The sequence below is a fragment of the Phallusia mammillata genome, chromosome 7, assembly GCF_965637545.1.
Source record: "Phallusia mammillata chromosome 7, kaPhaMamm4.hap1.1, whole genome shotgun sequence".
NCBI lineage: Eukaryota > Metazoa > Chordata > Ascidiacea > Phlebobranchia > Ascidiidae > Phallusia > Phallusia mammillata.
The window spans coordinates 13,936,001-14,007,702 of record NC_137258.1 but is presented as its reverse complement, the minus strand read 5'-3'; the positions used below and the strand labels follow the sequence as shown (position 1 = coordinate 14,007,702).

The 71,702-nt window shown below is 39.7% G+C and overlaps 7 protein-coding genes, 2 long non-coding RNA genes and 1 pseudogene across 11 annotated transcripts in view; 4 read left to right on the top strand and 6 right to left on the bottom strand.

Annotated features, from left to right (window-relative positions):
• Positions 1-573, top strand: part of LOC145238348 (intelectin-1a-like) — a 12,009-nt gene extending 11,436 nt beyond the window's left edge. For both annotated transcript variants that reach the window (XM_080101491.1, XM_080101490.1), the window contains one exon: positions 1-573. This exon is cut by the window's left edge and continues 2,987 nt beyond it. The gene's annotated coding sequence lies outside the window, so the exon portion shown is untranslated.
• A 330-nt stretch (positions 574-903) lies between these two features.
• Positions 904-2,604, bottom strand: LOC145239024 (intelectin-1-like; annotated as a pseudogene).
• Positions 2,605-25,502: 22,898 nt separating this feature from the next.
• LOC145238356 (uncharacterized) lies at positions 25,503-26,214 on the bottom strand. Its single transcript, XR_013862107.1, has 2 exons — positions 25,991-26,214; positions 25,503-25,832 (listed from the first exon to the last, which is right to left on the bottom strand). It is a non-coding gene; the product is annotated as an uncharacterized LOC145238356 (long non-coding RNA).
• A 498-nt stretch (positions 26,215-26,712) lies between these two features.
• LOC145239023 (uncharacterized) lies at positions 26,713-27,255 on the top strand. The gene has a single exon (XM_080102315.1). It carries the CDS (start codon positions 26,713-26,715, stop codon positions 27,253-27,255), a length of 543 nt encoding a protein of 180 aa, XP_079958441.1.
• A 6,723-nt stretch (positions 27,256-33,978) lies between these two features.
• On the bottom strand, positions 33,979-38,226 carry LOC145239022 (uncharacterized). The gene is made up of 3 exons (XM_080102314.1): positions 37,266-38,226; positions 34,482-37,219; positions 33,979-34,308 (listed from the first exon to the last, which is right to left on the bottom strand). Exons 1-2 carry the CDS (start codon positions 38,224-38,226, stop codon positions 34,977-34,979), a joined length of 3,204 nt encoding a protein of 1,067 aa, XP_079958440.1. The 3' UTR covers positions 33,979-34,308; positions 34,482-34,976.
• Positions 38,227-45,666: 7,440 nt separating this feature from the next.
• Positions 45,667-47,736, bottom strand: LOC145238346 (uncharacterized). 2 transcript variants are annotated; one of them, XM_080101487.1, is made up of 2 exons: positions 46,991-47,736; positions 45,667-46,957 (listed from the first exon to the last, which is right to left on the bottom strand). In XM_080101487.1, exons 1-2 carry the CDS (start codon positions 47,159-47,161, stop codon positions 46,055-46,057), a joined length of 1,074 nt encoding a protein of 357 aa, XP_079957613.1. In that variant the 5' UTR covers positions 47,162-47,736; the 3' UTR covers positions 45,667-46,054. The 2 variants fall into 2 exon arrangements, with proteins under 2 accessions (XP_079957613.1, XP_079957612.1); XM_080101486.1 differs by having other exon boundaries at positions 45,667-47,736.
• A 6,818-nt stretch (positions 47,737-54,554) lies between these two features.
• On the bottom strand, positions 54,555-56,243 carry LOC145239021 (uncharacterized). The gene has a single exon (XM_080102313.1). It carries the CDS (start codon positions 56,241-56,243, stop codon positions 54,555-54,557), a length of 1,689 nt encoding a protein of 562 aa, XP_079958439.1.
• A 379-nt stretch (positions 56,244-56,622) lies between these two features.
• LOC145239020 (uncharacterized) lies at positions 56,623-57,573 on the bottom strand. The gene has a single exon (XM_080102312.1). The coding sequence runs from the start codon at positions 57,571-57,573 to the stop codon at positions 56,623-56,625; it is 951 nt and encodes a 316-aa protein (XP_079958438.1).
• A 3,286-nt stretch (positions 57,574-60,859) lies between these two features.
• LOC145238355 (uncharacterized) lies at positions 60,860-63,280 on the top strand. Its single transcript, XR_013862106.1, has 2 exons — positions 60,860-61,868; positions 62,572-63,280. It is a non-coding gene; the product is annotated as an uncharacterized LOC145238355 (long non-coding RNA).
• Positions 63,281-71,529: 8,249 nt separating this feature from the next.
• LOC145238353 (uncharacterized) overlaps positions 71,530-71,702 on the top strand; it is a 4,359-nt gene continuing 4,186 nt past the window's right edge. The window contains exon 1 of the mRNA XM_080101498.1: positions 71,530-71,702. This exon is cut by the window's right edge and continues 396 nt beyond it. The gene's annotated coding sequence lies outside the window, so the exon portion shown is untranslated.

Genomic DNA, 71,702 nt, shown 5'->3' with positions numbered 1-71,702 from the left:
TGAAACACTTGCGGTCTCTTAAAACTACTTAGCGGTCACCCAAACCAAACCTTAAAAAAAACCTGATGGTATGTTTTCTTGTATAAGTTGTTGTGACACTTTTCTTTTCACGTTTTTCGTTCCTTGCGTGTGATGTATGTTAAACTTTAACACGGTTTCTTGTTTTCCCTCTTTGTTTCATTGAAGATAAAATCGCCCTTTACAATTTATTATTTTATGACTCCTGCTGTGTGCTGTGATTGTTTGTTTTTCTAGCAGCGTCTCGCGTGATACTATCCTTTCCGGGTTCTGTTTTGGCTTATGCGTGGTGTGGACGCGTTTTTGATGGTCGTTCTGTTGTGTTGCGTTGCGTAGTGAAAAAATTTGAATCAAACATTCCTTTGAAGTGAAGTGAAGTGAAGCCATCGTTGGCACAATTGGTTTTAGCGATATCCGTCAACGCAAGGTCTTGGACTCTTTTATGAATTGGAGAGGTGGAAAAAAAATGACAAACTGCCAGTTAGAGCTGTTAGGGTCGGGTTGAGGTATTATCATTAAAAATTCAATTAACTAACTTTAAAATTTACTGCGGAACGGGACCGTATGAATATTATGTCGCAGGTATGCGAACGCAAGAACGGGCGATACCCTGTAAAGCCCAACACAAGAGAATAATTAAAATTACGAGAAACTAGTGGCTATAGTTTATTTGAAACACGATAATTTGTAGCTTAATTTGGTAATGTTTACGCCACAGAAATTTTTCCGCGTATAACGCTTTGGTCTATGAATTGACGTATGTCCTGGGGCCAAATACATTTTAGGAACCGACTATAGTTTGGTATAAACAAACATGTTGCTTCAAAAGCAACATTGCTCCTCCCTAGAGAGGACTTGCTTAACGAGCAATACCTTTTGTAAAGGTTAGATTACAACCATAGTAGTAAGATGTATCGTACGATCCCAAGTTCCGTGCAAGACATCCGGTGTCCTTGACCTTGAAGAAGTCTTAAGACTTCCGCAGGAATCACGTGACCTTCCACCTCCTATGCAAACACGAGTTGAATCCCCACGTGTCATTCTGTTAATTAACAATGCATGTTAAAAGTTTATAGCCTTTTTTTCAATTTTTTTTGTCTAAAAACAATCAGATACTTTAACTGGTTGCGTGAAGTCATGACAGAAAAAATAATATGAAATTCAAACTTTGAAACCTAAATTTAAACTTTGTTTTCAAAACCTACTTTATTGCAGGACATAGCGCATATGGCAAATCCTCGTTCATCAAATGCCCGAAACTGAAGGTAGCCGGGTTTAATATTGGGTCTGTAGTATGCAGGAATTTTGGAAACAACAAAAGTGTTATTTCCCAACAAATAGTTTACTGGTGGTGCAACTAAATTGAAGTATCTATAAGAACCTGCAAATTCACAGTTTCATTAATGGGCAAAAAATATTTATTCAGAAAGTAAAACCATTGTTTTTACCTGCATGTTGTAATGGAACATGATTAAAATACAATGATTGCAAAGTTGATCCATAATTGCTCAAAAAATTGTTGCTGGTATAGTACCTCAGAAATCCTTTGTCATAAATGTCCGAAAGTGGTGTTTTGTTTGGAACATGCCAAACCATAACGTTTGAAGCCTACGAAAATGCACGTTAATAAACAAACAAAATTACACGTGCATATACGTTCAAAAAATCAGACCTTTACTGCATAGTAAGCAGGGTTTTTGTAGTCGTTGTAGGTAACATCAGAGATTTCTCCAAAAACGTTAAGTTTTGCCAATTTTGTGACCCTGAACAAACATTGCTGTCTAAAGCAATAGTTGGACTAATATTTGTATAAGATCAGCAAATTTATTTCGAATTCGTCATTACAAGCAAAAACTTTGAATTCAAATTCATTGTTAGCATTTGCTTTCCACTCTACGCGTCTAGACTAGACATTGTACTTTGATGTACGGCTTAGAGTTTTAGTGCATTTGTCGCTGTGCTTTTCTTTGACCTTGTCAATGCAGATGTAGCAAACATTAAAAGTTTATGAACGGTCGCCGACTGTAAACAGCAAATAGCTGTATTCAAAAAATGACCTGAATAATTGGCTCGGCGCCCGGCTCTTGAAAACAAGGTTGAACCTTGTTCGCTTGACCACTTGTCACCTTTAGTACATTTGCCGTAAATGTTGTTCTCGTGCACAGCAGCAACCAACGTCCAACCACCGGCCGATGTCATGTCACAATATACCTGTTTTTAGTTTGTCAACTGAACATGGTTAATTTTTTTGAGTTTGGGCCGTGTAACCATGCCTAAGAGTGAAAAACTAACGCAGCAAAATGACTTTTCCGGAAAATCAAAACTTTTTGGGTCATCTAATTTAGGTGGTCAAAATTCTGTTTGTGCCATATTTTTGAGGTGAATGACACGTAATTTTGATAGGTGATTATAAAAGCAAATCATGTACTGTTTTGTGCAAAAAGTTACGCTTTCAGTTCATGATCAGTCCATACTCTTTCGTTAAACCTTTGTCTACTTACAATTAATAAAAAAAACGATAACATAATAACCTTGTCGTTCACGGTTTAGGTTCAATTCGCCAAATACAGCTTTGGCGGATTGCATTGCGTTTGTTTCAAATACACTTTTTCAATAACCGAATTGATGCGGTTTTAAACTTAAATTTGTGGCAGGTCTTAACGTGCCCTGGTACCTGATTGCACCATTTCTCCCCGCTCCACAAACAACAAAAACAGGGCATCAATGCAATGTAAAGAACACAATATTATTCGATTAACCAATCTAAATATGACAACGCGCATGTTTAATTTTTTACTACAACCGAAAACCGACCAAGTTGTTATTGCGGAGCAAACACAGGATTGCCAGCTGGAACTTTATCAGATACATGCTAAAACAATTCTGTTCGAAGCTTAACTACAGCTGAATTTACAAATTCCAGTGAAAGAAAAACGTAATGCAGGACCAAAATTGGACATTTATGACAAAGGAGTCACTTTTTACAGGTGAAGTTTGTAAAATTTCGCTTCATAAGACGTTGCACAGAACATGAAAAGTTCGATTTAAAGTTGAACCAGCTCTTGCAATTGTTGCAACACATTTCCCCAAGATTGCACCATTGTGTGCAAACAGGGCCTGAAGAGAAGAAACAAATATGCTGCTACAAGTCAATTTCTGGACCCCCTTCACTAAAGTCATGTATACAATAGTTTATTCAGTTGCAGAATAGTCTAGCCCTGAGGAATTAATGAACAAGCATTTAATACGTTAATGCGTCTATGACAGTGGTTCTCAAACTTTTTTGACCGCGACCCAAATCTGAGCTTTATGAACATATTGCGACCCAAGCCTCAAACAACAAATATGTATTTTTTATTTTTGTATGAATAGTTATCATCCTTAAACGCTAACTGTTACTTTCCAATTTCAGTTTCGTATGATTAACCTCCTATCATTTCCCGTGCTAACGTGTTACAATCGCCGTGTGCGTAATAGAAAATTGGAAGGCTATTGTCTGTATGTTATAATGATTGGTTCATTTTGCTGTATAGCGTTGTCGAGTGAGGCTGTATTTGGCTACGGTGCTATCAAAACTCTCCGAAAACCACTTACTTATGCTGCAATACTCCAAGGTTACTAAGATAAAGCCACGTAAAATGCCTATGATACAATAATTCAGTCATGACTGAGAATTGAAAATACTTGAAAATTGAAATGAAAAAAGTTCGTTTGGGCAGAATTAAATCACCACAGCGCGACCCATTTTGTGACCCTGCCCGACCCATGTATGGGTCGCGACCCATACTTTGAGAACCACTGGTCTATGAGAACAAACAAAAGCAGGTTGGCCATTGGAAATAGGTGCGTACAGATTGTATGAAAAAATGCTTTCAATTTGACAAATACGAAGGCAGAACATCAACCTCTTCGCGTGTAAACGGCTTCACACTTCACACACACGTCGCTTTATAAACTTAGCAAAATGGTCCAAAGAGGTATCTCGCTTATAGTTACAAAGCTTTGACCAAATCAAATTCGTGTGACAAATATCGTTTTAACGTCATAGAACGTGCAGAAACACTTGTAGTAACACAAATGTGCACTTAACAGACAATCGCTTGTCACATAGCCGCAATCAGATACATACCGAAAGCTTATTCAGGATGAATCACAGTACGCCAGGCCCATTGAAGGCGCTATACCGAATCAGCCGGTCACCAAGCATTCACCACCATATGGCAAGGCGTAGGCTAGAAAAATCTAGCCTGCGGTGGGATTCGAACCCACGACAGGAGTCTTTTCCGGGACTCGTAGATTTTTCTAGCCTACGCCTTGCCATATGGTGGTGAATGCTTGGTGACCGGCTGATTCGGTATAGCGCCTTCAATGGGTCTGGCGTACTGTGATTTATGTATGAGTGTGCCGTTATCGCTGGTCTGCATAGACGCTTCAGGGCTGATCCCAGTTATGAATTTATGTGCATTTTAACTTATTCAGGATGGCTACGCCCAAGACAACAATGCACAGCATCAAGATGGCCGCCCAACAACAGACATAATAGTAAGTGACAAAATCCTGACCATAATGCACAGTATACCAAGGAACTTAAGCCTACCAAGTGTTCAGAATTTAACCATATACCAGTTCACACCACCATCCACACGACTTTCTGATCACCAAACAACGGACACAGCTGTGACCTGTGACACACACAAAAACTAGAAACACGCCTTGAAAACATTTTTTTCGGACATGTCCTGGAAATTTCGCTACAACTTACGCATGCGCGACGTAACAATAAAAAACGTGTAGAATATGCAATAAATCAGGGGTGGCCAACCGGTCAAAGACAAAGAGCCACTTTATTTACTATGTTACCACAAAGAGCCAAAATTTTTAATTGGGTTACCACAAAGAGCCATATTATACTCACACACACAATTTCGCTCGTACAGACCACGACCCTGTCATTTTCAACAATAAATGGTTTGCACTGTCTTGCACATCTCTCTCAATTCAACGAATTGCATAAACAAAGACGTGCGATGAGATTCATGGCTGGTTTGGTACTAAAATATTTTTTCTCTGCCATTTTGAAGGTTAACTTAATAGAAATTGTTTGCTCAAAAGATCGTCCCTGATGAGAAACTTTGCGGTATTTTCATCTAACGCGCATGCTTCCCAAGCTCAGGCGTCGAGTTTTACAAAAATGCAAGGTGCGCAAACTAAGTTCAATGCGACGTCACTAATGCATTCAACACCAACAATCGCTCCATTCAGACCCAAGACCAGGAGACAAACTGCCCATAAAATTTAACGTTGGTCAACCCGAAACACAACGGATTAAAACATTATTTATTTTGGAACACGGTGTTGTAAATATTGCTGCTTCTTTGAGTCTCATTCGCATTGTACGCAATAATGAGCAATCATTCATTGTTTAACAATTGAATATTTGTCGTCATAATCAGGCCATTTGCCAGGTTACCGTTTCAAGGCAAGGTTTCCCAAAATTTGTATAAATAATTCGTTTAAGCAAATATGGCTATTTTTTGGTATTTAAATGAAACACTTGCGGTCTCTTAAAACTACTTAGCGGTCACCCAAACCAAACCTTAAAAAAACCCTGGCCATACCGATAGTAAGTTTGTTCAAAAGCGAAATTGTAATAGGTTTACTAGTTTGTACCAGATCGCCACAAACAAACCAAAATTAACGGTGGTTCCAAACTTCGACAACGACGTAAGAGCCGCATAAAACCAGGCAAAGAGCCGCATGCGCCTCGCGAGCCGCGGGTTGTCCACCCCTGCAATAAAGCATAGAGTTGCACAAACATAGGGTTACAAAACGTCCGCAGTTTCCCGGACATGTCCGAAAATTTAACGTAAAATCTGAATCCGGCAATAATTTGTAAAAATATTCTTAACCAGAGAGTCGCACCGCTTATCATATGAGTTCAGGTTCGGTTCGGGTTCCGTTTGTTTTTAGGGGTTCGGGTTCGCATATTTCCAAAATGTAATCTATTTCGCATGTGGGGCTTTTTTAACCAATCACAGGGCCAAATCACTTTTTTAACCAATTTTTAACAAATCACAATGCATGCATGTAATGACAATAAAGAGGGTCATCTTTCATAATATACTTTTAAAAGGCTATGTATAGCTAAAGATACCTATATTCACCATCACTTAGCACATTTTAAATGACATAAATGAAATCAACATACTGCTTAGTGCTTAACCTCGCAAAAATAATGGCTCTACGCATCCGAAAAATGAAAAAAGGCTGAATTCAAGCCAAAAATGACTTGGAATGGCTCATTTTAAACTTTTTAACCATGGCTTATCACACTCCAGTATCGGCTTGTAATGAGTCATGTTTCTACTTTCACACTGAAAGTTTGTAAACTAAAAATGGTTTGGCTCGTTTCTAGCCAAAAATTGCCTCAGTTTGAGCCATTTTCAGTCGCAACTTTGTAAAGCATATATTTGAGTCAATGCTGGCTTGTTATAAAACAAATGAAAAATCAGTTATAATAAGCCACGGCTCAACCTGAGCCAAATAAGGATGTCAAAGTAAGCCAAAATGTTTATCTCTAAATGAGCCATAACTTATTGTTAAGATCAAGCCATATTGTCAATTTCCAGATACTGACTCATTTTTGAGCCAAAAAAGAAAAAAAAATGAGTCAGTACAGTTAAAGGTTGGTCGTTTTGGCTCAATTGTGAGCCATTATTTTTTGCAGTATTCTTGTAATTCTGTAATGAGTTTGAGACATCTTTTGTTGCTAACAACCTTTGGATTACACAAAAAACCAGTTCAAATACTGTGTTATTTTCTTGTAACCAAGTGTTAAATTTGTGCATTTAGTGTTTAAATAACATATGGGCCCAAGTCAGTTCATTTGTTGACCTCTCCAATCTGTCCTAAAATTTTTTTGGGCAAGTACAGAACAATATTGCCTCTGCACCTCCTTCCAAAAAGCACTCTTTTAAGGTGGTGCAAAATACATGTATCAAATCCTGAGGTTCTATAAACTGTAAAAGATATTTTAAATGTGTAAACAAAAGCTTTTGTGGTTAATAGTTGGAAATAACAAAATGAAATACCATCATTCTATATTGCACTGTAGTGTAGTATGCTTGTGTATACATGCTTGTCTCCCATATAAAGTCTCACTATAATATCCTTGTCAAAAACTAGTTTTGTTTATATAGGTGTCAAAACTAGACTGATGGTTGCCTTGAACTTGTAGTCATTAAAAAAATTCAAGCCTGAAAAAACTTTTTGTTCACTACCAACTTACCCTGTGATTGGTCAAAGGCAAAGCGTTCTCTGATTGGTTTGGACTGACGATGTGGCGGTTAAGAGGAGACCTCTGATTGGCTAAAAAGGCCCCATATGCGAAATAGATTACATTTTGGAAAAATATGCTTCGGGTTCGGCTCAGGTTTTGTTAAATCTATGTTCGTGGGTTCGGGTTTTGTTTGGTTCAAATCTCTTTTCGTTTAATTTTCATTCTACCCATCATCTTCATGACCTTATCAAACCCTCAAAGAATTTTGACTGTACACAGTTCGCGGGTTCTAGTTCAGTTCAGGCCATTGGATGAGTAACAATGTAGTGATTTTAATACTTCGGTTAGAAAGAAATTGTAATAGTTTAAGTTTTTACATTTACTGAAATTACGAAAGTGTAATTAACATTTTGCGGACGCATTTTTGTCAAACTGTTTTAGTTTTTCCCCAGAACTAAGGGTGGAGTTTACGCGGCACTAAGTAGTAACATTGTTGTTGAACTTGTTGCCATTCATTTAGGTAATAACTAATTCTTAACTTGCCGTGATTATTTTAGAAACACGGTTTTTCAACACAAAGGTGGATCCAAATTTTCATGCGCGCCGGCAATTTCATGTGTAGGCTATACTGTTATAGCATTATAAATGCACATTTTTGTGACTAAAAGAGTTTTAAATATCCGGTGGTTGTGAAGCCTTGCACACACAGTTGTCAAAATTGTCTTTATTGACTAGATTCTGTTTATAGCAGCGGTTCCCAAACTGGGGTACGGTGGAGATAGGAAATTTGGCTTGAAACGCAAAAAACGTTTCGAAATCGTTTCGACAAAACGAAATTCGTTTCGGCAAAACGAATTTTGTTTCCAACGTAAAAAATTGTTTCCGAGCAAAATTTGTTTCGAACTGAAAAAAAAAACTTTAACAATATTTCAGAAAATTTGTTGTATTTTGTAACAATTTTGTTTCGAACTTTTTGGTCCACTAGATGGAGATAAAGAGCCATTTATTTTCAAAATCGATAAAAATGGCGACACAGAGTGCTTTGTTCAAAAAATCATTTCCTTTTAAAAATTACAGGAAACAAATTTGTTTCAAAAATTGTTACAGGAAACAAATTTGTTTCAAAAATTGTTACAGGAAACAAATTTGTTTCAAAAATTGTTACAGGAAACAAATTTGTTTCAAAAATTGTTACAGGAAACAAATTTGTTTCAAAAATTGTTACAGGAAACAAATTTGTTTCAAAAATTGTTACAGGAAACAAATTTGTTTCAAAAATTGTTACAGGAAACAAATTTGTTTCAAAAATTGTTACAGGAAACAAATTTGTTTCAAAAATTGTTACAGGAAACAAATTTGTTTCAAAAATTGTTACAGGAAACAAATTTGTTTCAAAAATTGTTACAGGAAACAAATTTGTTTCAAAAATTGTTACAGGAAACAAATTTGTTTCAAAAATTGTTACAGGAAACAAATTTGTTTCAAAAATTGTTACAGGAAACAAATTTGTTCAAAAATTGTTACAGGAAACAAATTTGCTTCAAAAAATTGATATTAAAGTCACATTAATTTCCGTTTTAAAAAAAAATACCGAACAAGCAGTGAGTCAAGTTCAGTATCTTAGTTTCAATATCCGATTTTATAAGTTCTTAGGGGAAAAACATGACAGGTTATTCAAATAATTGCAAAACAAAAATTGTAACAGGAAACAAATTTGTTTCAAAAATTGTTACAGGAAACAAATTTGTTTCAAAACTTATTACAGGAAACAAATTTGTTTCAAAAATTGTTACAGGAAACAAATTTGTTTCCAAAATTGTTGCAGGAAACAAATTTGTTTCAAAAATTGTTACAGGAAACAAATTTGTTTCAAAAATTGTTACAGGAAACAAATTTGTTTCAAAAATTGTTACAGGAAACAAATTTGTTTCAAAAAATTGTTATTAAAGTCACATTAATTTCCGGTTTGAAAAAAAAATATCAAACAAGCAGTGAGTCAAGTTCAGTATCTTAGTTTCAAGATCAGATTTGATAAGTTCTTAGGGGAAAAGCATTACAGGTTACTAAAATAATTGCACAACAAAAATTGTAACAGGAAACAAATTTGTTTCAAAAATTGTTACAGGAAACAAATTTGTTTCAAAAATTGTTACAGGAAACAAATTTGTTTCAAAAATTGTTACAGGAAACAAATTTGTTTCAAAAATTGTTACAGGAAACAAATTCGTTTCAAAAATTGTTACAGGAAACAAATTTGTTTCAAAAATTGTTACAGGAAACAAATTTGTTTCAAAAAATTGTTATTAAAGTCACATTAATTTCCGGTTTGAAAAAAAAATATCAAACAAGCAGTGAGTCAAGTTCAGTATCTTAGTTTCAAGATCAGATTTGATAAGTTCTTAGGGGAAAAGCATGACAGGTTATTAAAATAATTGCACAACAAAAATTGTAACAGGAAACAAATTTGTTTCAAAAATTGTTACAGGAAACAAATTTGTTTCAAAAATTGTTACAGGAAACAAATTTGTTTCAAAAATTGTTACAGGAAACAAATTTGTTTCAAAAATTGTTACAGGAAACAAATTTGTTTCAAAAATTGTTACAGGAAACAAATTTGTTTCAAAAATTGTTACAGGAAACAAATTTGCTTCAAAAAATTGATATTAAAGTCACATTAATTTCCGTTTTAAAAAAAAAACCAAACAAGCAGTGAGTCAAGTTCAGTATCTTAGTTTCAATATCCGATTTTATCAGTTCTTAGGGGAAAAACATGACAGGTTATTAAAATAATTGCAAAACAAAAATTGTAACAGGAAACAAATTTGTTTCAAAAATTGTTACAGGAAACAAATTTGTTTCAAAACTAATTACAGGAAACAAATTTGTTTCAAAAATTGTTACAGGAAACAAATTTGTTTCAAAAATTGTTGCAGGAAACAAATTTGATTCAAAAATTGTTACAGGAAACAAATTTGTTCAAAAAAACTATTATTAGAGAAACATTAATGTGTTGCAAATCAAAGTCAGCTGTTTATGGTTGCAAATCCAAGTTGGCTCGTGAAAACCGTTTTCTTTTAAACCAGTTCCTTCGTGTTTTAGAGCCAGTAAAGTATGCTAAGGGCCACCTAATTCTATTGAATTGGGGGCGTGCCAACGAAAATAACTATCATGCTCGCTTGTCACTTCGGTTTCGCTAACCTGAACAAACTGAAACTTTGCATGCTGTTTCTGGTTGCAAATCCAAGTTGGCTCGTGAAAACCGTTTAATTTCAAACCAGTTCGTTCGTGTTTTAGATTCTCTAAGATATGCTAAGGACAACCTACTTCTATTGCATTAGGGGTCGTGCCCGCGAAAATAACTATCATGTTCGCTTGTCATTTCGGTTTCGCTAACCTGAACAAACTGAAATTTTGCAAGCTGTTTCTGCTTGCAAATCCAAGTTGGCTCGTGAAAACCGTTTAATTTTAAACCAGTTCCTTCGTGTTTTAGAGCCAGTAAAGTATGCTAAGGGCGCCCTACTTATATCGCGTTAGCGGTCGTGCCCACGAAAAAAACTATCATGTTCGCTTGTCATTTCGGTTTCGCTAACCTGAAAAAACTGAAACTTGGCCAGCTGTTTCTGCTTGCAAATCCAAGTTGGCTCGTGAAAACCGTTTAATTTTGAATCAGGTTGTTCGTGTTTTAGAGCCACTAAGATATGCTAAGGGCGACCTACTTCTAATGCGTTAGGGGCGTGCCCACGAAAATAACTATCATGTTCGCTTGTCATTTCGGTTTCGCTAACCTGAAAAAACTGAAACTTGGCCAGCTGTTTCTGCTTGCAAATCCAAGTTGGCTCGAGAAAACTGTTTAATTTTGAACCAGTTCGTTCGTGTTTTCGAGCCACTAAGGTATGCTAAGGGCAACCTACTTCTATTGAATTAGGGGCGTGCCCACGAAAATAACTATCATGTTCGCTTGTCACTTCGGTTTCGCTAACCTGAAAAAACTGAAACTTGGCCAGCTGTTTCTGGTTGCAAATCCAAGTTGGCTCGTGAAAACCGTTTAATTTTAAACCTGTTCGTTCGTGTTTTAGAGCCAGTAAGGTATGCTAAGGGCAACCTACTTCTATGGCGTTAGCGGTCGTGCCCACGAAAATAACTATCATGTTCGCTTGTCACTTCGGTTTCGCTAACCTGAACAAACTGGAACTTTGCCAGCTGTTTCTGCTTGCAAATCCAAGTTGGTTCGTGAAAACCGTTTAATTTTAAACCAGTTCCTTCGTGTTTTAGAGCCAGTAAGGTATGCTAAGGGCGACCTAATTCTATTGAATTATGGGGCGTGCCAACGAACATAACTATCATGCTCGCTTGTCACTTCGGTTTCGCTAACCTGAACAAACTGAAACTTTGCATGCTATTTGTAGTTGTAAATCCAAGTTGGCTCGTGAAAACCGTTTAATTTTAAACCAGTTCGTTCGTGTTTTAGAGCCAGTAAGGTATGCTAAGGGCGACCTACTTCTATGGCGTTAGCGGTCGTGCCCACGAAAAAAACTATCATGTTCGCTTGTCATTTCGGTTTCGCTAACCTGAAAAAACTGAAACTTGGCCAGCTGTTTCTGCTTGCAAATCCAAGTTGGCTCGTGAAAACCGTTTAATTTTGAATCAGGTTGTTCGTGTTTTAGAGCCACTAAGATATGCTAAGGGCGACCTAATTCTATTGAATTATGGGGCGTGCCAACGAAAATAACTATCATGCTCGCTTGTCACTTCGGTTTCGCTAACCTGAACAAACTGAAACTGTGCATGCTGTTTCTGGTTGCAAATCCAAGTTGGCTCGTGAAAACCGTTTAATTTCAAACCAGTTCGTTCGTGTTTTAGATTCTCTAAGATATGCTAAGGGCGACCTACTTCTATTGCATTAGCGGTCGTGCCCGCGAAAATAACTATCATGTTCGCTTGTCATTTCGGTTTCGCTAACCTGAACAAACTGAAATTTTGCAAGCTGTTTCTGCTTGCAAATCCAAGTTGGCTCGTGAAAACCGTTTAATTTTAAACCAGTTCCTTCGTGTTTTAGAGCCAGTAAAGTATGCTAAGGGCGACCTACTTATATCGCGTTAGCGGTCGTGCCCACGAAAATAACTATCATGTTCGCTTGTCACTTCGGTTTCGCTAACCTGAACAAACTGAAACTTGGCAAGCTATTTGTAGTTGTAAATCCAAGTTGGCTCGTGAAAACCGTTTAATTTTAAACCAGGTTGTTCGTGTTTTAGAGCCACTAAGATATGCTAAGGTCGACCTACTTCTATTGCGTTAGGGGCGTGCCCACGAAAATAACTATCATGTTCGCTTGTCATTTCGGTTTCGCTAACCTGAACAAACTGAAACTTTGCCAGATGTTTCTGCTTGCAAATCCAAGTTGGCTCGTGAAAACCGTTTAATTTTAAACCTGTTCGTTCGTGTTTTAGAGCCACTAAGGTATGCTAAGGGCGACCTACTTCTATTGCGTTAGCGGTCGTGCCCACGAAAATAACTATCATGTTCGCTTGTCATTTCGGTTTCGCTAACCTGAAAAAACTGAAACTTGGCCAGCTGTTTCTGCTTGCAAATCCAAGTTGGCTCGTGAAAACCGTTTAATTTTGAATCAGGTTGTTCGTGTTTTAGAGCCAGTAAGGTATGCTAAGGGCAACCTACTTCTATTGCGTTAGCGGTCGTGCCCGCGAAAATAACTATCATGTTCGCTTGTCACTTCGGTTTCGCTAACCTGAACAAACTGAAATTTTGCAAGCTGTTTCTGCTTGCAAATCCAAGTTGGCTCGTGAAAACCGTTTAATTTTAAACCAGTTCCTTCGTGTTTTAGAGCCAGTAAAGTATGCTAAGGGCGCCCTACTTATATCGCGTTAGCGGTCGTGCCCACGAAAAAAACTATCATGTTCGCTTGTCATTTCGGTTTCGCTAACCTGAAAAAACTGAAACTTGGCCAGCTGTTTCTGCTTGCAAATCCAAGTTGGCTCGTGAAAACCGTTTAATTTTGAATCAGGTTGTTCGTGTTTTAGAGCCACTAAGATATGCTAAGGGCGACCTACTTCTATTGCGTTAGGGGCGTGCCCACGAAAATAACTATCATGTTCGCTTGTCATTTCGGTTTCGCTAACCTGAAAAAACTGAAACTTGGCCAGCTGTTTCTGCTTGCAAATCCAAGTTGGCTCGAGAAAACTGTTTAATTTTGAACCAGTTCGTTCGTGTTTTCGAGCCACTAAGGTATGCTAAGGGCAACCTACTTCTATTGAATTATGGGCGTGCCCACGAAAATAACTATCATGTTCGCTTGTCATTTCGGTTTCGCTAACCTGAACAAACTGAAACTTGGCCAGCTGTTTCTGGTTGCAAATCCAAGTTGGCTCGTGAAAACCGTTTAATTTTAAACCTGTTCGTTCGTGTTTTAGAGCCAGTAAGGTATGCTAAGGGCAACCTACTTCTATGGCGTTAGCGGTCGTGCCCACGAAAATAACTATCATGTTCGCTTGTCACTTCGGTTTCGCTAACCTGAACAAACTGGAACTTTGCCAGCTGTTTCTGCTTGCAAATCCAAGTTGGTTCGTGAAAACCGTTTAATTTTAAACCAGTTCCTTCGTGTTTTAGAGCCAGTAAGGTATGCTAAGGGCGACCTAATTCTATTGAATTATGGGGCGTGCCAACGAACATAACTATCATGCTCGCTTGTCACTTCGGTTTCGCTAACCTGAACAAACTGAAACTTTGCATGCTATTTGTAGTTGTAAATCCAAGTTGGCTCGTGAAAACCGTTTAATTTTAAACCAGTTCGTTCGTGTTTTAGAGCCAGTAAGGTATGCTAAGGGCGACCTACTTCTATGGCGTTAGCGGTCGTGCCCACGAAAAAAACTATCATGTTCGCTTGTCATTTCGGTTTCGCTAACCTGAAAAAACTGAAACTTGGCCAGCTGTTTCTGCTTGCAAATCCAAGTTGGCTCGTGAAAACCGTTTAATTTTGAATCAGGTTGTTCGTGTTTTAGAGCCACTAAGATATGCTAAGGGCGACCTAATTCTATTGAATTATGGGGCGTGCCAACGAAAATAACTATCATGCTCGCTTGTCACTTCGGTTTCGCTAACCTGAACAAACTGAAACTGTGCATGCTGTTTCTGGTTGCAAATCCAAGTTGGCTCGTGAAAACCGTTTAATTTCAAACCAGTTCGTTCGTGTTTTAGATTCTCTAAGATATGCTAAGGGCGACCTACTTCTATTGCATTAGCGGTCGTGCCCGCGAAAATAACTATCATGTTCGCTTGTCATTTCGGTTTCGCTAACCTGAACAAACTGAAATTTTGCAAGCTGTTTCTGCTTGCAAATCCAAGTTGGCTCGTGAAAACCGTTTAATTTTAAACCAGTTCCTTCGTGTTTTAGAGCCAGTAAAGTATGCTAAGGGCGACCTACTTATATCGCGTTAGCGGTCGTGCCCACGAAAATAACTATCATGTTCGCTTGTCACTTCGGTTTCGCTAACCTGAACAAACTGAAACTTGGCAAGCTATTTGTAGTTGTAAATCCAAGTTGGCTCGTGAAAACCGTTTAATTTTAAACCAGGTTGTTCGTGTTTTAGAGCCACTAAGATATGCTAAGGTCGACCTACTTCTATTGCGTTAGGGGCGTGCCCACGAAAATAACTATCATGTTCGCTTGTCATTTCGGTTTCGCTAACCTGAACAAACTGAAACTTTGCCAGATGTTTCTGCTTGCAAATCCAAGTTGGCTCGTGAAAACCGTTTAATTTTAAACCTGTTCGTTCGTGTTTTAGAGCCACTAAGGTATGCTAAGGGCGACCTACTTCTATTGCGTTAGCGGTCGTGCCCACGAAAATAACTATCATGTTCGCTTGTCATTTCGGTTTCGCTAACCTGAAAAAACTGAAACTTGGCCAGCTGTTTCTGCTTGCAAATCCAAGTTGGCTCGTGAAAACCGTTTAATTTTGAATCAGGTTGTTCGTGTTTTAGAGCCAGTAAGGTATGCTAAGGGCAACCTACTTCTATTGCGTTAGCGGTCGTGCCCGCGAAAATAACTATCATGTTCGCTTGTCACTTCGGTTTCGCTAACCTGAACAAACTGAAATTTTGCAAGCTGTTTCTGCTTGCAAATCCAAGTTGGCTCGTGAAAACCGTTTAATTTTAAACCAGTTCCTTCGTGTTTTAGAGCCAGTAAAGTATGCTAAGGGCGCCCTACTTATATCGCGTTAGCGGTCGTGCCCACGAAAAAAACTATCATGTTCGCTTGTCATTTCGGTTTCGCTAACCTGAAAAAACTGAAACTTGGCCAGCTGTTTCTGCTTGCAAATCCAAGTTGGCTCGTGAAAACCGTTTAATTTTGAATCAGGTTGTTCGTGTTTTAGAGCCACTAAGATATGCTAAGGGCGACCTACTTCTATTGCGTTAGGGGCGTGCCCACGAAAATAACTATCATGTTCGCTTGTCATTTCGGTTTCGCTAACCTGAAAAAACTGAAACTTGGCCAGCTGTTTCTGCTTGCAAATCCAAGTTGGCTCGAGAAAACTGTTTAATTTTGAACCAGTTCGTTCGTGTTTTCGAGCCACTAAGGTATGCTAAGGGCAACCTACTTCTATTGAATTATGGGCGTGCCCACGAAAATAACTATCATGTTCGCTTGTCATTTCGGTTTCGCTAACCTGAACAAACTGAAACTTGGCCAGCTGTTTCTGGTTGCAAATCCAAGTTGGCTCGTGAAAACCGTTTAATTTTAAACCTGTTCGTTCGTGTTTTAGAGCCAGTAAGGTATGCTAAGGGCAACCTACTTCTATGGCGTTAGCGGTCGTGCCCACGAAAATAACTATCATGTTCGCTTGTCACTTCGGTTTCGCTAACCTGAACAAACTGGAACTTTGCCAGCTGTTTCTGCTTGCAAATCCAAGTTGGTTCGTGAAAACCGTTTAATTTTAAACCAGTTCCTTCGTGTTTTAGAGCCAGTAAGGTATGCTAAGGGCGACCTAATTCTATTGAATTATGGGGCGTGCCAACGAACATAACTATCATGCTCGCTTGTCACTTCGGTTTCGCTAACCTGAACAAACTGAAACTTTGCATGCTATTTGTAGTTGTAAATCCAAGTTGGCTCGTGAAAACCGTTTAATTTTAAACCAGTTCGTTCGTGTTTTAGAGCCAGTAAGGTATGCTAAGGGCGACCTACTTCTATGGCGTTAGCGGTCGTGCCCACGAAAAAAACTATCATGTTCGCTTGTCATTTCGGTTTCGCTAACCTGAAAAAACTGAAACTTGGCCAGCTGTTTCTGCTTGCAAATCCAAGTTGGCTCGTGAAAACCGTTTAATTTTGAATCAGGTTGTTCGTGTTTTAGAGCCACTAAGATATGCTAAGGGCGACCTAATTCTATTGAATTATGGGGCGTGCCAACGAAAATAACTATCATGCTCGCTTGTCACTTCGGTTTCGCTAACCTGAACAAACTGAAACTGTGCATGCTGTTTCTGGTTGCAAATCCAAGTTGGCTCGTGAAAACCGTTTAATTTCAAACCAGTTCGTTCGTGTTTTAGATTCTCTAAGATATGCTAAGGGCGACCTACTTCTATTGCATTAGCGGTCGTGCCCGCGAAAATAACTATCATGTTCGCTTGTCATTTCGGTTTCGCTAACCTGAACAAACTGAAATTTTGCAAGCTGTTTCTGCTTGCAAATCCAAGTTGGCTCGTGAAAACCGTTTAATTTTAAACCAGTTCCTTCGTGTTTTAGAGCCAGTAAAGTATGCTAAGGGCGACCTACTTATATCGCGTTAGCGGTCGTGCCCACGAAAATAACTATCATGTTCGCTTGTCACTTCGGTTTCGCTAACCTGAACAAACTGAAACTTGGCAAGCTATTTGTAGTTGTAAATCCAAGTTGGCTCGTGAAAACCGTTTAATTTTAAACCAGGTTGTTCGTGTTTTAGAGCCACTAAGATATGCTAAGGTCGACCTACTTCTATTGCGTTAGGGGCGTGCCCACGAAAATAACTATCATGTTCGCTTGTCATTTCGGTTTCGCTAACCTGAACAAACTGAAACTTTGCCAGATGTTTCTGCTTGCAAATCCAAGTTGGTTCGTGAAAACCGTTTAATTTTAAACCAGTTCCTTTGTGTTTTAGAGCCACTAAGGTATGCTAAGGGCGACCTACTTCTATGGCGTTAGCGGTCGTGCCCACGAAAATAACTATTATGTTCGCTTGTCATTTCGGTTTCACTAACATGAACAAACTGGAACTTTGCAAGCTATGTCTGACTCCAATTCCAAATTGGCTCGTGAAAACCGTTTCAGTTCGTTTGCGTTTTGGAGTCAATAAGGTATATTCAGAGCTACTTCGTGCCCTCGAAAATAAGAATGAATTTCGCTTTTTATATCCGTTTTGCAAAACTAAACAAACTGAAAGTTTGCAAGCTACGTCTGACTGAGATTCCAAGTTGGATCGTGGAAAACGTTTAACTGTATCTTTGTTCGTTCGTGTTTGGAAGCCAATAAGGTAGTGGCACCAACCTTTTTTATTACTTCTTGAAACTGGGTTGTTGTGAATCAATGCATACGTTTTGTAAAAGTTCACGAAAATTTATAGTGCGTATAATCCTTGACGGACTAAAAAGGCAGGGTTTATGAGGTCCATTGGCTACAACAATTTCTAGTTCACTAACCGCTGTTTGTTACCGCGCCTATGGCGTAACAGTCAATTGTTATGATTGTGGCGCAATGCATCTACTGAAGCGACCTACTTCGTTAGCGGTTGTGCCCACGAAAATAAGTATGATGGTCGCTTGTCATTTCTGTTTCGCTTAACTGAACTTTGTAAGCTGTTTCTGATTGCAATTCCAAGTTGATTTGTGAAAACCGTTTAATTTTATCTCTGTTTGTTCATATTTTAGAGACGACGTTGTGGTACCCGTCCAAAGACAACTTTAATCAATGAAAACTCAATTTATCGTCAGCAATCAAAGTGCATATTGTTTGCTATCTTGAACTAATAAAACCAGTAGCACATCCACGTGGACAATCAATAACAACTTTCGTTGTTTGGAACAAATTTGCACGTCCCACAAACTTCGTATTTCACCGTTAAGAAAATTTGTTACCATTTTAAAAGTTCGTTTCCTGCCGTTACATAGGCAACGCCAGGTATGACCGCTTTGAAATGATTTTATGTGCTGTCGACACAGCTAAATTATACAGGCACTAAATCACAATTGAACAACTTAACGTAAATGCAAACGATTTTTACAGGTCTACTATACAATGTAAGTAGTAAACACAACAAAATATCGTTTCAATGTGATCAAAATTTAGAAAATGTAAGGCGCACATCATTAGCAAATGCGTTGAACCTTTGCATTTGCCTTAAACCAGGGGTGTGCAACAGGCGGCCCGTGGGCCACAATCCGGCCCGTGAAGCTATTTAGTGTGGCCCTCACCAACACACTGATTCAGAGAAATAATGCAAGTCTTGTATATAGGAATTCAGCAAAATTTTCCGCTTGTTTTTAATAAATGTTTTAAGTTGCTATACTATACGTAGCAAATATAAGTTAAACCAGCGTTTACTATCAGGTGGGCCATACAGCAGCTTGAAGGTATACTTCCGACTGTGACGTAACAATTCCCTTCGTCTTGTAAACAATTACTTTGTTGTGAAAGCCAGTGTGGTGGCGAAACCGTATTTTTGAGAAAACAAATGTATTGATGCTTTAGAACAGGGCTTCCCAAACTTTTTTGATCGCGACCCCTTTTAATCTCTTTAAATTTTTCGCGACCCTTCACGGATAATATGATAAACAGTGCGAAAAAAAACGTTTGTTGTATTTATTGAAACGCCGAATTCGAGCGAAAACTAAAACCAACCTACCGGTACTCGGAGTCTACTACTTTACACGTTCAAACACCGATAACTTTTACGTGCTTTAGCCTTAGTTTCTGACAGATTGTTTTGCAAATAGGCACTTGTCACAATTTCTTCGTGTGGTTTGAACGTTTCTGTGCGTCGAGAACATACGCACGTTCGTAAAGGACGATTTACCGAGTTGGCAAGTTTTACAACGATTTAGGTTTTAAGTAATTTGTTAGGGCGGAAAATAAAGTAAAAGCAATTCAAGTTTCAAATCGTGTATTGTTGACGCCTAAACTGAGCTCACCTTGGACCAAGTTTAGGCCGTTGCAGTGCAAACGGATATTAAACACTGCTTAGAAATGTTGCGTTTCAACCGACGTCTGTTCGATCAATGGCGTCACTACAAGCGCGTTTGCGCTTGGCTGAAAACGTTTTAAAACCGACGTAACTTGAACAAAGATGCGATTTTGACGTTATACAAAGATAAAGGCCGGGGGTGTGCGGCACCCTCACACCCCCGTACTCTGCGCCAGTGTATTGAGTACTTTTTGCAGAAATTGGTACAGCTCTCTGCGACCCCTCAAGTTTGTTAAGCGACCCCTTCCGGGGTCGCGACCCCCAGTTTGGGAAGCCCTGCTTTAGAACAGGGCTTCCCAAACTTTTTTGATCGCGACCCCTTTTAATCTCTTTAAATTTTTCGCGACCCTTCACGGATAATATGATAAACAGTGCGAAAAAAAAACGTTTGTTGTATTTATTGAAACGCCGAATTCGAGCGAAAACTAAAACCAACCTACCGGTACTCGGAGTCTACTACTTTACACGTTCAAACACCGATAACTTTTACGTGCTTTAGCCTTAGTTTCTGACAGATTGTTTTGCAAATAGGCACTTGTCACAATTTCTTCGTGTGGTTTGAACGTTTCTGTGCGTCGAGAACATACGCACGTTCGTAAAGGACGATTTACCGAGTTGGCAAGTTTTACAACGATTTAGGTTTTAAGTAATTTGTTAGGGCGGAAAATAAAGTAAAAGCAATTCAAGTTTCAAATCGTGTATTGTTGACGCCTAAACTGAGCTCACCTTGGACCAAGTTTAGGCCGTTGCAGTGCAAACGGATATTAAACACTGCTTAGAAATGTTGCGTTTCAACCGACGTCTGTTCGATCAATGGCGTCACTACAAGCGCGTTTGCGCTTGGCTGAAAACGTTTTAAAACCGACGTAACTTGAACAAAGATGCGATTTTGACGTTATACAAAGATAAAGGCCGGGGGTGTGCGGCACCCTCACACCCCCGTACTCTGCGCCAGTGTATTGAGTACTTTTTGCAGAAATTGGTACAGCTCTCTGCGACCCCTCAAGTTTGTTAAGCGACCCCTTCCGGGGTCGCGACCCCCAGTTTGGGAAGCCCTGCTTTAGAACAAGGGTGTCCAACTCGTACACACCGCCGTGCCAATTTTGGCTTTAAAATATACTCGCGTATCAACGTTTGGTACTTTTTCCAAACCATGTCTTAAACGTCTTAACGGTACGGGCTCAATCCGAATATTTGGCCAATATGTAGAACCCTATTAAATGATTAGAAAAAAATTATGTCGTCAAATGCGAGTAAACTTGTTTATGGTACTCCAGAAACCTTTTATTCTGTTTATGCAACACAAAATACAAATGGTTTGCAACGGGGCATAAGTTTTGTCAAAAAACGAACAATTTCACGAACAAATTAGTGGGTTGTGTAATTTTACTACTAATAATCTTTACTGAAGTTAGAATAAAGGCCATGAAAAATCAATAGAAACAAATTTAATTGCGTGACAAATCCTTATGTTTACCATGTAAATGTGCAAAACTTGTGTGCCATTTTCAAATGCTCTGCGTGCCACGTGTTGGACACCCCTGCTTTAGAAGAATTTTAAATTTATTGTGTACATGACAAAAATTGTATGGCCCTCGCTTGATGTTCGAAATTGGTTATATGACCCACCAACGAAAAATGTTGCATATCCCTGCATGGGCGTCCGCAGCGGGGTGCAAGAGGGGGTGCGTGCCCATAAAATCATTTTTAAGGAAATGCACATGAAACCACTTTTAAGCGGTCATGCCTGGCATTCGCTGATGATGTGTGCCTCTCATTTTCCAAGTTTTGATCACATTGAAACGGTATTTTGCTTGTGTTTACTACTTACATGGTATAGGTTAGTTGACCTGAGAAAATCTTTTGCATTTACGTTAAGTCGTTTGTGATCTAAAGCCTGTTAGAACTAGTTAATAATTACAACGATAAACACCAAATGCACATGGTAAGAACGACATTTTATTGATTTAAAAAGATAAAGTCACTCAGTTACCCAAGCATAATACGAGGATTGCGCTTCTCATGCAAAATGACTCTAATTGACCACCAAATAAATCATTGTGTGGCCACAAAAACCTGATGATATGAACAAAGTATACAGTATTGTGCTTATTAGTAATTAGTATCATAGTAAACATAATAAATTAGGTAAAACAAAGCACTTTACCAACAGTTCGACATTGGTTCACACAGTTATATAAAGGCAGAAATAAATGTGAATGAGACATGGTAAGTTGATATACCACAATAATTTGGTTCAAGAAATGAAAATCTGCTTATATACAAGGGATCTAGCCTGTAGATAGAAGATTTAATCAAATGATTATACATGACAGTAATCCTTTTACCTACATCTTTAAAATTACACAAATATTTTTTGTCATCAGGCATATAGACTGAAAAACAGTAAGGTGAAACAGCTGTGCATAGGTGCCATTACAATGCTTTGCTACATTCAAACTAACATATATAAACCAGCTGTCATGGTTTAAGCTACATCAATAAATAATGAGGTTATTACAACATGCCATCAAACAGAATGCTTAAATTAAAAACAGATTTTTAATTCATCATCTCATAGATCACTTTTGCCAATAATTCAACATTAGAGAACAAAGCTTTTTTGCGTTTATCCAAGATCCAAGACATAAAGACCATAAACAGCATGAAGGTTAAATGGCATTAACATTAATGAAGGTTTTCAAATAGGTATTAAGTGTAACTTGTGTACAGGTGGAAAGAATGGCCAAACAACAACATTACTTTAAGAAAAGTAACATGCTGTTTGCATTAATGGTTTTGTGGACACTTTTAGAACCTTCAGTGAGCTCATATAAGCAAATTTCTTTCACAAACAATGACTTGACAGGGGATCTTTTTTTACAAATAGTCTACTGGATGACAATCTCAGTCAACCCTCTGCATGTTCCTGTTGATTCTTTTTGTGCTTGTTAGCCTTCTTGGAGGTATTGTCCTAAAGTGACCCTAAATGCTTCCCCAATTCCCACCGTCGACAGTCACTTTGCATTGCTTCACTGTTTTGTCAGGTTCTAATCTTTGAGGTACAAAATTGGACAAGCTGTTGCAAATTTCACCATGTAGACTGATTTTCCATTTCACATACTATTGTTATTTCAATGTTTAATCTTAATAACCTGCGATTATTTCCACAGAAAAATATTCATTTACCAAAAATTTACACTAAACCCACTGTGATCTAATATTTATACACAAAATGGGAAGGTTGCAGTACATATATTTGGAAAATTTGCTTTCCTGCCCTTAACAAACGGCATGGCTTTCCTGATATGACTGCATTTAAAGGGACTAGTTTAGTTGAATCTGATTCTTTAAGTCTAAAATATATTTCTTGCATTAATTAGTTTTCTATTTCTTGCATTAGGCATGACATTGCTGTTTGTATAGCTTCATAAACTGAAACACAGTAGTTACATGAAGTCCAATGCATGTGGTGCCAGAATACTAAATGTCAGAAAGTTACATTAGGCAATTAAATAAATAAATGATTTTTGCTTGTTTATCTGTCATGTAGACAATTTTGTAGATAATTCTTGTTTAGTTAGGATACTTAAATATCAATGACTGATTCATTTGAAAGCCTAACCATCCAACAGTTTCTTCAATATATTGGCAAACATAACTGGCCACCGAATAAATTTTTCACTAATTTAAGCAGCAAGTTTCTGTGCACATTTCGCTCATCTTATCATAGAACTGGTAAATGTATTGTGACTTTCCATTGGTTTGCACTTTCCTATTTCCAGTAGCCAAAAATAAGTTTACTTTTGATAAAGACTTTAAACAGTGTAACTTTGATAAATCGAACTGATTAAATCATTTTTTAACATTTTTTTATTATCTAAAACAGTCGGGGTCATTTATATCTATTACATTTTATCATCACAATAGTTTTCTCAAAGACTATTTTCTCAAATTTGCCAGCAAACGATGCAGAAAAACATTTTTCGTCAAACTAGTGCCAATAAAACTGCTTTTCAGCAAAGAATACGCGTTGCCCAGCAACCAATGACGTCATTTTTACGTAACATTTAATTTTATTGTTAGCAAGACAATTTACAAAAAAAATAGGTGGTCGTTAAAACAAGTTATTGAAAAACACACCAAAATCCATATCTTTTGCGTTAAAAGTAGCCCCGTTTCACAATCCTTGAATTCGCGTGCAACAACTTGTGTTTGATACACAATAATCTTCGCCGCAAACTGAATACAAAATGGTCCTCTATCGCCACCGCAGTGGAATTTTTTAAATAATTATTTTAAAGCCCTGCAATAATTATAAAAAAAGCAATTAGGGAGACATAGTCATTTTTGATCCACGTTCAAACATTATTTTGCTTTTATTTATGTTGAAACATTTTTGTCGAAACGATTTTTCCTTAAAACAAATTTAAAATTCGGAAACGTTTTTTCAAAAAAAATAAAAAATTCGAAACATTTTTTTTGCTGAGTCAGCAAAATTAGGCGCTCACCGTGTAGTAGGGTCCGCGGTCCTTTAGGGGTCCGTGAGGCAATTTTGGGGGGACCGCGAAGCGGTTGAAGTAATTCTATAATCTTATTTGGCGTCAGTTTGTGCCACTAAATAAGTTTAAATCAAAGTGGAATTGAGAATCGACTGTCTCCATTGCTAAACAATTGCCTTTATTGAATGACAACTATCAAAAAATGCAATTGTTCGCGCACAATCGTAATGTTTTTGTCCTGTTTGTGATGTCACAAGCTGTCTTTGGATGATTGTTATGCGCAATTTTGCATAACTAGCTAAAATCCTGCAATCAACTTTCGTTTGTGTGAAATACACATTTAGGCTTAAGGACCGCGAGCCCCCGAAATAATGGCGAAGGGATCGTTTTGAAAAAAATATGAAAAAGTTTGGGAACCACTGGTTTATAGTAACATAAACAAAGTTACGCTTTCCACGTCTGTGGAGGTATTTTTGTTTGCTAGTTTTGAAAAATATCGATCTTTCATTAAACAGTATATGTTGGCGAAAAAGTTAATTTGTGCGAATAAAATGTAAAACAATGTGTTGTGTGCAAGTGCAATGCAATACTTTGAAAATATAGTGTAGGTGTTATTTTAGATAACTTTGTTGTATAGCAACTTAAATTAAGCGTTTAGTGTCGCATTAAAACGGATAAGAGAACATGTGTTGCCGTTTGTCTTCAGTGCAATCAAAACTATTTTACAGCTTCAAACTCTTAGGTGGTAGCCTAACGCTTAACTTTTTCACTATGTTTGCATTTGTGTAAACAAGTTGCAGCGTATGGCGCGACCGTAACAAACGGTTACATCAATTGATTGGTGGACTTAAATCCGTTATCGCTTGTTATGTGGAAGAAACACATCTCCACAGGCAAATACACTTAAACACATCACAAGTAGGCTAAGTTCGCTATCAATAATTTCTACTATTTGAACAACGGATATTTTGAATTTAGCTGGTTACCCAGATATAATATATTATAACAGCACATAACTTAAGTGTATTAGAACAGCATATAAGTGTTGGACAAATTTAGTTTCAGTGTATATAATTGTCTGTATTTAATGGCACGATACATCATCAATCATTTCATATTTTGACCTATTATGGTCATTTTTCGAGCGAAAAAAATACCCAAACAGGCCTTTCCCTTTTTTTTAAATTGTCTTGTGCCTATTTTACAATTTTCTCATCTTACAATAACTTACATGTAATAGCTATTTGAATTGTGTTTCTTTCATAACGCTTACGCATTATTCCTACTATCATCCAGTTAACCGACCAAAATATCTGGATATCTGATAGCAAAAAATGTACTCGGTTAACCGTTAATCGGATAACTCAACCCTAGTGTAACGTCCCGTGAACGCGCCCCGGTTACAGCGCGGAACGTCACACGAGGGGGGATTGAAACGCATTCCTAAAGGTCTCCAACAAGCAGTCCACACAGATAGGGTGTTTTGTAGATCTTATATTCAAACACTTTCAATGAAGAATGAAGAGGACGGTGGGAGGCGGTAGAAACGATCGGAAACGGTTTCTACAAAGACATGGCATTAGCACTGCGCTTTAAATGTAGGAATGTAACTTTAAGCTCACCAACTGTTATGGGAACCGGAAGACAACAAATAACACGGGTGATCCCAGAAATCACTGTCACACACCTAAATACACAATAAAACATGAGACCACAATATGCCATTATGACGTCATACACAATGCTTACCAAGCTATGTAGAGCAACAGTGTAGAAAGTCACGCTTCACGTGAATATCGTACAAGAACACTGCGTAAACAAATACAACTTAAATAAACCCAACTACACGTACAGTACGACCATTAAAAAAGGGGAATGACATTTTAGGTCAAGTTCACAGCGGTTAGCAGTCATTATGGTAATTCACAAGATTGAGTCATTAAACACATATATACAAAGTGACTCACCAATAATCGTCAACAAACAGCTTTTCTACAACAACCGACGCAGCACCGTGCTCCACGGAAGTCAGCAACGAAAAGAACTAAACCACGTTGCGTTATAACACAAAACTGGCAGTCGATTGTTACGTCACACAACGCACTAGGTTACAACACAAGTTGTAGTGAAGAAAAGCGGGAATCAATAGAAATCGGCAATTACTGGCAAATAAGATGTAACATACCCCCCCCCCCCCGCAATGTACGAATCCAAGGAGTACATTTACAACACAACACAGAAACATCGGCAGTAATTGCGAACACAATAAACACACAACTAATCACGCATCGCGGCATAGCAAGCACAATTTTGCAATTGGGCGTCTCAAGGCACCAGTGTGAGTCTTCTATTTGAATAAGGTGAATAAGGTGTAAATACAAGTACATGAATAATACATTTGTAATAAAGTGAATAACATTTGTAAATCTGCACAATGTCACCAACAACACCGAAGAAAAATGCAAGCTCTAGTAATGTGTCAGCTAAAATGGATGCAATTCTTTGCCAAATCAACCAGAATAAAGAAGAAATGGCCATTAAATTGAACTCTGTTTTGGCTGAGCTGCAGACCATTAAAAAAAGTCAAACATTTTTATCAAATAAATACGATTTTATTGAAAAAAAACTACTTGGCACTGAACAAGAATTAAAAACAATTAAAAAGGAAAACTTACAATTGAAAGAAGAAATGAAACAACTGAAAGAAGATGTGGAGGCATGCAAAAATGAAGCAAATACTTTGGAGCAATACAGCAGACGCGAATGTCTGGAAATAAAAGGTATACCACAAACCACCAATGAATGTACTGATGAAATCGTTGTTGCAGTTGCTAAACAACTTGGTGTCACAATTAAAAAAGAAAACATAAGCATCTCCCACAGACTTGGTTCATTGCAAAATCAACAACACAGCAAGCAGTACACACCAATAATCGTGAAGTTTACAAGCAGAAAAGTTAGAGATGAAATTTATAATAATCGGTCCAAATTGTTCAAAACAAGGGTCTCCGAGGAAAATTCACACCAGTCACCAATATATATTAATGAAAGTCTTACAAGAGCAAACAAAAAAATGTTTTATCAATGTCTACAATTCAAACGACAAAATAACTACAAGTTCATTTGGACAAGAAACGGCACCATTCTGTTAAAGAAGGACGAAACATCTTCCACAATTGCTATCCACAATGAAGGAGATATGAAGAAAAACAGCATTCCCATATCATCATAACTGTTGTAGCACTTCAACTGGCAATCCGATCTGTATGTATTCTTTTTTGTTTTTTAAACCTCACATTATCTTGATTTGTATGCACCTGTTAAAAGATCCGGTATTATCATTTCATCATTTGCACAATGCATCACACAGTAATTTCGAGCAAGATACCCCAATAAAACGATGACCAATGTCAAAGAATCAAAGTATTTTGACATTAAAGAGTTTAAAACATTGATACACAACACTACCATAAATGACTTAACATTACTTCAGTTCAATGTTAGAAGTCTTGCACACAATTTACACACTTTGGAAGAATTTTTACATACAATTGATTTTGAGCCTCACATAATTGCAATTACAGAAACAAAGTTACATGCAAACAGTACAAGCAACATTTCCTTAAGTGGGTATACCTTTTTACATGCTGATTCACCGACAAATGCAGGAGGTGTTGGAATGTACATCCAAAATTCTTTGCAACACCAGGTTACAACTCAATACAATTTTCAAATGGCAAAATGTGAAAACCTTTGGATTGAGTTAAAGCTACACAACAACAAAAATGTGGTCGTTGGTGTAATCTACAGACACCCTGGTCCTGACATCACATTTTTTTCTACACACTTCGAACAGTGTTTGTTTGACCTAAATAAAAGAAATGTTACATATTACATTCTTGGAGATTTCAACATAAACAGCCTGACTTCAACATCCACAATAATACAGTACAAATCAATGACAACAAGTTTAAATGCAAATATGCTAATTACAATTCCATCACACACTGCACCATCAAATTCAATGTCAGCTATCGATCACATATACACAAATAATACAAATGATACAATTATACCAGGCCTCATAACTTTTGATATTTCTGACCACCTGCCATCATTTGCTATTGTTGAAAAGACTAGCCCAATGCAATTACAGCAAATAAAACCAAAAAGAGACTACAGGCATCTTAACATTGATAATTACTTATATGATGTGTATAGTATTACAGAGACTATTGAAACAAATCAATCTATACACAAAAAATTCGAAAATTTCATAACTACATTCCAGCATGTAATTAACCATCATGCTCCCATTACTACTTTTGTTGGAAGATCTAAAAAGCAAAAAAAACCATGGTTTACCAAAGGAATTCTAATATCCATCAAAAAGAAAAACAAACTGTACAAACAATGTGTTGCTATTGGTAAAATAAGTGACAAATACAAACAATATGCAAAAAGGCTAAAAAAAGCCATCAGGGCAGCAAAACAAAATTATTACAAAAACTTATTTGACAAAAACTCAAATAACACGAAAAAGACTTGGCAACTTATCAACAAAATTATTTCGCACAGACACCCGCCACACCCCCAGACATCTCAAATAATCCACCAAAATAGAACACTCACCAACCCAAAGCAAATTGCCAACATTTTTAACCTACATTTTTCAAGTATAGGTAAAAACATGGCTTCAAAAATTGCACCCACAACAGTTCAACCGAAATCATATCTTCGCAGTCATATTTCAAACTCATTTCAGTTTCACGACATATACACAGCAGAAGTGTACAATATCATTCATAATCTCGATGAAAAAAAATCCACAGGGCCATATGATATTCCAATCCGTCTAATCAAGCTTGCAGCTCCTGCTCTTTCACCAATTCTGTGCACACTTTTTAATGATGCAGTTCAGTGTGGCTCATTTCCAAATTCCTTAAAAATCGCCAAAGTCATTCCACTTTTCAAAGCGGGTTGTGCCAAACAATTGGGAAATTATCGACCAATCTCCTTACTTCCTATCTTCTCTAAAATATTTGAAAAACTCATATACAAGCGAATGGTAACCTTCTTGGAAAAATATCATGCATTAACAAAATATCAAAATGGATTTAGACCTTTACATTCCACAAATTTAACAATTGCTGAAATTCATGACAACGTAGTTACTGCAATGGACAAAAAACTTCACACCTGTGCTATATTTCTAGACCTAGCTAAAGCATTCGACACAGTCAATCATGAAGTATTACTTCAGAAGCTTGAACATTATGGCTTTCGTGGACACATCAACAACTTTCTTAGAAGTTATTTGAATCGAAGACAACAAAGCACTTCTTTTTTGGGACAACAATCATCTTTTTGCTACATGACATGTGGCGTACCGCAAGGCTCAGTCCTCGGCCCTCTGCTTTTCTTAATTTACATTAATGACCTTCCTACTGCATCCAACTTTGAGACCCGTTTGTTTGCCGATGACACCTGTCTCTGGATGTCCAGTCACAATATTTCAGCATTGCAGATGTCCGTCAATAAGGAGCTAACAAAAGTTGACAAATGGATGAGAGCAAATCAACTGTCCCTCAATTACACCAAAACCAAATATATGATGTTGTCTCCACAATCTGCTTCCTTGAATCTGCACATCACCGTAAATGGTAAGGAATTGGAAAAAGCAAGGTCACTAAAATATCTGGGTGTGATTCTTGATGACAAAATGTCTTGGGCTCAACATATCCACTTTGTTAAAAATAAAATTGCTTCAGTTGCAGGAGTTTTCTCCAAACTCAGACATTATGTGCAGTTATCGACGCTCCGATGTCTTTACTTCTCCTTGGTTCATCCACACCTTCTTTATGGATTACTGTCTTGGGGTTTTGCCAACAAAAAAAACATACATCCACTTTCAATCATGCAAAATAGAATTTTAAAAATCATAACCAAAAGCCCTCTTCGGACCTCAACCAACAGGTTATACAAAAAAACTAACATTCTAAAATTACAAGATATGCACAACATGGAATTGGCAAAATTTGCTTTTCAGTTTATAAACAAAAGACTCCCTTCGACTTTTGACAACTTTTTCAATTTCACATCAGCAATACATCAACATGCAACAAGAGGAGCTACTACACAAAAAATTTTTGTTCCACAAGTTTCATCAAGTCGGGCCCAAAATACAATAAAATACAAGTGCACCGCAGTTTGGAATACACTACCGGATAAACTAACCACCAAAAAAACAGGCTTAAAAGCTTTCATGAGTAGCAGCAAATCTTTCATACTGGCAACATACATATGAGCGACTATCATTCCACAAAATCCCTAGGTTTTCTGTGCACATGGAATGTACCACACGTGGTGCAGTATTTACATTCCACGGGGTGTTATGGTCTTTATTACTTGTGCAACGCAAATACCGTTCACTAATTACCCCCGCCAGACAAGCGTGAAATTACTGCCCGAAGAAATGCGAACACATTTTTACAGCCGTATTTTCACAAAGATTCATGTTATTTATTTGATGCATTTTCAAGAAAAACACTTATAACGCAGTGCTTGTTTTGTTTTTCTCTTCTTGTGTTTCTTTTTACAACCATTCACCAAAAACAAATAGATAGGGTCAGCTTTTCAAAATAGCCAATTGTGGCTCCAGCTGCACCCTTTTGTTTCAATCCCTATTTTACATGTTTACATTTATGTCATCTGTCTCATTCATATTTTGGCGTTGAAACAAATAAAACAGTGATTGATTGATTGATTGATTGATTGATTGATTGAGTCTTGCGATCAGGAAGCACATCGGTCACGCGACCCAGAAGCCATTTGCTCCTGGGCTGATTATCATCCGCTACAAGCACAACGTCACCGACTGCGAAATTAGAATGTCCATTTGCCCACTTCGATCTGGGCATTAACGTCGGCAAGTACTGAAAAATCAGTTATAATAAGCCACGGCTCAACCTGAGCCAAATAAGGATGTCAAAGTAAGCCAAAATGTTTATCTCTAAATGAGCCATAACTTATTGTTAAGATCAAGCCATATTGTCAATTTCCAGATACTGACTCATTTTTGAGCCAAAAAAGAAAAAAAAATGAGTCAGTACAGTTAAAGGTTGGTCGTTTTGGCTCAATTGTGAGCCATTATTTTTTGCAGTATTCTTGTAATTCTGTAATGAGTTTGAGACATCTTTTGTTGCTAACAACCTTTGGATTACACAAAAAACCAGTTCAAATACTGTGTTATTTTCTTGTAACCAAGTGTTAAATTTGTGCATTTAGTGTTTAAATAACATATGGGCCCAAGTCAGTTCATTTGTTGACCTCTCCAATCTGTCCTAAAATTTTTTTGGGCAAGTACAGAACAATATTGCCTCTGCACCTCCTTCCAAAAAGCACTCTTTTAAGGTGGTGCAAAATACATGTATCAAATCCTGAGGTTCTGTAAACTGTAAAAGATATTTTAAATGTGTAAACAAAAGCTTTTGTGGTTAATAGTTGGAAATAACAAAATGAAATACCATCATTCTATATTGCACTGTAGTGTAGTATGCTTGTGTATACATGCTTGTCTCCCATATAAAGTCTCACTATAATATCCTTGTCAAAAACTAGTTTTGTTTATATAGGTGTCAAAACTAGACTGATGGTTGCCTTGAACTTGTAGTCATTAAAAAAATTCAAGCCTGAAAAAACTTTTTGTTCACTACCAACTTACCCTGTGATTGGTCAAAGGCAAAGCGTTCTCTGATTGGTTTGGACTGACGATGTGGCGGTTAAGAGGAGACCTCTGATTGGCTAAAAAGGCCCCATATGCGAAATAGATTACATTTTGGAAATATGCTTCGGGTTCGGCTCAGGTTTTGTTAAATCTATGTTCGTGGGTTCGGGTTTTGTTTGGTTCAAATCTCTTTTCGTTTAATTTTCATTCTACCCATCATCTTCATGACCTTATCAAACTCTCAAAGAATTTTGACTGTACACAGTTCGCGGGTTCTAGTTCAGTTCAGGCCATTGGATGAGTAACAATGTAGTGATTTTAATACTTCGGTTAGAAAGAAATTGTAATAGTTTAAGTTTTTACATTTACTGAAATTACGAAAGTGTAATTAACATTTTGCGGACGCATTTTTGTCAAACTGTTTTAGTTTTTCCCCAGAACTAAGGGTGGAGTTTACGCGGCACTAAGTAGTAACATTGTTGTTGAACTTGTTGCCATTCATTTAGGTAATAACTAATTCTTAACTTGCCGTGATTATTTTAGAAACACGGTTTTTCAACACAAAGGTGGATCCAAATTTTCATGCGCGCCGGCAATTTCATGTGTAGGCTATACTGTTATAGCATTATAAATGCACATTTTTGTGACTAAAAGAGTTTTAAATATCCGGTGGTTGTGAAGCCTTGCACACACAGTTGTCAAAATTGTCTTTATTGACTAGATTCTGTTTATAGCAGCGGTTCCCAAACTGGGGTCCGCGGTCCTTTAGGGGTCCGTGAGGCAATTTTGGGGGGACCGCGAAGCGGTTGAAGTAATTCTATAATCTTATTTGGCGTCAGTTTGTGCCACTAAATAAGTTTAAATCAAAGTGGAATTGAGAATCGACTGTCTCCATTGCTAAACAATTGCCTTTATTGAATGACAACTATCAAAAAATGCAATTGTTCGCGCACAATCGTAATGTTTTTGTCCTGTTTGTGATGTCACAAGCTGTCTTTGGATGATTGTTATGCGCAATTTTGCATAACTAGCTAAAATCCTGCAATCAACTTTCGTTTGTGTGAAATACACATTTAGGCTTAAGGACCGCGAGCCCCCGAAATAATGGCGAAGGGATCGTTTTGAAAAAAATATGAAAAAGTTTGGGAACCACTGGTTTATAGTAACATAAACAAAGTTACGCTTTCCACGTCTGTGGAGGTATTTTTGTTTGCTAGTTTTGAAAAATATCGATCTTTCATTAAACAGTATATGTTGGCGAAAAAGTTAATTTGTGCGAATAAAATGTAAAACAATGTGTTGTGTGCAAGTGCAATGCAATACTTTGAAAATATAGTGTAGGTGTTATTTTAGATAACTTTGTTGTATAGCAACTTAAATTAAGCGTTTAGTGTCGCATTAAAACGGATAAGAGAACATGTGTTGCCGTTTGTCTTCAGTGCAATCAAAACTATTTTACAGCTTCAAACTCTTAGGTGGTAGCCTAACGCTTAACTTTTTCACTATGTTTGCATTTGTGTAAACAAGTTGCAGCGTATGGCGCGACCGTAACAAACGGTTACATCAATTGATTGGTGGACTTAAATCCGTTATCGCTTGTTATGTGGAAGAAACACATCTCCACAGGCAAATACACTTAAACACATCACAAGTAGGCTAAGTTCGCTATCAATAATTTCTACTATTTGAACAACGGATATTTTGAATTTAGCTGGTTACCCAGATATAATATATTATAACAGCACAAAACTTAAGTGTATTAGAACAGCATATAAGTGTTGGACAAATTTAGTTTCAGTGTATATAATTGTCCAGTACTATAATTGTCTGTATTTAATGGCACGATACATCATCAATCATTTCATATTTTGACCTATTATGGTCATTTTTCGAGCGAAAAAAATACCCAAACAGGCCTTTCCCTTTTTTTTAAATTGTCTTGTGCCTATTTTACAATTTTCTCATCTTACAATAACTTACATGTAATAGCTATTTGAATTGTGTTTCTTTCATAACGCTTACGCATTATTCCTACTATCATCCAGTTAACCGACCAAAATATCTGGATATCGGATAGCAAAAAATGTACTCGGTTAACCGTTAATCGGATAACTCAACCCTAGTGTAACGTCCCGTGAACGCGCCCCGGTTACAGCGCGGAACGTCACACGAGGGGGGATTGAAACGCGATTCCTAAAGGTCTCCAACAAGCAGTCCACACAGATAGGGTGTTTTGTAGATCTTATATTCAAACACTTTCAATGAAGAATGAAGAGGACGGTGGGAGGCGGTAGAAACGATCGGAAACGGTTTCTACAAAGACATGGCATTAGCACTGCGCTTTAAATGTAGGAATGTAACTTTAAGCTCACCAACTGTTATGGGAACCGGAAGACAACAAATAACACGGGTGATCCCAGAAATCACTGTCACACACCTAAATACACAATAAAACATGAGACCACAATATGCCATTATGACGTCATACACAATGCTTACCAAGCTATGTAGAGCAACAGTGTATAAAGTCACGCTTCACGTGAATATCGTACAAGAACACTGCGTAAACAAATACAACTTAAATAAACCCAACTACACGTACAGTACGACCATTAAAAAAGGGGAATGACATTTTAGGTCATTGCAGTTTAGGTCAAGTTCACAGCGGTTAGCAGTCATTATGGTAATTCACAATATTGAGTCATTAAACACATATATACAAAGTGACTCACCAATAATCGTCAACAAACAGCTTTTCTACAACAACCGACGCAGCACCGTGCTCCACGGAAGTCAGCAACGAAAAGAACTAAACCACGTTGCGTTATAACACAAAACTGGCAGTCGATTGTTACGTCACACAACGCACTAGGTTACAACACAAGTTGTAGTGAAGAAAAGCGGGAATCAATAGAAATCGGCAATTACTGGCAAATAAGATGTAACATACCCCCCCGCAATATACGAATCCAAGGAGTACATTTACAACACAACACAGAAACATCGGCAGTAATTGCGAACACAATAAACACACAACTAATCACGCATCGCGGCATAGCAAGCACAATTTTGTAATTGGGCGTCTCAAGGCACCAGTGTGAGTCTTGACCACCACCTGGCGCACTACTCCCTTCCGATCAGGAAGCACTTCGGTCACGCGACCCAGAAGCCATTTGCTCCTGGGCTGATTATCATCCGCTACAAGCACAACGTCACCGACTGCGAAATTAGAATGTCCATTTGCCCACTTCGATCTGGGCATTAGCGTCGGCAGGTACTCGCGCGACCATCGCCGCCAATTGGTCGGCCAAGTATTGTACTTGGCGCCAACGGTTACGATGGTAACAGTCCTTCCCCGTAAACACTCCAGGGGGCATATTTGGCGGTGCACGTTGCAGCAGTAGGTGATTTGGTGTAAGGGGCTCCTCATCCTTCGAATCGAACGTCACCGGAACCAAGGGACGAGAGTTCAGGATGGCCTCGACCTCCACCATCAGCGTCATCAGTTTTTCATCGGACAGGGTCTGCTCCGAAAGTAGAGCGTTGAGGATTTTGCGCACAGAGCGTATCATTCGCTCCCAAACCCCACCCATGTGGCTGGCAGTGGGAGGATTGAAGCTCCACGCAATTTCACGTTGTTGCAGATATTTGTAGATCTGCCCCTGATTCCACCGGTTCAGTTCTTCGCGCAGGATGCGCTCAGCTCCAACGAAGTTTGTTCCGTTGTCGCTAAAGATCTGGTCTGGCCGTCCTCGACGACCGATAAAACGTCGGAGAGCTCCAATAAAGGAGTCCGTAGACAGTGAATGCGCTATCTCAATGTGCGCAGCCCTGGTGGAAAAACAGGTAAAGATGCACCCGTACCTCTTTACCTCACTTCGCCCTTGCTTCACAAGGAAAGGTCCAAAGTAGTCGACACCGACCACTGAGAACGGCGGCTTATTGGTCTGCAGTCTGGCAGCAGGAAGGTCTGCCATCATCTGTTTGCCCAGGAAGCCATTTCTTCGTCGACAGGAAACACACTTGCCGAGAACACGACAAACCGCTACCCCTCCTTTGATGATCCAGTAGCGTTGCCTGAGAGACGACCACGTGTGTCCCATTCCAGAATGGCCAACCTCGTCATGCTGCTGCATAATCACCAGGTCTGTAAATCGATGGTCGTATGGAAGAATCATAGGATGCTTCACATCAAACTCGACACATGCACGCCCAAGCCTTCCACCAACTCTCATAACTCCATCGACTAGGATTGGGTTGAGCTTTCCAAGAGCCCTCTTTTTCTTTGGTAAACGAACAGGTTCGCCTTTGGCCTTTGACATCGCAGCCATAACGTCCGGGAAACTTCGTCTCTGTACATACTTTACAATCTCAAGCTCGGCAGCCTTGAGTTCAACAACGGTCAGTTGCCCAGTAGGTGCTTGATACTTGGCAGGAAACCTCCTTGACATCAACATCGATTTGAATCTGAGCAACCAGCTTACAGCCCTTTTCAGCCGATTGAGTGATGAGTATCTGGCAATGAGTCGATCCGTAGCGGATTCGCTGGCGACCAGACAAGCGGTTTGAGTTTCTTTCTTTAACAAAAGAAATTCGATTGGCAATGACGACAAGTCCGGACAGGTAGGCCATGCATCTTTTTGCTCCCAAAGAAACTGGGGTCCAGTAAGCCATCGGCTGGACCTAAGGAATTTATTCACACTGAGTCCACGAGACGCCTCGTCCGCTGGATTTACCTTGGTGCAGACGTGTCGCCATTGACTAGGCCGGGAAACATCCTCGATTTTGGCCAAGCGATTTGCAACAAACACTGGAAAGCGCTTATTGCAGTTGCGAATACTTTGAAGAACCGCAGTCGAATCCGTCCAGAACACGGATTGGCATTCGTCCAGTTGCAGCTCCTTTCTCACAAGTCGATCCAACTTGGCTGCAACAACGGCCGCCGTCAGCTCCAGGCGGGGAATCGAACATGTCTTTAGGGGGGCAACGCGTGCCTTGCCTATTACAAGCGAGCAGTGAATGCGTCCTCGCTCGTCTACCAGCCTCAGATAGGTCACCGCGCCGTAAGCAGTAGATGACGCATCTGCAAAATGGTGCAATTCCGTTTTTCGCACCTTACCAAAATCGTGGGGCTTCACGCATCTAGGCAGAACGACGTCTCCTAACTGCGGTAGTTGCTGCAACCATTTTGCCCACGATTCGGAGTCTTCATCGGAAAGCACGTCGTCCCACCCCAGCTGCTTTCTGCAGAGATCTCTTTGCATCGTCTTGGCCACCACGATCACAGGCGTTGCAAAGCCAAGAGGATCGTATAAGGAACTTACCACCGACAGGATCGACCTTCTGGTGTAGGCTGTAGGCTGCTTTACCATCGTCATCGACCTTGTCGTCGATACGAGAATCGAAATTGCGAACAAACTTCCAATAGTCCATTGGATTGCCGTCAAAAACGAGAACTTTAGGCTTTGGTCTGTTTATGTGCTTCACAAGTGATGCAATCTCATTGTCATGCAAACCAGTTGGCTTGACTGAATCATATGTGCATGAATTATTTACAATTGGGTTTGCTGCGGCGAAAGAACTTTTCTCATCAAACGAAGATTTAAATTTAGGCGCATATTGGGACAGGGACTTCGACGGAGCAACATAGTCAACCACATACCGTTGGTCAGGAGGGCTTTGCTGCAACGTGACAGGCGGTGACGTAAACAATACGCGACGTTGATCCTCGAGCGGCTCCTCCAGGGGAGGCGTGGTCGATTCACCAGAACCTTCCTTCACCGTTACGTACTCCGTGTTTCCTGACATCTCGTCCCTAACCTTCTCCTCAACCTCTGCGGCTTGTAGCTGGTGCTGCAGTTCCAGCATTTCCATTTTGTCCCTTTGGCGCTGTTCTTCTTCAGCACGACGGATTTCTTCTTCGGCACGTCGTCTGTCTTCTTCGGCGCGTCGTCTGTTTTCTTCTGCTCTCTTCTGTATGTCGGTTTGTCTTTTTATTACTTCGTGCTGTCTGGCGAGTTCCTGCTTCTGCGCTGTCTGTTGAATAGCAAGACGCGCGAGCTGCGTAGTTACTTTAACTCTAGTTCTACTGTTAGTCGAAGAACTAGATCGCCTACTTCGTCCGCAGAAGGAGTCGTTGTCCCTTGGACTGTTTTCACCGCTTCCATCCGGACTAGCCATATTAACAGGTAAAGCACTCCTAGATGGAGAATTTACCTCACGAATCCAGTGGGAAACTCGGTCATCGAATTCGGCTTTGTTTTTCCTCACGCTTGCTAGTTCGTCGGCAAGATCGGGATGCGCCTCGTAGACAGCAACAGTATCCACAAAAAGGTGTTCAAGCGCAACCAAGATCGTCTCGAGCACCTGCTTGTTGCGGTGGTCCTTCATCAGACACTCGGCGGCTAGATATTGATCACTTAGACGTCGACGACAGTCAGCGACCGCTTCAGGGGTTGTAACGTGTGATTGGCTCATCTTCGACCGCCTAATTATTCAATAAACAGGTAAACTTGTTTTTGCAAGCAGTTGAAAAATTCTTTCAACTGTAAAACTTGATTTCAGCGAGCAGTTGAAACCTGATTTCAACTGCAGATTGCGTTCAACACCCAGTTGAAACTTGATTTCAACAAACAGTTGAAACTTGATTTCAACTGTAAATTTCTGTTCAACGAACAGTTGAAACTTTCATGTAACGTCCCATGAACGCGCCCCGGTTACAGCGCGGAACGTCACACAAGGGGGGGATTGAAACGCGATTCCTAAAGGTCTCCAACAAGCAGTCCACACAGATAGGGTGTTTTGTAGATCTTATATTCAAACACTTTCAATGAAGAATGAAGAGGACGGTGGGAGGCGGAAACGAATAGATAACGGTTTCTACAAAGACATGGCATTAGCACTGCGCTTTAAATGTAGGAATGTAACTTTAAGCTCACCAACTGTTATGGGAACCGGAAGACAACAAATAACACGGGTGATCCCAGAAATCACTGTCACACACCTAAATACACAATAAAACATGAGACCACAATATGCCATTATGACGTCATACACAATGCTTACCAAGCTATGTAGAGCAACAGTGTATAAAGTCACGCTTCACGTGAATATCGTACAAGAACACTGCGTAAACAAATACAACTTAAATAAACCCAACTACACGTACAGTACGCCCATTAAAAAAGGGGAATGACATTTTAGGTCAAGTTCACAGCGGTTAGCAGTCATTATGGTAATTCACAATATTGAGTCATTAAACACATATATACAAAGTGACTCACCAATAATCGTCAACAAACAGCTTTTCTACAACAACCGACGCAGCACCGTGTTCCACGGAAGTCAGCAACGAAAAGAACTAAACCACGTTGCGTTATAACACAAAACTGGCAGTCGATTGTTACGTCACACAACGCACTAGGTTACAACACAAGTTGTAGTGAAGAAAAGCGGGAATCAATAGAAATCGGCAATTACTGGCAAATAAGATGTAACACCTAGTCAAGGCAGTTTCGCAATCAGTTTGAAAGCATTTCTACAAAGGGTTTTTTATAATCACTATTTTTTTCAATAAAATGCAATTGTGCCATTTTTATCACACGCGAAAACAAAAAACGGGTTTGGCTATAGGAACTAGCGGATTGACCTTTATCGGTTTCAGCATCACTGATAGGTTTACACACAATAATAGATTACGTTTTGACTTTGTCAAGTTTATGATCGCAGCCCAGGGTTTTATTTGCAACTCGTTTGCAAAAGGCATAAGCGACCCACCGTTGTCTATAATCATACAGCACCCGACGGCAATCATGTTAATCAGTTGCAGGGTTGTTTTTGTACACACAACATATGTACAGATCTTGAACTACCGTTGACATAATAAACAAACAAGCAATATGACAGATTTGTGGCTAAGCCTAGCCCTTTGAGGGACCTAAACACAACCCAAGCAAAAATTTATGTCCGGGCCGTGTCCAAATACGTATGGCTTACAGGTGCAACCAAGTCTGGGTCGGACATGACAACCGTTTCTCGACCTTACATGAATGTATGGCTAAGGGTTGACATTGAAACACCCCCATACATGGGGCGTACCTCAGGATTATGTTTGGTCCATGTACGTTCCGTACCAACGGCCATACAATGGTACTCTTGTTTGGTCCTTGGCTGACAGTCCCTAGCTTGTTGCGTTGTTATGCCACACTTTGCCTAACATGCCCCGAACACCCACCTTGCTAGTTTTTCTATCGCCTTGTCGGATGTGTTCGGACTATGACTCACACATTGCTTTTTTTCTTAATTTTATTGCCACAAATACGAACGCAAACGGAAAAAGTTAAACGTACGAAAAACCGTTACTCCACGTCGACACACAATTTTCGATTTCGCAGTCACCAATTTGTCTAAAGGCCAGCGGTTGCACCTTGTTGTTGATGAAGGTTTTAGGAAAATCTCAATCGTTCACATCTTTACTTTCCCCGCTGAACTGAGTTTGACGTGTGCCCCATGAAGATATCTAAACAAAAAATATGATAGATTTAATCGATTTTACAAAACATGAAAATGCGCAGTAGTTTTTCAAAACTATTTACGGTTTAAATACTTTTCGCTTTTTTAAATGATGGCTGTTGGCTCGCATGCAAACATAGAAAATTTTACGGTACAAATTAAGATACAACGAAATCAATAGGACAACAAGTGCTTACCTTTTCATACATGAATAAGTCGACGTCCAGCAACATGTTGCAGTTCGATGAGGCAAAATAAAGTATATTCTTAAGGTTTATTCCGAAAAGTAGACTTCACTGAAAAGCTTAAGTAACGCATGCTGCCTCAACAACTCAAACTTCCACGAAATGATGAGTTCACACAGCTAAGTCATACCAGTGAACAAAGTTCCTTTTTCGTCGTCGTTTGGCCAATAGCACTGCTCGAGCTTAAACGCGCCTTTGTTCAAAAGTTGCGCTGTGGCGCGAAAAGGGAGAGCAAAACTTCAAAGGCATGATTGATCGACGTCTCAAAACTGTGCGATGGTCGGCTTTTGTGACTGCCAGCGGCGTACGTCACTTACGCCCAAAACATAACTCCCTTAGCTGAACAATCGGTTGACACATAAATCTTTAAAACTGCATTAACAGTTAGGCACCATTCAGGCGATTTCTTAATAAGTGTCGATGGAACGACAAAACAAACATTTTTTTTACGTTTATGCAAACCATCCATTTAATTCAACACCTAACTTTATAAGTATACTTAATTCATTCTAGGATAATAGAAAATTCATTTTATAAGCAATTATTTAATTATAACTATGTTATGTTATTCCATTAGAGATTAGTACTTTTTCCTAATTGCCAAACTTTCTGTCTTTATGTGACGTGAATCGAATCGATAAAAAATGTAGTGTTCACAAGCAACATCTGTGACGCGGTACAAAATTGTAACACGGCCATACTTGTCTTTTCATACCATAATCAATTGTACCAGACCGCCATTAATAACCTGACGAGGGCGGTGTATGATTATTCCAAGTCCGGACCAGGTATGGAAATGCCATCGAAAAACTAAACTTATATGAATGGGAAAAGTTTGGGGCTGCCGTTCATTGGACGTTTGGTACATACACAACAGATAATCGTGCGCAAGAGGCCAACGGCCGAGCGTAAAGGGTAGATAATTTTCGTCTGGGAAGGCGCCTTAAGGTTAAGACCCAGCATTGGTGTTTCTTACCAAAGGTAAGGATTTAGGCCGAGAGTCGGATTTGGGGTAAGAGTTAAAACCTAGGGTAATCATACTTCACCGATTTCATGTTTACAACCGACATGGCTTACAATGGTTTATGCAACCATGTTGCAAAATGAAATTTTCGGCTGACAACAGTAATTTAGAAAAAGTTAAATTGCAGGGTAAAGGAAAGATCGATGGTTTGGGACGGTAAAACTATTTAGCTGTTTTAAAAAAACAAAACGGCTTTACTGTCTGCAACCAAGGTTTCATGCTTTGAAGCGTGAAAAAAATTACTTGTAGCCCATACGAAAGGGCCCAAACTATTTGTTCGAAAAAACAAAAAGTCTTGTCTAATGGTATTTTAACTGAACCCTTAGATATTTGAATCGTCACGTTGCATGCATACTTGTAAACTTTTATATCGATCAAAAATGTTAAATAATTACTTTGAGTTGTCTTGTATGTATCTGTCTTCTTACTTGCATGAACCTATATGCGAAGTCAGTGAGCGATATAGGATAAGCGCTATCAGGTTTCATCAAAATTGCCACCAGCGCGAGTTTCCATGTAAATTGGGTAGCCATATCCGCATAATTAAAGCTTTAATTGGGTTGGCACCATCAAACACAAAACAGCTGTGCATATCACCCCGATAAAACTTATTGTAACATTTTTTGGATTTAGATAAAATAGAGATTTAGTTATTTCGACAGCTATGGCTTGATGCTGTATCCTGATTTTTACATATTCATGGCGGAGAACGCCGTCGACCATTGGTGCTATAGCACTGTCAGACTGCAAGGCTTTCACTCAACGGTGTGTGGCCATTATGTCATCTTGTTTCTTATGGCTATGGCGCGTGACATGTCGCTTGACGATTTTGTAGACTGTTTTTCAAGTAATTACCGTGCAAACGATCGCTTCATGCAACGCCTATTTCAAAAGCTGATGTAATTGCGCGTTGTTGTTGTGAAATGCTTTTCAAACAAATAAAACGCGCAAACGATCGCTTCGTGCAAGAGCTATTTCAAAAACGGATTTAATTTTGCGCCTGTTTACGCGTGTGTGTGTGAAATAAAAAGATCAAAACGAAAAAACCGCGCACGAGACGCTCCGCTCATCCGACACGTAATCGCTCGCTCATCCAGTGAAACGCGACAGCTGGCGGACGACAATAGAAACGCAGATTAAAAAGTCTATGACGCACGCCACCTATTGGCGGTTTTCTGTCTTGGTTGTTTGAAAGCCATGATCCGCTTTCTTGCAACAAACAAACAAATTAATAAATATAGTTGACTCCGTCAAAACCTAAACAAATGATCCTATCTGTGAAACAGGAATTAACACAAAAGCAATTCCTATAGAATAAATAACTAAAAGTCTTAAACCAAGGTCAACAACACCTGAACACAGATACCTGCAAGGTTAAACAAGGTCACACAGGTACCTGCGGTACCTTTCAGGCTTTGGACTTGCGCAAGTCTTTCACAAAACGACACTTCCTTTGGAATTCCACGTAAAAAACACTTGTATAGGTTAGGGTTAGCAACGTCACCTGAAAGTCAGGACTTCCTGCCCCCAAAAGGTAAGACTTCCTTCGGAAGTGCGAAATCTTCAAGAATAAAAAGTCGGAAACACTTAAAGGGTCACAAGGTAAGACTCTCTTCGGAAGTCACATCTTCAAGAAAGGGGAAGTCCTGATCTTCAAGACATCTTCAAGAAAGGGGAAGTCCTGATCTTCAAGACATCTTCAAGAAAGGGGAAGTCCTGATCTTCAAGACGTCTTCAAGAAACGGAAGCCGGAAACCAAGACGTAGCCAAGACTTCCTGCGGAAGTCTTAAGACGTCTTCAAGGTCAAGGTCAAGGTCAAGGAAACCGGATATCTTGCACGGAACATGAGATCGTACGATACATCTTACTACTACTACTAACCATATCAGCCTCCAAATAGCAGAAAAAAAGCTCCTATTGCTGTTCTTTCAATGATGGCAATCATAAGGTGGGTATTTCCCAGAATGCCAGTGACGTCATTGTTAGTGTTGTCATCCTATGTGACGTAATCGAAACCAGTTTCAACAAGAACTTCGAAGGAATGAATCCTGAAATCAAAAATTGTCTGCGTCTCGATTGAGTTGGGTTGAAAAGGTTGATGACGGTTGTTGCGAATACTCTTCACTTGAAGTTGTGTTGGGATGAGGGACGTTGGCTTCACGCTATTCAATAGAAGCGACACGTCGTAAACTTAATTTTCATTGCGCGATGGTGGTGTTGAGTAAAGTGAGGGTCAACTGTGGATGACGGTGATTTTGAAGTGCTGGTATTTGATTTCCTTAAATAAGGTGCAGCAAATTATCTGCTGCAAGTTGCAGTGTCTCAAAGCACTGCAGTTCACATGCAATTGCTGCGGTCCTATAGGACGTGGTATACCACGCAAGTCTTCGATTGCAAATTTCGTTTTCTGGAACTCGGAAGAGATGGTCTGTGACTCAGTCTAATAGAACTCATGTCAATTTTGGTTTATAATTAGTTTAGACGCGAGGAGGGTTGCCTTTGTTACGGAATTATTTCGGCAGATGTGGGAATTCGGCTCAAAGATCTTTCGAGTGGCGATATTTAATCTCCAATCGACCTCTTATGCCTAATCCTATATCTTACACCAATACTACCTCTCTAATTTGGAAACGGTCCGAACCCTGTAATAACGGCTCACCACTAAGCCAAAGAGAGACCACAAGCTGGTTTCACTAATGGGCGCCTTGTTTAGTTGAAACGATAAAATACATGTGCATAAAACAACTCGTACTTCTGATTTCCACAAGTTCCACTTAATTCAACGTAAACACCAATACAACACAAGACGAAAGAATACGATGTAACTCGCACGGCGCCCAGAGGAAGACTGACTTTCATTAGTTTCCTCACACGTGCGACGCAGTCAATTACGGGGAAGAAACAATCACGTGACGACCAAAGGCACATCCGGGTAACGATAAGAACAATCATGCGTAAATTAATAACAGGGAAGGGGGGAACATGGAAACGCGAAAAAGCAACTATAACAATGTGAAACAAATAGGTAAATGGTGTGAAGTAAAACAAGGTAAATGTCCAGAAAGCAAAGTAAGTGACAAAGCAAACCAATTAAACTCAACAATAACAGAGTAATAAATGTCGTTGGTGAAGAAACACAATACACATCATTGCAAACGAAACGATTATAAGTGCACGTAGGTGGGTGAAAATAAAGGAACCGAATTACAAAAGGGGAAAAGCGCTAAAAAATTCCCCACATTCCCTCCAACGCAAAACTGTCCTCCTCCCGCTGGACAACCGGCTAAACCATCGTTTCGGGTGAACATCGCACTGGTTGACGACGTACGCGAGGCTGCATTCTACACGCATCCGAATTTCCCCGAGGATTCGACCCGGTTGTGTCTTCCTGTAAAACGGCTTTAGGTTTGTACTGCAGGGGTTTGAGACTGTGGTATTGGATGTTCCGACGGTTCTTCCGTAGGACAGGGGAATGTACCCGTAGTTGCCTTTAACCTGTTAAAATGTGCAGTTTGCTACTTGCCTGTCGCATCTTCAATCACGTAGTTCACGGGACCGGTAATATCGGTGATCTTGTAGGGTCCTTTGTATGGATACTAAAGTTTTTTGCTTTGTCCTATCGGGACGACGGGTTCGTTAACAATACAAATTTGTCTACCGAGTCCTTGTTGTCGTTGATTGTACCGGTCTTCCGCTTCCGTTGCGTCGCGAGACTCTCTCACACCACCTCTTCCGCAAACCATCTAGGAACTGGTCAATCTCCACTCCATATGAATGTGTGCTGTCACACACCAAAAACCCAATCAAGGCTGCCGGCAATCGCGATGGTCGCCCGGTTAAGAGATGGCGAGGAGCTTCTCCCGTTACATCGTGGGCACTCGCGTTGTATAGGCAGCCACCACCCCTGGTAATGCTTTGTCCCACCGTCGGTTATCTTTCTGTATATAATTGAGGATCATGGTGATAATGGTCTTATTGTTGCTTTCGACCCCTCCGTTCCCAGGCGCGTGGTAGGATGTCGTGCGACTTTTTCTACATCCCTGTCACGTTCCCGTTTGCACGGTTACGCAAAAGATGGGACTGACTATCGGAAGTTCTTTAACAGCTAACGCTCGTGTACTCTGATCGGCAGCAAACCCTTTCCTTTTACATTTATTCACGTTCAACCATACGTACTCAAAACGACAAACAAACAATCCAGCACTACTTCGCAGTTATCTCTCAATTCTATCTTATATTCTATGTGTCTTATGTTATTAGATGGGCGCTCTTATATAGCATGCGTAACAATAACGGGGAAAAAGGCGTTAACTCGCTGTGACGATTTCCTTCAGATAAAACAATGATGACTTGCACCCCGTAACAGCGCGACCTGATAAGTTGGCACATTGAACACATAAACAAAAGAAGTGGTAGTGTGAACGGCGATTCGCAACAAAAGACTTGACCCACACAGTAAACCTCAAGCGGTTGCGGGATAACGTCGCTTGAGAACTGGGTTGCGAGATGATGTCATGGGGCGGTCTAGACTCTAGAATATTTGTGACACAACCCCGTTTTTAAAAGGAGATTTTCTTCAAACAAGAAAATCTCGCGCAATCTGACACAAATGTTCCCACAACTCATCAGTGCCATCCGAAAGTCAAAGCTCTTGCTTGCTGAAGATATCGCTTTTCCTATCCAATGTTTTCTTTCGTTGCCTTTTCCCTGCTTACGTCTGCACCGGAACCACGTGTGGAAATCCCCCTGATAGCGACATGGCTTCGAATCTCGGAAGGACGATTGCGCAAATTCGTTTCCTGACTGCATTTGTTGTTTCATCTGTTGGCGGGTTGGCAAGAACGACGGGAGACGGGTAAACGGGCTTGACACGTTACTCTCACTGGTCGGCGCCACGACAGTACGTGTAACGGTGCTCTTCTCCGTCGTCTGGTTTGAAGAAACCGTCTCGCCTCCCTCCACTGAATGCAGTTGTACGTTAACCAGCTCCTGAGATAACTCTGCTTGTTGCCCAACGGTCATCGTCTCAGGCGTGGCGTTTTGCTTCGTCGCTTGTTGTGTCGCAGAAGCCGACTCTTCTTTGTCACACATCTGCATTTCCTCTTCAATGCATCCCTGCGAAGCATCCTCGTCATGCTGGTTAAACAGAGCATGAGCCTCGGCGCTGTCCGCTGCTTTGCTAATTGGCCCTGGAATGCGCTCTTGTTCATCCTCCACCAGGTGGACACGATCCGGGTCGACTGACTTGTTCACACAAAGCTTATGCGCGTACGTCAGGTGCTCTGGACACTCGGCCACATTAGATGTCCCCGTGTTTGCTTTTTCTGCACGGCGGTTCATAGCTTCCAGCTCAAGCTCAAGCTTCTTCATCGCCAGCTCGTGCTCCATGGCTTGGCTTCGTTGCCGTTCTTCCCTTTCGGCCTCAAGGTTTCTCTGCCGTTCTTCTCTTTCGGCCTCAAGGTTTCTTTGCTCGATCTCACGTTTTTTCTGTTCAGCCTCACGATTAGCCCTTCGCTCTTCACGTTCATTCTCATGGTCCTGTTTCACCTGATCATCTACATACTTGCGTAGCTCTTCGTCAACGAGCCCCAATTGCTTCCCTAATTGCACGTACTGCAATCCAGACGCCATTGCCGATCTTACAGGGGTTAGTGTTCAACTTCGCGTTTTTAAGTCAGATCCCGGACGAGCCCCCAGATGTCACGTTCCCGTTTGCACGGTTACGCAAAAGATGGGACTGACTATCGGAAGTTCTTTAACAGCTAACGCTCGTGTACTCTGATCGGCAGCAAACCCTTTCCTTTTACATTTATTCACGTTCAACCATACGTACTCAAAACGACAAACAAACAATCCAGCACTACTTCGCAGTTATCTCTCAATTCTATCTTATATTCTATGTGTCTTATGTTATTAGATGGGCGCTCTTATATAGCATGCGTAACAATAACGGGGAAAAAGGCGTTAACTCGCTGTGACGATTTCCTTCAGATAAAACAATGATGACTTGCACCCCGTAACAGCGCGACCTGATAAGTTGGCACATTGAACACATAAACAAAAGAAGTGGTAGTGTGAACGGCGATTCGCAACAAAAGACTTGACCCACACAGTAAACCTCAAGCGGTTGCGGGATAACGTCGCTTGAGAACTGGGTTGCGAGATGATGTCATGGGGCGGTCTAGACTCTAGAATATTTGTGACAATCCCATTAGGCGTAATAATTCGGCGAGCAAGTGGCTTTGGAAGTTCGAACCGCGGTCAGAGTTAACGATCTCCGGCACCCTCATGTACGGTAAACCAATTTGGATATAACAAACTGGCCGTCCCGTTAGCTGTTTGATTTCGCATCAGCCAGGCTCTCACGTATTTTGTGAAAAGGTCACACGCCACTAAAATAAACTGGTTACCCGACCGGGTTAGGGGTAAAGGTCCTATAACGTCCACTTCGATCCATTGCATTGGCCTGTCCTCTTGTGAAGGCACGAGCAGGGCTTGAAAATGACGCGTAGGTTAGGGTTGCCATTCGTCAGGATTTTCCCTGACATGTTAGGGAATTTAGTGTTTAAATCTGCGTCAGGGAGAAATGTTAAAATGTACTTAAAAGTCAGGAATTTAAGAAAAAATACATATATATATATATATATACTATGAAATTAATGTACCAACGTTTCTAGTAGTTAGCTACAACCGCGTCTATACCATGAAACGTAAAGAGGTAAACTGGCGGCGCACAGGTTAACGTACATGTTACTGTTTGGTGTGTGTGCGCGCGTAACAACACCTGTTTGTTACTAGATGTAACAATTTGCGTTAAATACACAAATAAAAATCCGCGTCTCAAGAAAACACAGCATTCGATGCTACATGAGAACGTGGGAAATTTCATTTCCTTAACTGTGTACCTAATATGCAGGGAACTTTTTAACAACTAAAAGTCGAATGCGTGAGACATAAAAACATTTTTAAAGTGGCATTTTTCTTTAAATTTAAAAAGGTCCTTGTGACTCAAATTTAGTAAACAGAAGCCTACGCAGAAAGTAATTGACAAGGTCAGAGTATCGTATGTAACGTTTTCTCGTGTCGCCGTCCGTGTGACTTACGAATATTCTAATTTATTCCGGAATAGAAGTGTTTGGATCGCAAAAATGGTTAAGGCAACGGTTCTCAAACTGGGGTCCGTGGTCCTTTAGGACATTTTGCGGGGATCTCGAAAAAGTGGAAGTAATTCTATATTCTTATTTGGCGTCAGTTTGTGCAACTGGATCAGTTGAAATCAAAGTTAAAGTGAGAATCAACCGTCTCCATTGTTAAACAATAGGCTTTATTGCATGACAACTAACAAAAATGCAATTGTTCGCGCACAATTGTAATGTTTTTGTCTTGTCTGTGATGTCAGATTTGGATCATTGTTATGCGCAATTTGGCATAACTAGCTAAAATCCTGCAATCAACTTTCGTTTTTCTGAAATACACATTCAGACTTACGTTAACACATTTAGACTTAAAGTTTGAGAAAAACTGGGTTCACGCAACCGAGATAAATTTTGTCAGGGATTGTGTTTCATAAAATATGGCAACCCTAGCGTAGGTCTTTTATTGGATTGGCAGGTGGCATAGTTGCGGCAAAATGTTTCGACAGAATCGCGCCATTTATACAGTGCCGGATTAAGGGTCTGCTGGCCTGTAGGCACATTTTATAAGTGGCCCGAAAATCAGGATTGCCAACTAAAAAATTAGAATTATCGTGTTGCCAAATCTTTCTACTAATTTTAAAGTGGCCTGGATTTTTGACTGGCCTGTAGGCACGTGTCTACTTTGCCTAATGGTTAATCCGGCACTGCATTTATACCAAAAAAAGCGTTCCGCCATCTTAGCCAGCGTGTTGGCCATGCCCAAATGCCCTCCGCCATGTACATTATCATGAAGATTTGACATCGCTTCCTTAACTAAGCTCTGTGGCAAAACAACTGCTTAGCGACAATTCAATTCAGCCAGTATCCAAGAAAAAGATGTTGTAATAGCGTGAACATACACACGGAATATGTACATATGGTTTTGCCAAGTTAGGGAGAATAATTGAAGCTTGTCTCTATCTGTACTAATTTATCAAGCTTATTTTAAACAGAAAAGAAGATGTAGCCTAGATTTAATGACTAAGAGCTTATATTTGTTTAGTAATTTTAACTATCCTTATTTAATAATGACTCTGGGACTTATATATCCGCGGGTATTGTAAATTATTTGAATTATTTGATTATTTGATTTGAATGGAAAAAAAATTATTTGATTATTTGAAAAATTATAAACCTTTATTTGATAACAGCCCTACAAATTACCCTAATTCGGCGCAACGATTATGGAAAGTGGATCTCATTGAGAGGAACTATGCTTCCTATGACCATAAGAAAAGGTGCTGCAAGCGAGGAGATACACGAGACTGACGTAAAAAGGGGAAGCTTATTCGACGTTGACTTCGATTAAACGAGTGCTTATCATTGGGTGCATCTAAAACATACAGGATCACTTGGATCACTTGGATCGCTTGGTGCATTATCATCACAGCTTGGCGCACCTTTATAACACTTGGTGCACCTATCGGTTAGCGCACCTTTATATGGCTTGGTTCACATTTATATCGCTAGGTGCACCTTTATATCGCTTGGTTCACATTTTATATCGCTTGATGCACATTTATATCAATTGGTTCACCCAGCACCTTTATGCCACTTGCCGTACCTTTATATCGCTAGGAAAATGTGCGCGTAGCATTATACAGGTGCACCAAGCAAAACAAAGTTGCACCGAGCGATATAAAGTTGAACCGGCCAAAATACAGGTGCACCAAGTGGAATAAACGTGCACCAAGCGACATAAAGGTGCATCAAGCGATATAAAGGTGCATCATGCGATATAAGGGTGAACCAAGCGATATAAATGTGCACCATGCTATATTAAGATGCATCAAGTAATATCAAGTTGTACAAAAGAATATAAAGGTGCACCAAACGATCCAAGTGATCCAAGCGATCCTGTATATTTTAGATGCACCGCTTATCATCTGGTGTTTAAGAGATGGCCGGAAAATAGTAAACGTATCTGGGCAAAATGAACCGTTTACATTGATGCGTTTTAAGGAAGAATTAGGAAAACCTTATGCACGATTATGTTTTTACGTCAGTGAAGATTAAGAACTACCCGACATCAAAAAAGGGTTTGTTAGTGTATCATGTGACCTGATTGCAAAAGATACAGAAAAAGAGTGCGTTAGTAATAAAAGTCGCCAAGAAATTTAAAATGATACAGACGGTTTATCGTTTTTCGACACCGCGGATGCAATCGACAGTATCCCTTGTCCGAAATCGAGATTCATGCTGATGAATGTTTAAGCAAATAGCAAACCGCGTTTGCATGTGGTACCACAGAGGACAACATCTGTATGAAGTTAGAAGAGGAAGAGAACGAGTGATTACGCAGTCTCGGATGGTGGCTGTAGTACAACGAACACTCCGGCTGCGATAAAAGTAGCAATTGTTAAAGCTTTGGAAATTGCCAAAAATAGTAAATCAGAAGCACAAACAATAAACATTCAAGTACGAAGAAATTTTGCTTTTCGCGTGTTCCACAATTTCTTTATGATGCCATTCCATGAGGAATTGGGAAAAAACGCAACATGTCTTATAACATCGAATTCATTGGTAAAGCGGGAGGAATATCCAGAGATTGCTATACAGATACGTCGCATAGGCGTGATTTAAGTTGCCAATAAGTCGTATAGCTGGCCTTGACTGCGCTTTTATGTGTCTAACACATAACGACCAAATGTCGATTCGATGATGGAGGTCAAACAACAGTCTTTTCCTGAAAACGAGGATGGGAGTGGATATGAGCCTGTATGTGGGACTGTTGGCGTTGTTGATGGTACAGCGTGAACTATTGGATATCTCGCTTAATCGCACTCACGCTATAATTTACCTTACTGCTGTAAGTATATTTACTAAGTTAGAGCTCAGAGCAGCGACAGCAGACAAAGAAGTTGTAGAGATTTTCGATACACATCAGGCTTGCGTGATGCTGGAAAGTAGAGGTGATCCCACAAAAGCTACGTTGAAAAAATAGAGATAATGTTTTACAGTGAGTTCCAAGGTTTAAACACTTGTTTTACTTTACTAACTCGATTGTTTTTCAGATCTATTTTTATTAAATCAAAAATTGAGCCGTGTCTTCCTGTTCTGGTTGGCATTACGGAGGGTTTGGAGTGCTACAACATCCGAGATGTTGTAAAAAATCACTCCGAATTGCTTCAGCCTGTCTTCTGTCTCAATAGTTTCCTCCAAATACGGAAGCCTTTATTTGCAGAGGATGGAAGTGTACTGACCTATGAAAGGTAGACAATAGGAACACTCCGAATCTGACTCAAATCTGACCAAACAAACCTATTGCTGAATAAACCAAGTCTAAATGACGCCAAGCATTACAGTTAACATCTACAAGTCTATTTTGTGACAAAACGCAATAACAGCGCTACAAGCGATTGAACATTGCACGAGTACCAAACAGCACTGAGTTATTATCTCACTGAGTCTCTGTCTTCTCTATTCTCTATATTTTAGGTTTTGAAATGCTTGTTTATATAGCGATAGGGTCACGAGATTAGTTGCGTAACACGTACACGCGAAATGCTTATTATGTTCTGCCATAGTTGCAAACACTTACGTGTGAAAAGTCGTTTAAGACGTTGCAAACACTTAGTGCGAAAGGTCGTTTAAGATATTGCAAACAAAACAAAATACATAACTAATATTGCATGTGACACAATGTTTGAATTTAAAGTCCAAAGTTTGATCCATGAAATCCAGAGTCCGATACAGAAGCAACAAAAAATGAAAGAAATGTACACGAGCAAAGCATTTCTCGATTTTACTGATTGCTGAATGATGGTAAACGCAACCGTGAGTGCCTTTACTTTTTGGTAGACTTGCTGACATCAAGTAACATCTGTTGTATTTTTCTTTAGAATTGTTTCCACTTGAATTCCAGAAGCTCATGAAATTTTTAACAGGATCTGCCTCTGTGCCACCTCTTGGGTTGCCAAATGATTTAAGTATTTCGTTTCTTCATGAATGTCGCTTGTCGCCGGGCGGAACGAAATGCAGGTTTCTTCCTACTGTGAGCACTTGTGCTATTAGTGTGGTCCTGCCAATTCGTATAGAAACGCAAGAGGAGATGTTGAATGTCTTTCGCTGTGCTATCACGTGTGAAATTGGGTTTGGACAAGTTTAAATGTGCTATTGATATGCTTTTTGTTTGTTTTGTTTAACTTTACTGTAGTCACAAACATGTTTTTGTAATTGGTTGGAAATAAGACGCGGCCCAAGGGCGTGCTCATTAGTTTGCGAGTCAAAACCAAGTCATGCACCTGTTTTCTGAAAACTTTTCTTGAACTGGGTGTGTTATGCTCTCTATGGCATAAGCATATCGGTTCGCTACCGGTATTGATAGTGTCATGATTCCAGAAGAAGAAAAACGAGTAATCTAGTAATGAACGTGAGTTTTAATCAGTCATACTGCGGCAAAGATTCCCCTTCTCATAGGCCTACTCTTACGAATGAGATTTATGCGAGCGCGTAATACAAACTTGTTTTATGATATCGATGTCCATCAGCAAACACCTAACCTTCAGGTTACCTAATCGGGTTACTCGACAAATTTTTAGGACTCTTAAGAGTTTGTATTTTTTTTGTACATTTTTATAAATCATAGGTGTTGCGCTCCTAATCTTATGCGAAGCCGTCTTTTTCGGTTTAAATATCTCATTTCAAGATAGTTCCATTTATGTATTTTAAAATGTAGTTGATTTTAAAATTCATCTTTAATGCTCAAACAAACACAATTATGATGGGGTATGTACAGCTTAATAAAGTTTGCATGTTTATGATTTTGCAACACACGCGTTAACAATACCTTTTTTGACCACATATGCAATGTATTGTACAAGCATGGCTGAATGGTTACATACAACCATAGGCGCCGAGTTTTGCAAAAATGCAAGGTGGCGGACTTAAAGTATGACGTCATTTTTGTGACGTCACTATTGCGTGCTACCACATGAGCTCAAACTCAAAGCCCAACAAACTTCCCATGGAATCCAACGTTTGTCAAAATCATAAAATTTTTGAAAATAGTATTTATTTGGAACACTTTGGTGTGTAACGTTTATCATTGGTTTAGCAGCGTTTAAAACAATGTTTTGTCACGTTGTTGTTGCTTTGCATCACCTAAAAGGCAATTTTCCGTGGCCCGCGGCATCGTTAGCAAAAAATAAAAATATTGATATCTTGTTAAATATGACCGTCTTGTTTTGTTTTACTAACACGTCGAGTGTTCACCAATGGAAAAGTAATGAAACTTTAACTCGAACTCATTATATCACTTCGTCAAAAGAATTCAACCTTTGTGATACACAATTATGATGAAATAATCCGAACTTAGTTTGATCATCAAAGCGTAATCTTCAGAATCCGTTCAGTTTTTTGTGTTTACTGTATTGCAGGGATTGTAGAATTCAAGCAGTGTGCTAATTCTACCTTTCAGTCTCTTGACTGGCAGAATAAGATAGCCGGTTTCAGATGCACTTTATTTTCAGTGATTTAAAACGGATTTTTGACCACCTTATTTAAATAGAATCAAAACGTCACAATTACAAACAGTCCAAACAATTTACCTTATATAACATAAAATTATCCAACTCAGCAAAGTTTAATACAACACCACAGACTTAGATACTGCTGAAACAATGACTGGGCTACACGTGCAGAGACAAAAAAACGAGAAAGCAGGACGCACATAAAGTTGGCAGTTATGTCGTCACAATGAACGTATAGGTCACGGGTTACAACGGCGGGAAAAGTTCTTGCCATTGGGGAGCGTTACTGTCCGTTACATACCGGCCCCTAAATAACGAACGTGGAAACGAAGTTATTTACGCAAAACGACATAAGGACAGAAACGAAACACAACAAAGTTACGCTGCCTCAAGTAAGCACAACTTGCGAATATCGCGCGTATATACAGCCCTCGCAGTGCGAACGCGAACACTTCTGACAGCTCCTTCACCATCAGGGTACACCTCATCGACAATGCCCTTCGGCCAGGCACCCCGCGGATTCATTTCGTCCACGACCAAAACCAGGTCACCAACCCCAAAGTTTTTAGTTGGTCGTACCCATTTCTGGCGCAGCTGAAGTATTGGCAGGTAGTCGCGAAGCCACCTCTTCCAAAACGCATCTGCCAGCCACTGGACTGTACGCCACGATCTCCGGTAGCCGTCGGCAGTCGCGAACTTGTCCGGAGGAAGGGAACAGTCCAATTTTCCTATCATTAACATGTTGGGAGTCAGTGCTCGCAGATCCCGAACATCATCACTAAGGGCAGCTATCGGTCGGTTGTTGAGAATGCGCTCAACGTCTGCGAGCAACGTACACAACGACTCGTCGGTAAGCGAAGCATTGCCAACGATTGCTTGTAAAATTCGGCGAATAGAGCGGATGACGCGCTCCCAGACACCACCTTGGTGGCTTGCAATCGGGGGATTAAAGTGCCAGTTTGCCCCTCTTTGACACAGATGGCTATGAATAGCAGTTTGATTCCATTTTACCATGCCTTCACGAAGTTCACGTTCGGCACCTACGAAATTGGTGCCGTTGTCACTAAAAACATCAGAAGCAGATCCTCTTCTGCTGGAGAACCTGCGAAACGCATTAATGAAAGATGAGGTGTCCAGCGAATGAGCCACCTCATTATGTACAGCCCTGGTACACATGCAGGTGAATACACAACCATAACGTTTGACTTGACTCCTTCCTATCTTCACCGGAAAAGGTCCCATGTAATCAACTCCCACACTGGTGAATGGAGGGTTACCAGGAGTAATTCGTTCCTTAGGTAAAGCACCCATGATTTGTGATCCGGCCTTGGCGTGGCGTAGTTTACAACCTTTGCATCGGCGAACCACACGCCGCACAGCTGAGTGCCCTTTAACTATCCAATACTTCTCGCGCACAGACGCGAGCACGTGTAACGTTCCACAATGACCTTCAGTGTGATGGTAGTGGTTGATAATTAAGTCCGTCACGTGGTGACGGTATGGCAAAATAATCTGGTGTTTTTGTTGCTCAAATACATCTGACCTCCGCAGTCTTCCTCCAATGCAAATAGTACCGTTGACAAGACAGGGGCGCAGCTTGCACAACGACGAACGATATTTCGTTGAGCAACAATGCTGCATTGTCTCTTCAAAGCTTTTACAGTCCGGCAGGCAGGCAAGGTCAGAGGGAAACGCTTCTTGTTGTACCAACTGCACAATATATTTTGACGCATTTTCCAACTCTTGTACAGTCAGTCCTACCGGGTTAAAACTTGGCGCATCCGCAGACCTATTTTTGTCGTATTTCCAAAGCACACAGTCCTTAAATCGGCTCAACCAAGCGATAGATTTTTGCAGTTTATCCCACGAAGAAAAACGCTGCAACAGCTGTTGCAGTGGCGTGTCATTGGCAGTCACCTTTGTAGTGCATATAGTATGTGACTTTATTTCGAGGTCTGTATCAGCTACAGAAAATATGGCCGGCTGATCAGGCCAGGAATCCTGACAGTTCCATAAAAAATCTGGTCCCCTGAACCACTGTCTGGCTTTAACAAATTCGTTGGGCATTAGTCCACGCGAAGCAATGTCAGCAGGGCAGTGGCGTAGGCAGCCAAAATTTTTGGGAGGGGCCAAATGATTTGTTGTCTGATACAACTTTTTGCTAACGCTCGGCGTGCTTTTACCAAACACGTGACTTGCCAAACTGTGGTTCGACTGGACAGCCAAACGCTTTATTGATTTATTCCATGTCTGCATAAATAAAAAAAAGCATGGATTTCGCCTCACAACTTGGTTACAAAAGTCATTTTTGGTGATAAATATATTCCTTTGATAGTTGAGAGACGAAACCACAATAATGACGGACGAAACTACACTAAATTAATGTTTATCAATGTACAGCTTTGAAAATTTGGGAGGGGCCATGGCCCCTTTGGCCCCTCCCTGGCTACGCCACTGCAGCAGGGTTATCTTTGCTTCCAACATGTCGCCATTGTGATGGCCGCGAATGCTCATGAATTATAGCGAGGCGATTCGCAACAAAGGTCTGAAAACGGCGAGCAGTATTGTGTATGTAGTGTAGCACAGTTGTCGAGTCAGACCAAAACAACACATTGTTTACGTCATAGTCCAATCCTTGAACAATCATTGTCCCTAATTTAACTGTAGTTACAGCAGCGACGAGTTCCAGTCGCGGAATTGTGACAGGTTTTAAAGGGGTCACACGAGATTTTCCAAGCACCAATGAACAGTGAATATTCCCGTTTGAGTCAACAAAGCGAAGATAACACACCGCACCGAACCCGGTCTCGCAGGCATCGCCAAAGCAGTGCAGCTGTGTTGAAACGATGACTGCATTGGGAGGTTTGTAGCAACGCGGTATAGAAACGTTTTTTAATAAAGGTACGTGGTCCAACCAAAGATTCCAATCCTCAACCGCACTTTCGGGCAGTGGATCGTCCCAATCAAGCTGCTGGTTGCAAAGAGACTGTATTAGACGTTTCATAGGAAGCATAAAGGGTTGGATAAATCCAAGTGGGTCGTAGACCTGACTGATCATTGAGAGCATTCCGCGACGGGAATGCGGCTTTTGTTTTATATTCACTCGAACCCCAAAGCTGTCATTGGCCATGTTCCACTGAATTCCCAATGTTTTTTCACTGGGTAAGTCCGACAATTCTAAGTTCAGCACTGCACTTGAGCGGTCTAGTTCGTTAACAGACTCGAGGACGGCTGTCGAGTTGCTAAGAAATTTCGTCAGGTGAAATCCGCCCTCACGCAAAACCTCGGTTATGTCCCTGATTAGCGCAGTGGCTTGCGTAACTGACGACGCTGATTTGAGGCAGTCGTCGACATAAAAAATTTTCAAAATGGTCTCAATAGTATCATGCGAAAACATGTCGTTCTGGTCGAGCGCAGCCTTACGCAGCGCTCGCGCAACTAGGCGATGATGTGGCACCAAACAAATGTACCAACATTTGATAGTCCACTGGCGGCAGGCTTGTGTCCCCGTTGGGCCACCACAGAAATCGAAGCGAATCATAGTCCTCGGGCAAAACCCTCACCTGGTGAAACATGCCTTTTATGTCAGCGGCAAAGGCAATCATTTCTTGGCGAAAGCGTAATAGCACTCCGACAAGGCTGTTGGTAAGATCAGGCCCTTGCAGCAACTTGTCCTTCAAGGAAGTTCGTTTGTAGGAAGCGGCGCAATCAAAAACGATTCGGAATTTGCCACCCGTCGCGTGATGTGGAATGTACCATGTTTGCTTTGTACATGGCAAACTATCTGGGGGAATCTTTCGAGCAAATCCCTGTTTCAAGTAATCTTGCATCTTTTCTGTGTACCTTTCAAGCAATTCCTTATCCTTGTCAAGGCGGCGCTTTAAGTGTGACAAGCGTCGTTCTGCCAAGCTCCTGTTGTAGGGCAGAATGGGTTCAGGCGATTTCCAAGGCAAGGCTATCTGGTAATGTCCATTCACTTAAATGACGCTGTTTTTCATGATTGAAAGAGCTCGTTTGTCATTAAGTGAAAGCCCTAGGTCACTCGAACGTTTATCCTGAAACTCAGTACTGTATAATTGCTCCAATTGATGATATAGCTTTGTGTCAGCGTGTATGTGATTTACGTTCGCGTTCTCAGTGTCCTGCTTTTTCCCTGGGCCAAACAAACACCAACCCAAACCAGTGCGAATAGCAATGGGATCGCCACGAGATCCACGTACAGCCTCATGTTGCTCGTGAGCCTCGTAAACATCGGCTGCGACGAGCAAGTCGACATTCGGACAGTTTAATGTAGAGAACTTGAGATCCCGAATGTGCGGATACCGCTTTATATCGTCCACAGTAGGAATGCTGCCTTGTAGGTTAGGTAACTTGGGAACGACCCTTACATCCTTCAACAAAAAACATGCGCCATCGTTCAGGCCTTGTACGGATAGCGAAACTTTTCGACTGCGCAATGTCTGCGTTCCGTTTACGGTAGTAATTGTCAAGTTGTCTTCAACACCGCTTAGTCCCAGTTTCTTTGCCAATGCTGCAGAGCACAACGACGTGTCTGACCCGTCGTCAAGAAAGGCATGTGTGAAATGGGTAGCAGCGGATATTCCAGGCAGGGCGGATCCGTCAACTCCCGCTAAAGCGCTAGAAGATTGCTCTGATGGGCCAGAAGGTTGCGCCCAATGCAGTAGCGTGTGGTGCCTTTTCCCACAACCGTCTACACGACACACATAATTGGATGTACATTCGCCCGCACAATGCTCGGGACGAAAACAGTTAAAACACAGTTTGTTACGCCGCACTAGGGCATGACGTTCCTTTACCGGTTGGCTCTTAAAGGCCTCACATTTCCACAAAAAATGTGACGACCCACATTGGGGGCATGTAAGGGTTCGTCCCGGTAGATCCTGATTCACAAATGAGTCTTCACCCGACACTGTCGAGTATGTAGCTGCGACTCGACCCGGGAACTTGCCTTTATTGGTAACTTGGCTCTTTGACTTACGTTCCTCGTCGGAAATAAACCTCATCATTGGCGAGAGTGTATCCTCTACCAACAATTCCAAAAGATCCAACAAGGCTTGAAAGGTTACTGGTTGATTTCGGAAACGAAGTTTGGATGATTTAGTGATGAACCGTCTAATTGCCCTCTGCGGCAAGCGCTGCACAACGGCCTCAACATTTTGAGGCAGATCGAGCGTGTATTTACAGTCCCATTGACTGAATAACTTGTAACTTTCTGCAGCTTGTGCACGAAACTGTTGCAAGCCCTGGAAGTCGCTATCCTTTAATTGTGGGCGTTGCGTCAATCTGTCCATATGCGCTCTTACTACAAGGTCTAATCTCCCATGTCTCCTGTGGAGTATATCCAATGCCTCCCTGTATCCTAATTCGGGAGGCATGCTTTTGCATTCCAAAATGTTGGTCAGAGCATTTTCAGTGCAAAATTCACAGAGATATCCCAGCTTCTCAGCATCAGATAAATACGCCTTGTTTATCTGCCGATCGAAGTCGTTCATAAACTTGTGATAGTTAATCGGGTCGCCGTCGTACTTCATCAATGACAGTTTCGGTAAATTGAAACCTTGTTTTATAGTTTCTGCAATTACATACCAATTCTCAGTGGTCGCCGGTGGACCATGAGGGCAAGGTTTTATTGCTGCATATTGATGCTCCTTTTGAAATGTGCCGGCCCCAGTGGCTTCTGCGCAGGTGGCAACCACAGGACCAAATCCTTCTGCCTTCGCTGGGAGGACTCGAGAAGGCCCGACAGAAACCTGTGACTTGGCTGGCGCAAGTGGTTTGTCTGTCGAGTTCACATTCGTTGTTCGTTCTGAAATAGCTTTCGATGGTTGTTCATTTTGGGCACGCGTTAACGCCTTTGTATGCTTATAAATGTTAGGCGTTACTTCCTGATTGTAGTCCTGTGCCTTTGCAGAAACCTTTGCGTGTTCCACTAGCACTACAGGGTTAGGCTTTTTGATCGGGGTATGATCCCATCCATGTGAAGACTCACATGAGTCAAACTCGCTTACTGTATCAGCAGCAAACTCGGCCAACTCGAATTCTTCTTGGGCTTTGTCTAACTCCAACTCCGTTTCCAAATTTTGTTTTCTGGCTTCCAGTTCCATGTCCAGATTTTGTTTTCTGGCTTTCAGTTCCAGTTCCATGTCCAACGCCTTGGACCTAAGAGCACATCGCCGTTTAAGTTGTTCCAGCCTCAATGCTGCAGCTTCGGCTTCACGGCGAGCACGCGCACTGGCAGTGCTCTTGACACTTCGCACAGAACCTTTAACAGATTGGACGCCTTCATTAGCTGGTTCTTGCCTGACAACATCAATCACGTCAAACAGTTCCTGCGATGTAGAAGGAACATTTTCTCTTTCATCAGACATTTCTCTTGAGGACTATTGCCCCAGCAAAGCAAAACCGTTTTAAATGATGTAGAATTCAAGCAGTGTGCTAATTCTACCTTACAGTCTCTTGACTGGCAGAATAAGATAGCCGGTTTCAGATGCACTTTATTTTCAGTGATTTAAAACGGATTTTTGACCACCTTATTTAAATAGAATCAAAACGTCACAATTACAAACAGTCCAAACAATTTACCTTATATAACATAAAATTATCCAACTCAGCAAAGTTTAATACAACACCACAGACTTAGATACTGCTGAAACAATGACTGGGAGTGAGGGTCGTAACCAAAAATTGCCACTTGCCACTTGCCACGGTTGCCACTCAATCCGGTGGCAAGCAAGAAATTTTTGTGGCAAGTGGCAAGCGGTGTTGGCAAGTGGCAAGTGTTGGTGGCAAGTCTTGTTGGCAAGTGGCAAGCGTTGTTGGCAAGTGGCAAGCGTTGTTGGCAAGTGGCAAGTATTGTTGGCAAGTGGCAAGTTTTGTAGACAAGTCTGGTTGGCAAGGGGCAAGTAAATGTGTTAAATGTCTCAACGGCAAGAGATGTAAACCTCGATGCCGAGACAAGCAAATATCCATTCGTGGACGATTATAATGCGAATAAAACTCTCAGATTGAGTTTTGGTGAGGTGAAAAAGAAAAATTCTGCATGCTAATTTTTTTGATGAGTATATATAATGTAGATGATTGCGTCTGTCAAATGTATTTGGTTTCTATGACTGGACGTGTTCAAACTCAAAGAGACTTGCCACTGAACGTTCAGATCGGATGAGACTTGCCACTGAACGTTCCGATCGGATGAGACTTGCCACTGAAGGTTCGGTTGCCACTGAAGGTTTGGTTGCCACTGAAGGTTCGGTAGCCACTGAATGAAAAGTTCGCTTATTACCGAACGAACAGTTAAACGAACACCTTTTTACTGAACTTAACATCGTCGTTAGTTTGCAACGAATTTGCATGTGTTCATGGAATAATCCCGCCATTGTGAATTGGTCAGATTGAAATCGTTGAAAACAACAAGTCTACAAATTTCAATGGCTGAAATTTCTACTTAATTCATAACAATTGTGAGCCTGACTTAGCTGACAGTTGAAAATGATATTAATTCAATCTGTAAAAGGACTTAACCTTGCTTTCAAACATGGAAAAGTAATCTCATAAACATTTGATTTTAACCATACAAAAACTCTCTGACATAAAGTCTCACAGGAGCATGAAAATACATGCAAAAGTGGAAATAGACAAACACTCAGACGATTATGTTCATTGAGACAGCAACATGTAAGTTGGTGAAATGTAATTTTTTTAGCAAGCTATGCCAAACATGTTATGTTACTTTTTTTCCAATTGCTAATGTTATAGGGAGTCAAGTACTGTGAACACTGTCAATTCCAACTTTTTGTTTGGGACTAATTACATATTTATCACATGTAGTTGTCTTGATACCCATCAACGAAGTGGAGAGTTGTCTTTTTAGAGTTAAGACACTTTAATCGTTAGGCCATGTTGAAAAGATAACCCCATGCTGAAAAAGTTGGCTCTGCCTCTGATTAGCACACAATCCCTTGTGGTGGGTGTGAAGGAATCCCTTAGCAGTTGCTTGGTTGCAAGGACCGTTTTGCCCTATGTTGTTGCACAATAAGCTGTTCTTTTATGACATTTATATCAAGGTTGCTGTACCTGGTATTTAAATACTTGATGCAGAACTTATTCTCGCCATATATGTTTCTGGCCAAGGTTGCTACTTAAAGCCATGATGCCCACTGGCCATGGCAGCTACTTAAAGCCGTGGTGTCTACTCGCCATGGCTGTCAATTGAAACCATGATGTTGCATTCTAAATCAGACTCAGAGTGAAAGCAACAATTAATTAGTGACAATTTTTGACTTTTATCTTGCTTAGACTTAAATTTTGTTCTAGTACAAAGGAAACTTACATTGCTCTGTATCTGTTGTATAATTGCTGGCTCTATTTATCATTTCAGAATTGATGTGTGATTCTCTACGAAGCATATTTTAGTATAAGATTTAAGGACATTTGATTTGCATCACAATATTGTTGACCTGCAACTGAACATAACCTGGTCCATGGAATGCAAGCATTACATATATTTCATTGTTTTAGCATATTGTATTGATTGATAATAGTTTTGTGAATTATTATGGAATTTTACCCTATCCAACATTTATTCATTACACTTGAATGGTTAGCTATTGTGCCATCACTACTCTTTCCATGTTGGATTTTAATGGTCCTTTTGGCGATCGCCCAAGCATATTTTCTTACGTGGATGTTTAGTTGTTCTGTGATCTATTACCAACTCATCAAGTGTTAGCATGTGATACTTTAATGAAAAATGTTTATAGGTAATAAATTTGTAGTTAAGTGTTGAGCAAGCACTCTCCTCCTCTGGCACACACACAAGCCTATGTGCATTGTCAAGCTTTTTGTTTGTTACTGCATTATGATATGTTATTTGACAATTACTAGATGGACTTTATATTTCCTCTTAATTATGTTTTTGCAGTAAGGTGACACAGACGTTAACCATAATGTTTTTTCTTACTGCTGTTTTGTTAGATGTGCTTACAATTTTGTTCACCTCCTTGAGCAACAGCAAAAGTATAAATGCCCTATTTGCACCCATTTTCTTTGTTCATGCAAGTTCATCAATAAACAAGATTAATGATTTATTTATGCTTGTAGTGCATCTGCCTAGGACAGGGGATTCCAACCAGGGCCCAGGAGCTGTATTTAGGGCAGTCATGGGTGTACGCTTGCTGTAACCACCCACTAAAAGTCAGTGAGCCCTTTTCTATTTTAAAGCTTAGAATTAATTATATGTTGCAAATGATTAAATAACCTAATTTAATCGACTATTTTGTGGTTTATGGTCTTTTTAATTTAGTTAAGTTTGTCAAATACATTTTTGCTAGGGGGGCACGAGTCTTACTGGGTTACCACTTATGGGTCCCATGAGGCCCAAAAGTGGGGGTGGGGGTACAGTGCATGAAAGGTTAAGAACCACTGACCTAGGAATTTGCCTAAATGTTCACGAAATGTATTCAAGTATTTTGTATTTATTTATTATAATCCATACTGCAAAAGCCACATTGACAAAGAAAAATAATAATGTTTACAAGGAGCAAAATTGCAAAAAAACATAAAAAATAAGTTTGATCTTAAAGTTTACATATCACAGTACACACAAATTATGATAACTATATCCAAAAAATTTAGCGTTATACCCAATAAAATAATGCCATTTGTGTACACCACTTCTTAGAATATCTCCTTCAAGCCATATCTCATGTGCTCCTGGTAAAGACACCACACTCCACAGCAACTTGCGACTTAATAGCTTGTCAACGATCGCGACTTAATAGCTTGTCAACGATCGGGAACAATTTGTATCAATTGATTTACTTTGCACTTGTCACCAAAACCAAACCGACTTGCCACCGAAACCGGTGACAACCGAAACACTTGCCACTGAATCGGTGGCAATTGCCACTGAACCGGTGGCAAGTGGCAAGTGGCAATTTTTGGTTACAACCCCTGTTGATGACTGGGCTACACGTGCAGAGACAAAAAAACGAGAAAGCAGGACGCACATAAAGTTGGCAGTTATGTCGTCACAATGAACGTATAGGTCACGGGTTACAACGGCGGGAAAAGTTCTTGCCATTGGGGAGCGTTACTGTCCGTTACAGGGATTCTCAAACTTTTTTTTGTTGCGACGCCTCTGGAAAAGTTTTCTGGACTTGCGACGCACCATCAAACAACAGTTAATGAGGAAACTTATCAACAAACAGTTAATCTATTAAACAGCACTTAGAGAACAATTTTAGCCTAACTGTTTTTCGACAAAGTTATAAAACTGCACTCACTTTCAGTACACCCTGCAATCACGTGCAGGCTTTTGTTAATTGTTTCAATTATTGCGCACAATTGCATTGTCTCGTCTGCTGCAAGGCCTTAACAGCATCAATAACGAATTACAATGAAAGTAATGTTTCAACTTACACACAATATAAACTGATGCACAAAAATTTACTGCTGCAACTCATGCACAATAATTACTTCAAACTTTGCTAACAATTATACGTTATAACTACCTCGAGCCTTTGCTACAAAAGTCGTCATTGTTACAGCGAGACTCCGTTCACATATCAAGTTTAATGCCCGCCAAGCGTCGCCCCATACACGCGCCTATCACGCACTTGCTGCTTGTACTGTTTGGTCTCGACGTACATTAACGGACAGCCGCATTTTTGATCAAAACTTTTGAGGTAAATTTACGTCAATCCGCACTCTACGCAAAAAGTATTTGGACGTAGATATACGTCAACCGCACTGAAACCTCATTTTTATGAGATAAACTGAGTTCAGCCACGAAACGGAAATATTCTGCGACGCCCTTGGAAAATTGAAACGACTCACCAGGGCGTCGCGACGCACAGTTTGGGAACCACTGCTGTATAGGTTTAGCTTATGGATGTGGAACATTTACGCACCCAACATTTTATTGACACTTGAGTAGGCCGCATAGATTGTTTCAGATGCCTAGGAAAGTGGTTTCCAAAACATTTAATTTTTACAACAAACGTTTTGTAATTTTCCCAATTGGACTTGCGGTCCACGATAAATTCAGTGCTAAAGCTAATAAAGCACTTTAGCAAAACGAAATCTTAGCTGCTAAAAGTAATTTTACTTTTACCACTACAGCTTTAGGGATTCATTTAACCTAAATATTATTTGTTTGGTTAAGCATATCAATGATCAAGAAGCGGTTTTTGACTTCACAGACAAAACTAAGATAGGAAATTATGCACAAACAATTGTGTTCATTGTTACTTGTGATGAAATAAAAAAAGCCTTGATCAACACGCGATAAGATTGTAAAGACATGACCTGTAGGAAGTCAACGAAAATATCGCCGTCAACCACTAAAGGACCAAAGATAAGTGTTACGTCGCCAATCGCCATTGTACATAGGTAAGCACTTTTATGCAGTCTTTCCAGTCTGACTACGGTAACCATTGCTAGTTGATTGTTTCCGTCATGGATGGATGATTTCAGTTTGGCGCGTGGTGAAACCATAGATAACTTAATTCACTAGATGCGCAACTCGTCTGCCAACTAAATTTTTTAAAAAATCTCTCGGGTGAATTACTACATAGAACAAGATGTCACTTTTAATGTGTAGTTATGTTATGTTGATGTATTTTTTAAACATTTTTATTTTAACAAATCTAATTTAATTGCCATGAACGCGAATATATTGGTTTTGCATTCCTTCAGACGTTGCACGCTTGAATGAACAAGTACACATTTCGTGTGCATTGGTAAGAACATACACATATTTTGTCGTCTTGTCGATAGTTTTTTGAGCTGCGACGTTTAGTTTGATAAAAATGTTTTAGTTTTTGGAATTTTCTTAATAATATCATAAAAAAATGGCAATTAACCTTATTTATGTAGCAAGTTTGGACTTTGAATTCGCTGAATTGGACAATTTGCATTATGTGTACCACCTTGCTACATATATGGGTTGCCATTATGGTGTCTGCATTTCTGGCCCCGTAGTCAATAAATCCAACTAAGTGGCCTTAGGCCTTCCTAGAATACCAATTTTCTTGACTACATGAAAATAATAAATTTAAAAAAAACATGAAAAAGTGCATAAATTGCTGCTGTTAACTAACTTTTCATCCACAGAGCATTGACTGCCGATTGGTTGATACCACATGCACCAGAGCCAATATTTTTAACAATCTACAGTGTTTTTTAGGATTGTGTGATGATATGTCAGTTCAAAAAATTATGTGTAAAATTGCAACTTATACCTGTACCACTGTAAAGTACGTGATGGTGGCAATATAAGAACACCACTGGTTCTGAGATGAGTATATGCTGCTGAAGCTCTAGTAAACAACTCAATTACCCAATGAACCACTTTAGGGTGGTACCGTCTCCGATTAATGGTCTTTGAAGCATTTTTACATTGCATTTTAAAAAAATGAGGCTCGCCACTCATTAGTGAGTGTTTTTGACTTTTAACCAAATCCTGCAGATGGGAAATGACACATTACTGTTCCAAAATTAAATGAGAAACATTTGGATCTGCATACCAAGATATCCTAATGAATTCGGTCATCCACTATTACCAATTCTTCTTCACTAGTTGCACTGGATTTCATTTGCTGCACGCTGTTGCGTTCCATTTTTTGCCATACTTTGCACACATTTTACACATTACCGGCTCTTTTTTTGTGTAACTGTGTTTGAATATTAGGTGATCTAGTTTTAAATGTGTTGCCATATCTACTGGCTACATTGCAGTGAGGTGAGCGAATTACGGTTGTGCCTGTCAGGGCGTTCCATGCTTGTATGACATGTTTGTTAATATTCTTGTTTTTCCTGCTTCCTCCCATACAAAGTTTAAAGTTATCCAACTCCCCTGTAATGATGCAAAAAAAACCTAATGGTAAAAACTATCTTGTTTTAAAAGCAGGTGTTACACTTAAAAATGCATTTAAAGTTGATTTCCTCAATGGAGTAATACCCAAGGATAGTGGTTTAACTCACCATCCATAAAATGGAGCCCATTCAACCTCAACATTGCTTGAGATGCAAAGTCTACCACAAAAATTATAACATACAGAAACCCAGATTAATTCATAATAAACATAACTGTACCTTATGTATGCTTTAACAATTTTTGTTTTATATTGTTCTACCAAAAGGTATTTGCCTTTTCTATAAAATGACCACTTTTCTAAATGTTGTACAACTTGTTGTTTAAAATGAATTGTTAACTTAAGAATATGTACTAACTTTCAGCTGAGGACCTAATTGTTTAAAAGCTTTCTCAACACTTTTAACGCTGTGGTGTTTAACTTATGAAAGAACCTTTCTGTCAAATGGTGCTTTTCTGCTTGTCTTGGCCACAACAAATGATTTTAGCTGTAATAAACATTTATATGTTCATAGCCAATGTTACCAATTTTGTCCTGTACTGCTGTTTAGGAATTCTTTTGGATGGCAATGCACCAATTTTTAACTTTTTTCTGCAACCAATAATCAGCAGATCGCTTTTTTAAAGTGGTCTTCACATATGAATGCTCTAAAAGAATTGCTGTTTGATTTTGGCAACAGAAGTGGGTCAAAAGGAAATTAATATGACGTTTCTTTATGAAGCATGTATTATGTCTCCCGAAGTTGGGCCACGCAATGAGAGCACATATTTTTGTAAATTGCTGTAATGTTTCTTCATATCAGAGTGGCTTTGAAATTCAGGATTGCAAATTTTAAACAAAGATGTTTTGCCATTGGCTGGCACGGTGTGGCTAACCTAGCTATTACACAGAAATACAACTAAATCACAAATACGAGAATTTAGTCTTGTCCACGGTATATTTAACATAAAAAATCAATCAAACAAAAACGGTTAGTGATCCTTTTAAAACACAATAAACTTTTAAAAACGAATAAAATACACGAGATACATGACACTTACGTAACCTGCAAGTTTATTATCACTTCAATTCCAAAGTTATTTGACGTTTAATGCAAGAAATTGCGATTTTTGCCAATATCTTCACTCTTCACCCATTGCCCACCATTGTAAAGAATCCAATGTGTACTGGTTCATTCAAGCGTGACCTGTCTGAGCGATTTCGCCGATATGCGCATCTAGTGAATTAAGTTATCTATGGTGAAACCATAGTATACTAACATGGTAGTCCAGCTCCTCTTTTCCTCTCGTTTCTTTTATTATCCTGCGCATTTCGGTTACGCATGACTAACACTGCACGTCGCCTGAAGTTTTGTATTAGGTACGTGGTAAACAGCTAGTTTTTAAAAGCCGCTGGCGACAAATCCGTGTCTGTTTTAAAGTTTTTTAGTTATTGGGTTTATTGTTTAATGTATGTAGAGCTATTAAAACGTTTTTAGCTTTCAATTGTATGAACTCTTTGAAGTGTATTTTTAAAAACTTATAGACAGGCATCTTTTTTGTAGAAATTGCTTTAACATTGAGGCAATGAACCGAATTGGCGAGGCAAGGTTTTTCAGCATGTTACTACACTAGCCAACATGGCCTGTGTCTTGTCATCAGGTGCACTGATGAGACCTTGTCAAAACAGTGAGCAGTATTTGCAGCTTACTTATCATCTATATATTGGCTTATTAATCATATTGCCATCACTTTGGTTCCCCAGCAGTTGCTTAATTAGCGATTAAAAATCAGTTGTTTTCTGTGGTTTATACCCATTTGTGGTATTAAACAGATTTTGGTGAGGCATCATTTTTTGTAATTTGAAAAAAGAAGCACATTGTGCAGAAAGTACAGACACTTTTGACAGTTTTATTTTAATATATTTTTCAGAGCCCCTTTTTTTTGGTTTCCTTGGTAGACCTTTGGAACATTTTAGAAAAGAGCTTTTCGGCAAACGTGAACGACAAGACACAAATAAATAAATCCACGAATATTAAAACCTATTGGGTACTTTCTCTTTATCCATATCAACTTCCAGAATATCACATATCCTATTTTGGAAACTTTCATAATGAAGATCATGGAAAAACTTTTGCAAAACACAAAAAAGTCTAGCTTGTTGGTTGGCCAAAAAACTCTTTCTCAAGCATTTCAGGTACACACTTTGTAAAAGTTGCAGTAACTCTGATGAAGGATGAGTGAGACCTCGAGGGTTTTGCTCCATTGAAGAAATCAGCTTGCCCTGCTGTGATTGCATGGTGGGCAACTTGCTAACAATTTTGATTACTTTTGTAAAATTGTTTTTTGCCTTGAACAAAACATCACCTTCCAAATACTCTAAACTCTATGTTACCAATCACAGCATTTAACTGTTTTATCTGCACCAGTTTAACACGTTATTTTTTATTCCGGTATTTCGTTCTGGACATTTGACATGATACAATTGCTGAAAATTTTGCGCCGTTAAGCTATGATAAAAATTGAAGTTCCTACAATTTACATCCGTTTGACCATCATTGACAAATGTTATGTGACGTAACAACTACCGACAATAATTCTTGTGTGTTGCAACTTTCTTCCTTTTTTCGCTTAATAGTTGCAAAGACCACAAAGAAATGTCCGTTTGTTAAGACCGAAATACCGAAAAATACCGTTATAAATTTATTTCGGTCAGACCGGAACGAAATGAAAATATCGGTCCAGAACGAAATAACGAAATAAATAATTTGCTCAGAACGAATAACGTTATTTGGTTTCGTTCCGTTCCGGCATGAAACACTGTATATAAAACCGCACTCGTTCATCTCTTCTCTTCTCTCTCTCTCTTTCTCGTGTAATAAACAAACGAACCGAAGTGCAAGACAACTGTGTGGAGTTTCCAGGACTCTGTCCTGACAACCTCAGGAACTTGGGAGGTTAAGGACGGTGGTAGACCTCTTTAATTGTGTAGTGACGAGATTATAACCTTGAGACTCATCAGCGAACATTAACATAAAACCGATCACTACAATAGGATAGGGTTGCCATACGTCAGGATTTTCCCTGACATGTCAGGGAATTTGGTGTTTAAATTTGCTTTAGGGAGAAATGTCAAAATGTACTTAAAATCCGGAATTTAAGAAAAAAATATATATATATACTATGAAATCAATGTACCAACGGAGAAAGTTTCTAGTAGTTAACTACAACCGCGTTTATACAATGAAACATAAAGAGGTAAACTGGTGGCGCGCACAATTAAGGTTGCTGTTTCGTTTTTCGGTGTGTGTGCGCGAGTAACAATACCTGTTTGTTACTATAGTTGTCTAACGACAAGCGTTAAATACACAAATAAAAATCCGCGTTTCAAGAAAACACAGCATTCAAAGTTACTTGGAAAATTTTATTTGCTTTCACTGAGGACGAAAATGGTTTGCCAAGTGTACCTAATATGAAAGGAACTAACTAACAACGAAAAGTCGAATGTCGTGAGACATAAAAACGTTTTTACAGTGGCATTTTATTTCAAATTTGAAAAGGTCTTTGTGGCTCCCAGTGTTGTTGTTTTTTGTGTGAAATTGGTCCGAATGGCTTTTAGAGTGGTAAAGGTTGGCGACCCTGATATATGTGCTTATTGTTTCAAGGACTAAGAGTAGTGAGCTTAGCCCAATATAGCCAACTAAACAGAAGCCTGCGCAAAAAGTGAATTGACAAGGATCAGAGTATCGTATCTAACGTTTTCTCGTGTCGCCGTCCTTGTGACATTTAAATTTTCTAAATTTATTCCGTAATAGAAGTGTATGAATCGCAAAAAAGGATAACGCAGCGGTTCTCAAACTGGGGTCAGTGAGGCAATTTTGCGGGGACCGCAAAAAGGTGGAAGTAAATCTATATTCTTATTTGGCGTCAGTTTGTGCAACTGAATAAGTTAAAATCAAAGTAAAAGTGAGGATCGACCGTCTCCATTGCTAAACAATAAGCTTTATTGCACGACAACTGACAAAAATACAATTGTTCGCGCTCAATTGCAATGTTTTTGTTTTGTCTGCGATGTCAGATTTAGATCATTGTTATGCGCAATTTTGCATAACTAGCTAAAATCCTGGAATCAACTTTCGTTTTTCTGAAATACACATTCAGGCTTTAAGACCGCGAGCCCTCGAAATAATGGCAAAGGCACAGTTTAGAAAACCTAATGAAAAAGTTGAGAACCACTGGGTTAACGCAACTGAGGAAAATTTTGTCAGGGATTGTGTATCGTAAAATATGGCAACCCTACAATAGGATAAATGATGGGGTCCTATTTTTAGGCATGTTTCATGCATATCTGCTGGACCAATCACAAACTGGGTGATTTTTTTCTAGATGTTGTAGACCTATGTTCACATGTTGTGAGGAAGAATCAGTTACAGTTGAATTAACATCCGGAGGTATGCCATTAACAATGATTTTAAAAGTAATGATGAGAAACTGCAGCAAAAAATCCATTGTTACGTCATTCTCCTGTAGAAATGGTTTCGGACACGGTCACGCTTCGATGCATGACAAGAAAGGTCGTCTGCTTGTATTCACTCCGTCAGGTATACAGGTGGAAAATAGGAATTGGGAGCTGTGCGCATGTTTTAGCTTGTCTG

What these genes read in the sequence shown, in the direction of transcription:
- LOC145239020 (XM_080102312.1), bottom strand. Translation starts at nt 57,573, where the DNA reads ATGTTTTCGCATGATACTATTGAGACCATTTTGAAAATTTTTTATGTC.
- LOC145238346 (XM_080101486.1), bottom strand. Translation starts at nt 47,161, where the DNA reads ATGGCGTCTGGATTGCAGTACGTGCAATTAGGGAAGCAATTGGGGCTC.
- LOC145239022 (XM_080102314.1), bottom strand. Translation starts at nt 38,226, where the DNA reads ATGAGCCAATCACACGTTACAACCCCTGAAGCGGTCGCTGACTGTCGT. An exon ending in TGATTCAGTCAAGCCAACTG is followed by an intron (nt 37,220 to 37,265) that starts GTTTGCATGACA and finishes GCACATAAACAG; the next exon opens with ACCAAAGCCTAAAGTTCTCG.
- LOC145239021 (XM_080102313.1), bottom strand. Translation starts at nt 56,243, where the DNA reads ATGCCCAACGAATTTGTTAAAGCCAGACAGTGGTTCAGGGGACCAGAT.
- LOC145239023 (XM_080102315.1), top strand. Translation starts at nt 26,713, where the DNA reads ATGAAACAACTGAAAGAAGATGTGGAGGCATGCAAAAATGAAGCAAAT.